Source organism: Bubalus kerabau, chromosome 3 (assembly GCF_029407905.1).
Source record: "Bubalus kerabau isolate K-KA32 ecotype Philippines breed swamp buffalo chromosome 3, PCC_UOA_SB_1v2, whole genome shotgun sequence".
Lineage (NCBI taxonomy): Eukaryota > Metazoa > Chordata > Mammalia > Artiodactyla > Bovidae > Bubalus > Bubalus kerabau.
The window spans coordinates 139,263,909-139,318,845 of NC_073626.1; the positions used below are offsets into that span (position 1 = coordinate 139,263,909).

Below are 54,937 nucleotides of genomic sequence, written 5' to 3' on the forward strand. Positions count from 1 at the left end.
CTTTTTCTTTCTAAAGTAAACTTCTGTTCACTTTTTAAGTTGTTACTCTGAACTGCAGGAAGTGCGTTCCTCGAAAGGAACATCTCTGAGCAAGGAGTAGCTTGCTAGTGATCTTCAGCATGCTATTTAATCTCTTTAAATAAAACGGGGATGATAATCAGTTCAGTTCAGTGGCTCAGTTGTGTCCGACTCTTTGCAACCCCATGAACCACAGCATGCCAGGGATGATAACTACAACAATAACATCTACCTTACAGGTGATTCTCTGAGAGAATCAGAGTTAAGGTCTCTAAAATATCCTGCACCATACTTAAAACACAGTAGCATAGTGAAAACACTCAGCAAATGGTAGTTACAGTCTTAAATGACAAACAAACTCATGCAATTATCAGCTTTTTTTCCCCTTATATGACTACTAGAGAGATCTACTGTGTCTTCCAAGGCTATTTAGCAGATCCTGGAGTTACAGCACAGTGAGTTTAATTCAAGAGAGAAACTCTGAATGCAGAGTACTCAACTCCACAAGGATTCCAAGTCATTAATCTAAGCAGTCTATCACAGTCAGCTTTATCACTACCTGCAAATGGCATGAAATACAACAAGTATATATAAACATATGAAACAACTTTAATTACAAAAATAAAGTTTATTTAAATTCTATATATACACATACACACACACAGAGTACCATATTTACTTATTACATACAAATTCTGCTTCTCAACTACAAAATTACATATACAGTGTAAATAGCGGTAAGAACTCTTAAAGTCCCCTGTACTTCTTTCATCCTAAGTCTCATTCTTGTTTTCCACCCACAAGTGGACTGGGACTGAAAATCCACATGGACATTTACTATCGCATTTGTTTCCTCCTAAAAAGAAACTCTAAAAAGCTATTATTAAACCAACAGTATGTCTAACAAATACTATTATCTTAGACCCAATAATATACAATATTTGAGATAAGTAAAAGGCTTTTAATCTGCTTCTACTTCATCAGTTCAGTTGCTCAGTCATGTCCAACTCTTTGCAACCCCATGAACTGCAGCACGCCAGGCCTCCCTGTCCATCACCAAGAGTCCATCATCCCAGAGTCCACCCAAACCCATGTCCATTGAGTCAGTGATGCCATCCAGCCAACTCATCCTCTGTCGTCCCCTTCTCCTCCTGCCCTCAATTTTTCCCAGCATCAGGGTCTTTTCATTAGCAATAGTTTATTTCATACATAAAACTCCCTAGTCTTCCTACATTCCTAGTGATCTTAAAATGGAAACCAGATTGTGTTACTGAATCTAGTTCTCTTTTTTTCTTTTGGCCAGAAAGCCAAACACTGAAAATGCCTTTTTAAAAAAAATTTGCATCACAATAGGTTGCTATGAATTAAGCCCAGCCTCCCAGGCCTGTCTTTATAGCTAAGATACATGCAGGTGAAAAATAAAAGATTAGCTCAATTACTTGTCTTCCCACCACATAACCATTTAAAACAATTTTCCAAGGAGCAAAGTGAATTACATAATTGTGCTGACACCAGAGTCCCAATTCGTCTTTCCTTTACTAAGCAACCTCCTTTTCTGTATCTCAAAGACTACGGGATAATAACAGGCACTAAGAAAATGGATGACTGACAACAATGATGTATGTAGAAATACATATGTAGCAAATATTTCTTTCAAATAAACATATGCTCAAGGTCTGTATTCAAAGAACTGTATTGAGAGGTAACATCTCTCTTACTACTGTATTCCAAACACAACTATTACAGTGCCTGGTATACAGCAGGTGATTAATATGTAGTATTACATACACAAATGAATAAATGGTGTGGAAAAAAAGTAGTGTACTAAACTCAATGCTGGTTCAATGGCTACTAATGTCCACTTCAGTTTGGGGGACAACTAACAAAAAACTGGTAAAGGAAAATGACAGAACAATATAAAATTCTTGTAGGAGTGATAATTTTGCAAATCTATCAAAAGATAATTATCACATATTAAAAATGAAACACAGATAATCGTGAGTTTATGTCCATCTTGGGGTTAATAAGCCCTGAGACAGAAAATACTGGTCCGTGCACAGCAGCTGCCCAAGCTCCTTCCCCAGCTGAGGGGCTTTATATAGAACAGTGAGTAAATAAAAGTTTCTGAGCCATTCCAGTATTCCCGCTGTTCTGATATATGAGAGACAAGTTGTAGGCAATATCTCTTCGTAAGTCTATCTGGTCAATTTCTATACCCTAGGGGGGAAAATACAAAAATGAGTATATTTCAAACTGACAACCAGGACAATTGTATGGCAAATATACAGCTTTTGTAAGTGTTCAAAAAACTATTAAAATTCATATTACTGAAAAAATTTATAAAACTAAGCATATATCTTGAATATACATTTTTATCAGGTAATGCTGACTTCAGTTAATTGTTATAGTAATTGTTTCATCAAATCTTTTTAAATGTCTAACCAATAAGTTAAAGAAAAAAAGTTGCATTCACAAGACATAGCAGAATAAACACCAGATGAACTAGGATTTAAGAGTAAAAAAAAATGAAACCATAGAAGAAAAAATACAGTTGAATAATAATATAACCTTGGTAGGAAAAGCCCTTTTAAGTATAATAAATACCAAAAGTAGGAACTAGAAAGACTGATATGACTTCATAAAAAATGTAAAACTTCTGCATGTAGAAAAAAAACCATAACACAAATGACCAGATGAGAAAAAAAATATCTGTACTATATAACAGAAAGATATATATAAAACATAGGTCTAGAAGGGCATACACCAAATTGATTATACTGACTACCTTATGGGTGTTATTACTTTTTTTTCCTACTTAAATAACCCAACCAATTACCTCAATGGAGTAGATTAGGTCTATATTCCTATTCTTCTCCCACAAAATTTTGGAGTCAACTAAGAACATCTGCATCAATGAAAAATGTTGCCCTATAAAGCTTAAGGAGCAATACATAAATTATTTATGAAGTTAAGAACACAAAAGTATATGTATTTCATCAGCAGAACTATAAGAGTAGGTATTCATTTGCCTAATGACTAAAGTTGAACAAGGGTAATAGAAAAGAGTTGTGAGGGAATGAGGGATTATGAGTGCAATTTTTAAAACTGAATAATCATAACATACTTTCCTTCAGAAATTAGGCTTTAAACACAGATTATCATAGTATTGGCAACACTTCACCCTATATTACATTAACTTAAACAAAACTATGTTTATACTGATCTTTAATCTCTAGAAAGAAGTATGTTAGCTACACTTTTGAACTTGAAAATGAATAATGGCTACAGAACTCAATACTCAGGGTTCCTGTGTACCAGCTCAACCTGTAAACCACTGGGGCTATCTTAGGATAACCAAAATGGTCATAACCACAAGTCATATGTGTCCACATGGTTGCTGATTAGGTCAGTAGGTGAGGATGTCGAACAATTACTTGTGCATTCAGTAAGGGGAGAATACATTTTAATATATAAGCTATGATTAATTTCACCTCAATACTGAGCTAACTGCAACTTATCGACAGATGAAGTGTCTCCTCAGTTTTTCAAAGTAAATCATACAGTACCTCTACCACAAGCGGAGGGAGCTCCAGGGCCTTCTGATAATAGTGGATTGCAAGATGTTGCAGCCCCAGTTGGTGAAGGGCACGGCCCAAGTTGTAGAATGTCTCCTGGCAAGGCCCACGTAAACTGAGGTATCGATTAAGAAAGGAAAAGCCCTACCAAAGAGAAAAGATAATAGTAATAATTCAATAGTTCAGTCATTCGACAAGCAAGTGCAGGGGCAGGAATACAATCTTCTATTTTTGGGTACGCTGTGCAGCATGTGGGATCTTAGTTCCCCAATCAGGGATTGAACCTGCATCCGCTACATTAGAAGTGTGGAGTCTTAACCAATGGACCACCAAGAAGTCCCCCCAATTTTTTTTTTAAAGACAGTCTCACCCTGAAAGAATATATGTCTGTGGTACAGTGTCATATCATAATATAGTTGAGATTTCTTCCAAAGGTGTAAAGGAGATATATTTTTTTAACTAAAGACAAAAAATTCACAGAAAACAAAGCCAAATGTTACAACTAGCTAGCAAAGACCCATAATCTAAAACAGAGAATATATATTTTTATGGTTTCAAGTGGGTTTTTGTGGCATTAGAGGCTAGTAAAATTTTAGGTTTGAGATACATGTCTAAAAGCTTGACCACAATATAAACTCCAAGCTCTTATGATGATAATTTAGAAAGTTGCATCCTCAGGAACAAACTCACTTGAGTATATCTGACCTTTCTGGTTAAATGGTACCTTTTATATACCTCTCAGAGCTTTAATAACTTCTTAATGTTAAAAAACTTGATTTTCTTTTTTCCCCTCTGAAAGCTTCTGACTCAATAGCTTTATGGAGAACCTGATTATTTCAGAGCATAGCTATAATGAAGCAGGCTCCCTGCGTGTCACAGCATCCAAAAAAGCAACTCGCTTCTTCACGTCTTCCTGTATTCACCTTCCTCTTCAATGTAACTTCAACTTCTACCATGCACAGAAAGCTAAAAACTGCAAGATGCAAGTAACTGATATAAGCAATTAAGCAAATATATTACCTGAGAATTAAATCAACAAATTTGTATGTATAAAAAATAAAATGCAATTATTTCCTGGGTGATCTGGTATGTAATAAATGGTCACAAATTTTTCTTCATAAATTAATAAATAATAAAAATTAAGGAATTTGTTAGAATTAATGCATTCTAGGAATAAAAAGCATGCTCAATAAACAAGTCATATTTTCTGCATGATAAATGAATCCATTTGAGTACATGAATATGACTTCTACTGAAAAACATGGCTCTCTGTTAAATAATAGCAGACAAGCTATTAATCTCAGAAGAATCAAATCTATGTGTTTAAAAATGAGAAATTCAAAGACAAATATCTGAGAAAGAACATTTACTTTCCTTCCCTAATTGCTTACAAAACAGGTATATACATGCATCAAACATAAAAACTGAAATAAAAGCAGAAGTTTTGAGGATACAGGAGTGAATGAGACAGACCAGATCTCTGATCTCTTGGAGTTTATATTTTCACTAGAGGAGACACGCTATGTTAAGAAGGTAAACAAGAAAACAAAAAGGCAATGCAAATTGCTTTATGAACTAAGACTTTAAAAGAGCAATTTGTGGTGATGACGTAAGGAAACAGTCACACAAGCACGTATCCATACATTATTGTATGTCTATATTATTTTTAAAAACTAATTTAAAAACTCTTTAGGACCTGGAAGGCTGGAAGCCTCTGAGGCTCCAGAATACAAGAAAGCCTGCACAGGATTCCCTAAGATTCTGCCTGACCCTTCTCTTCTGATCTGGCTGTGCATCCCTTCCACATGGCTGTGTAAGTCTTGGCCAGGAGTACTCCTATATGTTGATCCATGAGTGCTGAACACAGGAATGGATACTCCCAACAGGTGCACTAAGCAGATACTACTTTTGAAGCAGGGAAATAAAAGCATTAAGTATATTCATTTTTAAAGAACATAAAATCAAGTAATGAGGAATCCAAATGAATTACCTGCACAATAAGAGCATGTCTCTTTAATACATACTTCTGGGATGCCATGTGAATAAAGGTTAGGCCTATACAGAGGTTATAGAGAGGTTCCTGGGGATGGGTGCGAAAGGCCTGCACATACTGTCCTGAAAAATGAGCAGTGATGTTAGATGACAGGACAAAAACACAATTCCTTATTTCTTCAACACTTACTCAAATATAGTTTAAGGTAAACAAACATTACTATCACTTTAACAGATACAAAGGTTATATTCCAAAATATCAACCAGATGCATATTAATATAAATTTTAAAATATATAACATATAACAAAAAGAGAAGGATTTACCCATCAACGTATTTTGACCATGATGATTAAAACTGAATACAAAAGTAACTTTTTTAAAGGTACAGTTTGACATTTCCAAGTAGAGTAGTACTTCAAAAATAAACAACTGAATAACTGTGATCATATATCTATTTTACAATCTCAAATCTTTTAAAAAACTAATGGGGGAATGTGTCTGTTGGTGAATTCTTTCATAAAATTAACTGAGACCTGTCTTATAGATGCTAATGTGATAGATCATGGAGGTGAGAAAAATAGTTTTGTTTTTTAAGTTTATGGGTATTATTGTCTCAAACATAGCAACTGTTTTTCCTGAGAAGAGCTAAATTGTATCTAATAACAAGATAACAATTCAGGGTTTTATGAATTCCATATAGTCTATATAAAAAATTATCTCATGTCAAAAGTCTAACTGTATGAGAGAGGAATTTTAGCAAATTTTTCTTGTAAAGGAATGATCTATAATTTATCATATAGATAAGAAAACTTCTATTCCAGAAGAAACAGCACTGTAAAGTCTCCTTAGCAGCACAAATGGTAGACTGCCATTTGGACTTTCTATTTTAATCTCTTTTACATATAGTTTTCTTAATAGTAAACTAATAATTCCGAAAAAGTATACACAGTGAAGAAAAGCTTCAACATCTGATGTTCAAGATTACTGGCTGAACAACTATAAAAACAGCAACCATACACAAGAAACATTAAAGCATTAAACAGCCAAAATCACAGTATACACAGAAGTGAATCTGGCAATATATTTTATTGCCAGCAGCAGGAGATACATGCCTCATTTTAAGTTTAAACTTTTGGTTAAGTATTTTTCTACTTGCTTGCTCCTGGTTCCTTATTACAGAAATTTCCTATAAATGGTTAATGAATTTTCCCTCTGTTTAATTATTAATAAGAATTATAAAGACTTGTCTCACACTAGTCAGAATGGCCATCATCAAAAAGTCTACAAACAATAAATGCTGAAGATGCTGTGGAGAAAAGGGGAACTCCCCTTCACTGTTGGTAGGAATTAAATTTGTTCAGCCACTATGGAGAACAGTATGGAGGTTCCTTAAGAAAACTAAAAATAGAACTACCATGTGATTCAGCAATCCCACTCCTGGGCACATATCCAGAGAAAAACACAGTTTGAAAAGGTACATACACACTCACATAGCCAAGACATGGTAGCAACCTAAATGTCCACTGACAGATGAATGGATAAAAAGATCTGGTACATATATACAATGGAATATTACTCGCCATTAAAAAGAATGAAATAATGCCATTTGTCGCAACATGGGTGGACCTAGAGATTATCATACTAAGCTAAGTAAGTCAGACAAAGCCAAATACCATATGATATCACTTACATTCAGAATCTCAAAAAGGGATACAAATGACTGTATTTACAAAACAGAAACAGACTCACAGACTCTAAAAGCAAACATGAAGAGGGTGGGATGATTTGGGAGAATGGCATTGAAACATGTATAATATCATATATGAAACAATGCAGGTTCAATGCACAGTACTGGATGCTTGGAGCTGGTGCACTGGGACGACCCAGAGGGATGGTACGGGAAGGGAGGAGGGAGGAGGGTTCAGGATGCGGAACACGTGTATACCTGTGGTGGATTCATGTTGATATATGGCAAAACCAATACAATATTGTAAAGTTAAAAAATAAAATTAAATAAATTAAATAAAAATAAATAAATAAATAAAAGCAAACATGGTTACCAAGGCAGAAAGGCCGTGGTGGTGGGGATAAATCGTGAGTTTGGGATTGACATACACACTACTGCACTTGAAACAGATAACCAACAGGGACCTACTCTATAGCACAGGGAACTCTACTCAATATTCTATAATAACCTAAATGGGAAATGAATTTTAAAAAGAACAGATATATGTATATGTAAAAAAATAAATCAAGGCAAGAAAAAAAAGACATCTCCTAAAGGAATAAACTATCAAAGAATCTTGAGTCCCTTTTTATACTATAGCAAATTAAAATCATTTAGCAAAGCATCTATAACTAATGAAAATTATTTTGAGAACAAACAAGCCTAAGTCATGCTTTAAAGTCCTACTTCAAAGACCTACTTTAGCCTTTTGAAACCAAAGCATCACTAGAAAAATAAGTATTTATTATAATTACTGTGAATACTTAAAACCACTTACTATATGTACTAGACATTATTTTAAGTACTTTATATTAACTCATTTAATTTTCACAATAATCTACAAGGTTATCTCCATTTCAGAGATACAGAAACCAAAGCAGAGAGAGGGAGACAAAGTCATGTGCCAGGACACTCACCAAGTGCATGCTTAAAACTACCAGACACGAATGCATTGTGTCCATTTAAGACACACAGGGCATGATTATCTGGGTTTTTCAGCATTAAACGGAGACAAAAGCGATGATGTCGTACTTCTTGGGAATGCATGGTAACTTGATTGAAAATGTTCCAGAGCTGGGGTTTATTGACATTTTCCATTACCATTATTCTAAAATTGCAAAAAGAGAATGAGAGTAAAAAATAGTGTACAGGAAAAAAACTTCTTGATTTTTAAGACTGAAACCCTTCAGTGCTGTCCTATCAACACTGAAATTCACCACCCTCAATAAGGGGTATGTAGTGTTTCTCCATCTTATTTCTGCTTTTCAACAAACGTTTAAATCAAAAAGACAGAATCAAGAGGTTTAGGTTTTATCTCCTCTCCCAACCCATTCATAGCTGCAGTACAATGAACACAGAATAATAATGCATATCAGACACTGGACAACTCACTTAACTCTCACAATAACCTATGAGGTGGTAATATTATGATGCCTGTTTTACCATAAAAAAATGGGGAGACTGAGGCACAAAGGTTTAAGTAAATCTCTTATGGGAGTGTATGCTCTCTTATACTGCTTCCAAGAACCAATGAACCGAATTAATCTGTAAGCAAGAGTTACACAGCTTACTAAATCTTGAGCATGTAAAATTAAGTCAAAGTAAATATACATGCTCCATCAAAGAATCTAATTAAAATAAGTTATTGGAAAATCACCTGATATAGTTGTATGCCTTTCTGAAATTTTTGTCCAGAATTGCAGCAGACAGACCAAAGTATTCTAACTCTTTGCGTTTTGGCTTGTCTTCATAAAAAGAGCAGTATTCCAATGAAGAATCAACAAGTAACTCAGCCTCCTGGAACCGGGATAGGTCACATAAGGAGTATATGGCCTTCAAAAGGAGGTTCCACCAGTCATCTTTTGTCAAGACACTCGTGAGTACAGCAAATATTGCTAAAAATGAGACCAATGAAGATTAGTTAGGATACTACAGTTACAGAAGTAGCAGTATCACAAAGAAAATTAACATGATATAGTCTAAAGTGAAATTAAGTTGAATAACCAAGGCCCTAGTGGACTGAATTCTTGCCACCATCTTCTGACAATGATGAGAAGGAGGGACTGCTTCTTTTCACTCCCTCAACCTGACTCCCTCTGCTTTACCTAACAAACAATCTGCAGTCCCAAGTAATCCTCACTTCTGATTCATCCTCGGTAAAGTCCAGCTACATCATTTGTGTTTTTCAGTGCTAGCTTGGATATATGCACCTTCAGGGCAGAGCAAGGGTGCTTTCCATGACTGAGGTCAGATATGGGAATGTGCACATACAAGGCATTCAAATGTTTACTCAACAAAGGATTTCAAATTCATACTTAATCCTCTCTTCCTTATTTGTCTATAAAAAGCCTTCCTTTTACAGCCTATGAGAAATACTAAAAGCCATAAAATTTTTTTTACCACCTTCAATTCAATAATTCTCTGAGAATCTATCCTAAACAACTACTCAGAAATACGGATAAATCTATAGGCATAAAGATGATCACTATGGTATTACTTAGTTGGATGGCATCATTGATTCAATGGACAAGAGTTTGAGGAAACTCCATGAGACAGTGAATGACAGAGAGGCCTGACATGCTGCAGTCCATGGGGTCACAGAGTCAGACACGACCGAGTGACTAAACAACAATGGTATTACTTAGAAAAGAAAATTATCAAAAGAAACCATATAATAATTTTTAAAAAGGGAATGATTAAACAAATTATAAAACCACTATCCAATGGAATATGACACATTCCTTAAATATAACAGCTACAAAGAGATTAGAGCATGAGAAAATATTGAGTGAAAAATTAGTACAAAGATGTATGTGTGTGCTCCATCAGGCCTGATTCTTTTGCAAACCCCATGGACTGTAGCCCACCAGGCTCCTCTGTTCATGAAATTTTCCAGACAAGAATATTGGAATGTGTTGCCATTTCTTTCTCCAGGGGATCTTCCTGACCCAGGGATTGAACTCACATCTCCTGCATCTCCTGCACTGGCAGGTGGGTCCTTTACCACTGATCCACCTTGGAAGCCCCAGTACAAAGATACATGTAACATCAAGTGCCTGAGATAATCCTACCATGATGCACTGGTATAATGTGATCCTCATCATGATGAAACTATTAATAACAAAACAAAGACCTTATGAGCTTAAGAAAAACCAACAAAGACCCTGAAATGAGGAAACAGTGAAAGAGGAAACAGGCAGGATCAGATAGAGAAAAATATAACTTGAGGAAACACAGTCCAAAATGATGTGGGCAGACACTGGGTTAAGCCCAGAATCAATGAACTCAAGAGACAGCAGGGCTCTAAGGCTAGATTACGAGCATCTGAGCCCACATTCCTATCCTCTGACTCTCTTCCCCCACAACATCTTGCTTATGTCCTTATTGTGCTTAACAGAGATTCAGCACATCTGGATTGTAAAACTTTGTCCGTTGCACTCTGCCATATCGTAACAACAGTTTAATTAATATCTGTGGACATGATTAACAATGAAATAACTTTCTGCTAGACTTATAGCCTAGGTCTTTTCCAAAGTTCTCTTGAGTAATAATGTCACCCAACATCCTTGATCCTTTTCCAGCTAAAAATAGATGGTTTTAAAGTCGCATATTTGAGATCGGGCCAAAGCAACTTATTTGCAGAATTTCTATGACTGTTGCTACATTTGTCAAAAACGAATTTAAGAGAGACAAATTCATTTATCAAAGAAGAGCTTAACATATGCAGTCGAAGTAACCAGACAAATAAAGCAATCTGTATTATCAGCTAATTATCACAAAAGATTGTTTTAGTTTTTTCACAGGAGGATCTAAGTAGACACCTGCTTTTTAATTTTCTTACACTGAAGTATTTACATACAACCTTTCATTCTTTTTTGAAAACACCAAATGAGTTTATTTTTCCTAAGGGATCTAGACTAGAAAATATAATTTTCAATAAGAGTACTGTCACGTGCTACTTCATGAGTTTTTTTTTTCGAACTCAGCCAAGTTTTACACAATAAAGCAAATGAAAGTAATTACCTTTTGCATCACAATTTGCTGACTCTTGGTCATTGTTGTCTGATATTTTGTCTCTTGACACTTTAATAAGGTAGAGATGCCTCTCTCCAGATTTGGAACTGGATATCAAACAGACTTGGGCTCTATTCATTGCTACCTGAATTAAAGATAATTGAAATTTTTCAGTCATGTGAGTGTATGCTAAGTTGCTTCAGTTGTGTCCGACTCTTTGCGACCCAATGGACTGTGGCCCGCCAGGCTCCTCTGTCCATAGGGATTCGCCAGGCAAGAATACTGGAGTGGGTTGCCATGCCCTCTTCCAAGGGATCTTCAATCCAGGGATTGAACCCATGTCTCCTGTGGTTCCTGCACTGCAGGTGGGTTATCTACCGCTGAGCCACCAGGGAAGCATTTTTAGTCCATAATTTTTTAAAGAAAATCTATGGGAAACAAGTATCACAGATGTGTCTCAAAGCTTCTTTAGTAAGGGGAATAAAACACCAATTATCGTGTATATGAACACCTAAAAGAGAATGAATAGACTTATTTTTTCCTTACTAAAGGAGTCCAAGTCACACTACCCACCTTAGTAAGGAAAAAGAAAGCCATTCACATTATGTTTATCTCACACACACACAGTTAACTATCTCCCTGTAAAAAGCCAGACTCAGAAAGGATGTCATACCCAGAAAACATCTTTGCAAAGTAAACAATATTAGCACACAGTAGTGTCCACAGGGCCAATAATGGACACTACGATGGTTCTCACTTTTCTAAATATGTACTAGCAAAGATTTTATTTTATAATCTGTAGTCATTTATACTTTCATGTAGACTTTCAATTACATACCATTAATCTCTAGGTTGTCTGCCTTTTATCTGACTTTAACTTTAAAAAGTTTAAAAGGGAGTTACAAAATAGTTACGACCTATGTTTAAACCAAATTCTAAACATTTAAAAAGTCAACAAGGCTAATATAAAGACAGATTACTACCTACCTTTAAAAGCATGGCTAACATGGTAAGCAAGGTATCCACATAACCATACATTTTGCCTTGTGAAAATAATAGAGTAGAACGTTGAAGCAGTAACTTCAGTTCCTAAGGAAATAAGCATAGGATAGTGTGACAAGATTCCTTTGTTTCAAGTTGTTTTGCTTGCATAGAAAAGTTATGTCTTAGAAACTAAACCTTAAGAACATCTGCTTTGTGATCTCCCACAATAATTAAAACCCAACATTTTAAAAACTATAAATTACATTAATAATTACAATGTTAAGTTGTTGTAACTTAAGATTCAAAATCATTTTTCAAAAACACTGAATGTAATACACTAAAATTAAACTTGGATATAAGCTGGAGAAACATCCTTAAAGTCGCTAAAATGTAAGAAAATTCTAAAATATAGCCCACCAAGAAAAACTTCCACATTGCATGGCCTACCTGCTGCGCTGCGTTGGCATCTTGTGCTAATGTATCTGGATCATACATTGGTTCCAGGGCTTCCAGAGCTTTCTCGGGACGACCCAGCTGCTGCTGAAGGGTGGAAAGTGAAATTCTTGCATCCAAATGAAGAGGGGCCAGATCAACCACTTTGCTATAGCTTTCGGCAGCACGTTCCATGTAGCCTAAGGCCTTTAAGCATTCTAAAATGATGTTAAAATCAAGACTTGTAAGAGGGCCAAAATTATTTCTCCATTTAAAAGAAATGTTACACCAATATAAAAATTATAACAAGAAAGAGATTAATGCATATTTCTGTATTTTAAAACAACTATCCCTTCCACTCTCTATGCTATAAGTATGTGATCAGTATAAAAATACACAATTTGGTGTTCTGCTTTATTTACTTATATTAGGCTTTCAACATTTCCCCATGCCTTCACTGGCATTCTGACTGGTTAAAATATTCAATTACATTTATTATTTACTTAACCATCAGTTCAGTTCAGTCACTCAGTCATGTCCGACTCTTTGCAAACCCATGAATTGCAGCACGCCAGGCCTCCCTGTCCATCACCAACTCCTGGGGTTCACTCAAACTCACATCCATCGAGTTGGTGATGCCATCCAGCCATCTCATCCTCTGTCGTCCCCTTTTCCTCCTGCCCCCAATCCCTCCCAGCATCAGAGTCTTTTCCAATGAGTCAACTCTTCGCATGAGGTGGCCGAAGTACTGGAGTTTCAGCTTTAGCATCACTCCTTCCAAAGAACACCCAGGGCTGATCTCCTTTAGAATGGACTGGTTGGATCTCCTTGCAGTCCAAGGGACTCTTAAGAGTCTTCTCCAACACCACAGTTCAAAAGCATCAACTCTTCGGCGCTCAGCTTTCTTCACAGTCCAACTCTCACATCCATACATGACCACTGGAAAAACCATAGCCTTGACTAGACGGACCTTTGTTGGCAAAGTAATGTCTCTGCTTTTGAAAATGCTATCTAGGTTGGTCATAACTTTCCTTCCAAGGAGTAAGCGTCTTTTAATTTCATGACTGCCATCACCATCTGCAGTGATTTTGCAGTCCAAAAAAATAAAGTCTGACACTGTTTCCCCATCTATTTCCCATGAAGTGATGGGAACAGATGCCATGATCTTCGTTTTCTGAATGTTGAGCTTTAAGCCAACTTTTTCACTCTCCTCTTTCACTTTCATCAAGAGACTTTTTAGTTCCTCTTCACTTTCTGCCATAAGGGTGGTGTCATCTGCATATCTGAGGTTATTGGTATTTCTCCCGGCAATCTTGATTCCAGCTTGTGCTTCTTCCAGCCCAGCGTTTCTCATGATGTACTCTGCATAGAAGTTAAATAAGCAGGGTGACAATATACAGCCTTGACGTACTCCTTTTCCTATTTGGAACCAGTCTGTTGTTCCATGTCCAGTTCTAACTATTGCTTCCTGACCTGCATATAGGTTTCTCAGGAGGCCGGTCAGGTGGTCTGGTATTCCCATCTCTTTCAGAATTTTCCACAGTTTATACTTAACCATGCTGCTCAACATTTAGGTTATTCCTCAATTTTTACTCTAATAAATAACCCTACAGTAAACATCTTCATGTATATAAGTCAGAGTTCACAAACTGGGAAACCAATTTAACCCACAGATACGCTTTGTTGGCCACAGTACTGTTAAAAACAGTAAACTGTTTACATCTTTAAAAGTTAGGATTTTTTTAAGAAATCCAAGTTATTGCATTCTTTCGGAAAATCTGGGTTTGGCAACAGTTGAGTCCCTTCATTCCTACACGCTGCATCAGCCATGCCAAGAAGCAGAGGCACCCTTTAGATGGGGCTCTCCAGTTCCCAGCCTGCCCTGGGCCTCTCACTTACCTACTTCACTCACTTCTGTTACTTGTCAGGCTCCTGAGTTTTGTGATCTCCAATATAAAACACCTCTCCTCACCTCATTCAATTACTTCCTCAGAATAAGTCCTTAGAGGTGAAGTTATTGGGCCCTATTCTTCATACTTTATGCCAATCAATCATTAAGTCCTACAATTTGATGATCAGTTCCCAGTAAGCATTTCTTCTTCCTACCCAAACAGCCACAGCACTTACAAACACAGGCCCTTTCACCTCTTTCCTTCTCACTGCACTGATCGCCTAAGATGGTATTTGCGTCCTACTGTTTTCTCAAATCTCAAATTTCTCAAATATCTCCTCACCACTATCTTCAGGTTAAACTTTGGTAATGAAGGAAGACCACTAAATATGGGTGAATCACCATGATGGAATTTCTTATAATTTTTCACTTATCACTTTAAAAGATACTTCATTATTATGCTACAAGCATTAAATTCCTCTAATGATGTTTCTTCTCTACCGTTCCAAATTTCCTTATGATTTTCAGACAATACTGAGGTTTTACCTTCCACTCATCTAAAGCTACATATGTTCAACATAGAAAAAGCATTTATCAGTATCATGATTGTAATTAAAGAGGATTTAAAAACATCTACTGCTAATAACAAGAGCAGTTTCAAAACCACAGCCATACAGAAGGCAAAAAAATTTTAATTCCCTGTTTATGTCTTTTAAAATTAAAACCCCACAAATAATGTATCTTTTTATGTAAATTTATGTATGTAAACTTTTACATCTGTATTCCTTTTCAGTCATCCAAATAAAGTGTTATCTTAATCATTAAGTCTGCTATTTCATATCTGTGATATGGTCCACTGGAGAAGGGAATGGCAAACCACTTCAGTATTCTAGCCTTGAGAACCCCACGAACAGTATGAAAAGGCAAAAAGATAGGACACTGAAAGATGAACTCCCCGGGTCGGTAGATGGCCAATATGCTACTGGAGATCAGTGGAGAAATAACTCTAGAATGAATGAAGAGACGGAGCCAAAGCAAAAACAACACCCAGTTGTGGATGTGACTGGTGACGGAAGCAAGGTCCGATGCTGTAAAGAGCAATATTGCATAGGAACCTGGAATGTTAGGTCCATGAATCAAGGCAAATTGGAAGTGGTCAAACAGGAGATGCCAAGAGTGAACGTTGACATTTTAGGAATCGGCGAACTAAACTGGATTGGAATGGGTGAATTTAACTCAGATGACCATTATATCTATTACTGTGGGCAAGAATCTCTTAGAAGAAATGGAGTAACCAACACAGTCAACAAAAGAGTCTGAAATGCAGTACTTGGATGCAGTCTCAAAAATGACAGAATGATCTCTGTTCGTTTCCAAGGCAAACCATTCAATATCACGGTAATCCAAGTCTATGCCCCAACCAGTAATGCTGAAGAAGCTGAAGTTGAATGGTTCTATGAAGACCTACCAGACCTTCTAGAACTAACACCCAAAAAAGATATCCTTTTCATTATAGGGGACTGGAATGCAAAAGTAGGAAGTCAAGAAACACCTGGAATAACAGGCAAATTTGGCCTTGGAGTACAGAATGAAGCAGGGCAAAGGCTAATAGAGTTTTGCCAAGAGAATGCACTGGTCATAAAAAACACCCTCTTCCAAAAACGCAAGAGAAGACTCTACACATGGACATCACCAGATGGTTAACACTGAAATCAGACTGATTATATTCTTTGCAGCGAAAGATGGAAAAGCTCTATACAGACAGCAAAAACAAGACCGGGAGCTGACTGTGGCTCAGATCATGAACTCCTTATTGCCAAATTCTTAATTCAACTTCTTAAACTGAAGAAAGTAGGGAAAATGACTAGACCATTCAGGTATGACCTAAATCAAATCCTTTATGATTATACAGTGGAAGTGAGAAATAGATTTAAGGGACTAGATCTGATCTGATAGACAGAGTGCCTGAAGAACTATGGACGGAGGTTTGAGACACTGTACAGGAGACAGGGATCAAGACCATCCCCATGGAAAAGAAATGCAAAAAGGAAAAATGGCTGTCTGAGGAGGCCTTACAAAGGCTGTGAAAAGAAGAGAAGCAAAAAGCAAAGGAGAAAAGGAAAGATATACCCATTTGAATGCAGAGTTCCAACGAATAGCAAGGAGAGATAAGAAAGCCTTCCTCGGTGATCAGTGCAAAGAAATGGAGGGAAACAACAGAATGGGAAAGACTAGAGATCTCTTCCAGAAAATTAAGAGACACTAAGGGAACATTTCATGCAAAGATGTGCTCAAAAAAGGACAGTAATGGCATGGAACCAACAGAAGCAAAAGATATTAAGAAGAGGTGGCAAGAATACACAGAAGAACTATACAAAAAAGATCTTCACGACCCAGATAATCACGATGGTGTGATCACTCACCTAGAGCCAGACATCCTGGAATGTGAAGTCAAGTAGGCCTTAAGAAGCATCACTATGAGCAAAACTAGCAGAGGCGATGGAATTCCAGTTGAGCTATTTCAAATCCTAAAAGATGATGCTGTGAAAGTGTTACACTCAATACGCCAGCAAATTTGGAAACTCAGCAGTGGCCACAGGACTGAAAAAGGGCAGCTTTCATTCCAATCCCAAAGAAACGCAATGCCAAAGAATGCTCAAACTACCACACAATTGCACTCATCTCACATGCTAGTAAAGAAATGCTCACGATTCTCCAAGCCAGGCTTCAACAGTATGTGAACTGTGAACTTCCAGATGTTCAAGCTGATTTTAGAAAAGACAGAGGAACCAGAGATCAAATTGCCAACATCTGTTGGATCATAGAAAAAGCACGAGTTTCAGAAAAACATCTATTTCTGCTTTACTGACTATGCCGAAGCTTTTGACTGTGTGGATCACAACAAACTGTGGAAATTTTTTCAAGAGATGGGAATACCAGACCACCTGACCTGCCTCTTGAGAAACCTGTATGCAGGTCAGGAAGCGACAGTTATAATTGGACATAGAATAACAGACTGGTTCCAAACAGGAAAAGGAGTACATCAAGGCTGTATATTGTATAATAAGGCAGCTTATTTAACTTCTATGCAGAGTACATCATGAGAAACTCTGGACTCGAAGAAGCACAAGCTGGAATCAAGATTGCCAGGAGAAATATCAATAACCTCAGATATGCAGATGACACCACCCTTATGGCAGAAAATGAAGAAGAACTAAAAAGTCTCTTGATGAAAGTGAAAGAGGAGAGTGAAAAAGCTGGCTTAAAGCTCAACATTCAGAAAACTAAGATCATGGTATCCAGTCCCATCACTTCATGGCAAATAGATGGGGAAACAGTGGAAACAGCGGCTGACTTTTTTTTTTTTTTGGCTCCAAAATCACTGCAGATGGTGATTGTAGCCATGAAATTAAAAGATGCTTACTCCTTGGAAGGAAAGTTATGACCAACCTAGACAGCATATTAAAAAGCAGAAACATTACTTTGCCAACAAAGTTCGTCTAGTCAAGGCTTATGGTTTTCCCAGTAGTCACGTATGGATGTGAGAGTTGGACTATAAAGAAAGCTGAGTGCCAAAGAGTTGATGCTTTTGAAATATGGTGTTTGAGAAGACTCTTGAGAGTCCCTTGGACTGCAAGGAGATCCAACCAGTCCATCCTAAAGGAGATCAGTCCTGGCTGTTCACTGGAAGGGCTGATGTTGAAGCTGAAACTCCAATACTTCAGCCACCTGATGTGAAGAGCTGACTCATTTGAAAAGACCATGATGCTGGGGAAGATTGAGGACAGGAGGAGAAGGGGACGACAGAGGATGAGATGGTTGGATGGCATCAGCGACTCAATGGATGGGTGTGGGTAAACTCTGGGAGCTGGAGATGGACAAGGAGGCCTGGCATGCTGCAGTTCATGGGTTCGCAAAGAGTCGGACACAACTGAGCAACTGAATTGAACTTCTTGGAAGAAAAGTTATGACCAACCTAGACAGCATATTATAAACCAGAGACATTACTTTGCCAACAAAGATCCATGTAGTCAAGGCTTTGGTTTTTCCAGTAGTCACATATGGATGTGAGAGTTGGACTATAAAGAAAGCTGGTGCTGAGGAATTGATGCTTTTGAATTGTGGTGTTGAAGAAGACTCTTGTGTGTCCCTTGAACTGCAAAGAGATACAAACAGTCCATTCTAAAAGAAATTTGTCCTGAATATTCATTGGAAGGACTGATGTTCAAGCTGAAACTCCAATACTTGGGCCACCTGATGTGAAGAACTCACTCATTTGAAAAGACCCTGATGCTGAGAAACATTGAAGGCAGGGGGAGAAGGGGACAACGGAGGATGAGATGGTTAGGATGGCATCATTGACTCAATGGATATGAGTTTGAGTAAACCCTGGGAGTTGGTCATGGACTGGGAGGCCTGGAGTGCTACAGTCCATGGGGTCGCAAAGAGTCGGACATTACTGAGCAACTGAACTGATACTGATCTGTGATACATCTCAAGATATCATTCAATGTTCCTCTATTTATATAGAACTTTCTGCTACTATATAGTACTTCAAAATATTTTAAATATTAAAACTGGTCATTATACAATATTTGTAACAGAGACTATTCAAATTTTAAGGCATCTCTTATGTTGATTCAATAGGAAATCCTATTAGAATATTTTTGTTTTTCATACATTTCTGTAAGAGATTTAGTAGTTTTTCTCAAGCTGTTTTTCCCACTCTAAACAATTTATTTCAGATTACTCTGGATTTAGATGCAGCGAAATAAATTGACAGATAAAATCCAATCTTCATTGGATTTGCTCAAAAAACACTGAAAATATATTAACTTTTCCCTCAAAATAACATTAAATATAAATCCTTAAAAGCTCTTCAAAAATTAGATTACACTCTAAGTCTGACAATCTATTACTAAAAACCAGAGCCTAAGGTTAAAACAGGTAAAAGATAGGTATTTACAGTACATTTTAATAGGGACATGTTAGTCCTTTTATTTCACTCAGGTACCATTAAGTGAATCATTCCCCAATGCATTTGTGAGAGAAAATCAGTTAGTGGTGAATCAAGACAATTTAAAATACTGACTTTCAAAAAACTGCCCTGAAACCAGAAGTATTTTCACTAAGACATTAACATTTTATAATAACTATTACCATCTTGGGGAAGTAAGTTCTTGCCTGCTTATGTGATTAAAACTTTCCCTTCCTACAAAAAAGAATTACCTGCATGCCGAAGCCAAACCACTGCGAGGTTGTATCTTTCAGAGCAGACCAGTGCACTAAGGAGGGGAAGTGCAGAATTATATTCACCAACATCCAGGAAAGCTTCAGCAACATCAAGATAGAGGTCTCCCATGTCTTCAGGATTCTGTTCCACTAGTGTTGTCAACAGAGGCTAGACCCCAAAGTAACAGTCTGAAGTCAAGCATTCATTACAAATAAACACGTCTACTTGTATTTCTCTTTTTAACATATACACCAGTTATCTGAGGTGAATCTAAAAGGAGCAAGGCTTAATAAAAACAGCTTTACATGATTTCTTAAATCATTCCTGTGTCTCTATTATAAAGAATTCATACTGCCATCATTCACTCACTCAACACATTACTTCTGAAGATGTGTTATAAGGCAGGCATTGCAGGAGCTAAGACAACACTGATCTGCTGTGCTCTCCCTCAAGCAAGTCAAGCAAGCCCGTGTCACAGGGCCTCTGTGTTTGCTGTTTCCCCAGAAAGCCATTCCCTCCATTACCTGCTTGGCCTACTTTTTCACTTCCTTCATGTCATTACTCAAATGTTACTTTCAGGGGAGGCTTTTCTTCACCTATTTAATAAAAGTGCAACTCCTCCCACCCCCAATATTTCCTATTCTTCTCTGATTTTTCTCCAGAGCACTTATCACCAACTAGCATACTATATTTTATGTATTTATTATCTAATCCCATTAAGTCAAAAGATCCATGAGGACAGGGATTTGAGTATTTTATTCAACACTTTATCCTAAAGTAGATATCCAGTATTTTTTTATTTAATAAAATAGTCTGAAGTCAGCAAAAGAGAACAACTGTCAGAAACTGCCAACTGTCTAAAAGGCCCAATCTCACATTCTGTTATCTGGATTATTCTCAAGAAAAACAAATCATTATAAGCCCAGTTCCAAACACTCAGCTTTTAAAAGACATTCACACAAATATAATATGATGCTTACTGTGACTTCCTGGTTATTAAAAAATGTGAAATCTAGGGTCAACTTATAATTTCCTGTATCTAAAGAAAAACATTACAGATTTGATCTAAAGTATCTCAAGTGCAAGTCTTAATGCTACTTACATTAAGTGGTTCAAGAATGTTGAGATGTACAAGGCAGACCATCAGCTTCACTGTGATGTCTATTGGCACACCATCAGGTATAGCACAGATAACGTTGTCACCAGCTGTGCATTAGACAAACAAAAAGTTCCTAATAATCTTAGAAAGTGGAGCAAATGAAGCAAACTGTACCTTCTATGTAAGACCTCATTTACTTTACTCAAAGCAAATGATTCTACAGTCAGTTCTAAGTTTGGCAAACTCTGGTTCTAGGCTCTTAAATTTCCTTCGGTCTGTCTTTTGATTAGCAATTATCCTTCCTATTTTCCTAATACTTTATCCACTTACCAAAAATCTACATAAACTCCCACACCTTCTATCAAAACCACAAAAAACTAGAAAACAAAAGTGACAAATAAGGATATACAAACTTTCTCTTTTTCTTCTTGAATCCAAGAGCCTCTTTTTAGTCTTCACTACAAAAGAGACTGAGAAAGGGATGATCTAATATTGTGCCTAAGTTTAAAGCAGAATTTTAAGTGAATGCTTAAGTTTGAAACAGAATTTTTTCAATCTTTAATAAGTTTGAAATAAATTAGTAGAGAGCATTTTAAGCCCTTTTTAAAAAGTAAACTGCTTTAGTTTGAAAGGTTTCTGATAAGCTGCTCCATAATTCATTCTTTTTTCACGGAACACTATCAAGGCCCTGTGTCAATGACAAATGCCAAGTTCAAACAGATGTACTAAGGGGAAAAAAAAGGACTAAAACCAAGTTAAAAAAAAAAATTACCTGTGAGTGAATACTCACAAGAAAAAGATATGGAATCTCTGTTAGGAAAAAACGCTTCTTGGGAAAACTTGCTATGAAAACTCTACTAATTTCAAAATACCACGTTATGAACAAAAGGATTATGCACTTTCTCCTATGCAGAGGAAACTACAACCTTTATTCTCTTCCGAAGTGCCTTCTTCTGTAGTTCTTTTTTCCAGCACAATTCCAGAAAAATCTGTAATTACCTAAAGTATTGGGGGGGGAGGGCAGAGCAGGAAATAATACACAGGTATATATGAAAAACTTTTTCACAATGCAAAGATTTGTACAGTTAATTCAAATAATCCTTAAAAGATATAATGAACTATAAAAAGCAACAGTATGTCTCTTTAAGAAGCCAATGTGATACATTAACATTTTTATATCATATTAACTAATGCTTCACTAAAAATACATAATTTCTCTATAGCAAACCAATCTAATTTTCCCAAAAGATTAAGAAATGAATCATAACCATTAGTCTGCTGCTGAGTCCTGCTATGATGAAGTACAGGCATACCTAGCATCTGTGATAACAGCAACAGCTTTTATCATATGGTAACTACATTTTATATTTCATACAGGATTATTACAGAACTTAAGTGTGTCCATACAAACTTTAAATGAATAGTTTAAAATAAATAATATAACTTAAATGAGGAATTGTCAATTTGTAAGAATTTCTAAAACAAAAAAAAAGTGCATGTTCAAAACCTAACAGAGAAACACATAAATGTTCCTACCTCCAAAGCTCTGTCATATTGTTTATTAGAAATGTATAGTTCAGCTGCAATGTTAACATCTTCCATGGAGACTAGGCCCTGGTGTTTTGAGAGAGCTTCTTCAATTATGTTAATAGCTGAAGTAACATCATTGGCTTCATAGTAACTCCTAAAAGATTAATGGCAAAAATTGATCAGTGCTTATTAATTCAGATCATAAAACTCATTTTCCTACACAGGCCCTCTATTAACTATGAATCTCATTTTCTTAAAATTTGGGAGGAGAAAACTCTTCTTTAAAATCATAATCAGAGATGATCCAGAGAAAAATGTGTACTGTCAGTATAACCGTGTTGTAACATCAAGCAGCTCACTCTCCCAAAGCTACCTCATATCATTCTAGCTCACTCCCTTTGTAACTCAATGCCAGTAACTTTTCTACCTCAATGGGATCTACAAAACATTGATCCTACCACTTTTTACTGTGGCTGCACCATTCCTATCCTCACTTTTCTCCTTCTCTGTCATCCAATATTACAATTACTCCCTTGTGCATCTCAATTCTCCTGCACTTCTCTCCCTTTATCAAGGTCTTCTGATAAAACTCCAACTCTGATTAATCCAAATATGCCTTCCCCACCAGCTGCCCATGCTACTAAACTCTAAATTAATGACTAATGTTGGTAGCATGTGCCAACCTAAAGAAAAGTTTGCATCTTAAAAAGTCATTCTAGTACAGGCTCAAGATAAAATGACTGTAGATCTCAGAGCATAAATATTTCACTAGCACATTTGCAATAACTTAGCATTACTGTATACGTACATAATTTATGAAAACCTGGGAATCTAGTCATCCTTCAGAACATGTTCCATTTTTAAACTTCTGGGCACATGAAAGATAATCAAATATATAATACAATTTTTTCTAAACAATCACACAGTCGACTTGGAAATAAAGTACTGGGGGAAAAAAAAACCTCTGTATTTAAGCACAATATTAAAATAAAGGAAGCAAAACACTTTCCTGAACCTCAATAAAAAGTATCTTCACTTCCAATATATCTTTTGATTTCAAAAACAAGATGATTAATAAGAACATTTATGTATATTTCAACTTGAAACTTACTTTGCCATATCTCTAGTCAATTGCATAAATCGTTCTCCATCAGATGGAGACAAAAGGTTTAAAATACGCCTATAACCATCCATTGCCATTTTGTGATCTCCCATCTGTTCATAAAGGCTTGATCGCTCCCACAGGTAACGGACATTAGTAGGTTCATATTTAAGTGCTAAAAAGAAAATAAGGAATATAGATTAGAGATTTACTATAAAAGGGGGCTCATGGTAGGGTGTGACCCATCTTTTCAGAAAATCTATTAAACACTCTAAGCTAATTTGCCAATGGAACCAATTGGTTTATTCCAGACTAAATCTACCTTCACAGGAATGCCAGACTAGGCTTGACCAAATAGAAGCCTAAAATCTCCCTATTAACCTTCATTTGGTCACTGAAGTCTAATACTAACTCTCAAGAAACAGCTTGGAACCAACACCGATCTTGGCGGGAAAATGGTCTTGTCTTCAAAAAACAGTTTTACTGTATTAGCTCAAAATATAAACAAAGTTGCTGATAAATGTGAAAATATAGGGAGCCCAAATACTTACCTCTGGTATAACAGAATACAAGGAATAAATGTATTTCAATGAACAGCACCCCAGAATAGTAAGTACACTGATCATAAATCTATTATATAACATTTTATCAAACAAAGCAAGAAAAACATTTTTATTACCTTTTGTGTAGCAAAAAATAGCCTGCTTAATATTGTCTTGTTCCAGGGACATTTCTGCCAATCTAACCCATTCTTCAGTGTCACTGGGATTTAAATGTGCAGCAATCAATTCAAACTGCAATGATTTCTCCATGTCACCTTGGTCCTCATATATCATAGCAAGAGTGGAAAATGGCTCATAAGCTAAAGGAGCTATAATGAATAGAACAAAAAAACAAATTTCATTGGCTGAGGGAAGACACTTATGCTAATATCAATTTCATGTTTCAAACTATGGATCCTTTAATATTCATGCTTTTTGAAATAATTTGAACAGAATTATACATACAGTATATTTGCTTTAGTGTATTTTCATATACTCTTTAGGATTTAAAAACTATTATTCTCTCTAAGCAAAGTGTAATTTCATGAAAAACCCTACTCTCTACCACGTCCCCCTCATGAAAAGTCCCCTTTGATAAGGCTAAACATGGCTCATTAATCCAGCAAGTTCATCCCAATGAGCATCAGCCACATCAGTGGGGTTAAACCATCATGATCCAGCTTCCACACTGAGGTGTATGGGATTAATGGAGAGAAGATATCTAACTAGCACCTAAATCCAGATTATCAAAGTGAAAGGTTAATCCACATTTCTGAAATAATGTTTATGAATTAAGGTTCTAAGAACATGAGGGATTAAAATCAAAGGTAACTGTCAAAATAAACAATTATAAACTAATAAAGGAACAGATAATACTGAAAAGGACCCTAGACTAAATGAAAGGAAATGCCAAAATATGGAAAAGATAAATTGAAAGTTCACTGTAGTAGACTGCTCAAGCCACTACGCAGGGCATCACTTGGCAACACACCAGGAAAACAAAATAATAAATGCAAGTGATTAGTCAAAAAGTGACTTCTAAAGATATCTTTCAATATGCCTGAGCTTTGCAGTTTAATGGAAAGATGACAAGTATATATTGTCCTTTATCAAAACGTAGAAAATAATCTAACAGTGTCTGTTTGGAAAATGGTAGAAAAAGAATACTCCTCAGAGTGGCTTTAAAGTAATGTGTTTGCCATATTTTAAAAAGACATATTATAAACATATAAAACTCCTAAAATGAAATGCTAAAAAACACATTTTTTTAAAAGCCTGTTAAGAGTTCAATATATATTAATGATATTTCATTGAATCATACTCTGTGATTATCATTTTCTTGGCAATGATTCCTATTTAAATGGGTAGTTATATCACTGTTATTACAATCACCTCCAAGCTCCTGAATATATTTTCCAAATAGCAGAGTGAGGTACTCCTCCCTTTGTTTTAAAAGTCAGACTATTAACATGCTATTGTCAATAATCCCCACATTAAAACCTTGTCTTATGATTTCCATGCACATCAATATTGCCTCTTCACGTTCTCCTCGAGCAAAGCGAATGTTGGCTTCACCCATGAGACCTCTCAGAGCTCTGGGAAGTTTACTCCGAGGTCTTTTCTCCTACAAAACAAAAATGACATTTAGACTCAAACAGAAAACAAACCCAACCCAACAAAACTTTCCTACAGTAGCAAGTTCAAAGTACAATAAAGTATTTAACAAAGCAAAAATCAAACTGGTCAGGCATTACTAAATTACTAATTAGACCAAATGTAGAACTGGATGTTGCAAAATGAATTTATATGCCGGGAGATTTATGATGCAATCTACTGAAGATTCTCCTTTCAAATTTATCTACTCAGAATAAATTTGGTTAAAAAAAAATCAAGATACAATATAAACCTTTTAACAGCAAAATTATAGTAAATTTTGACATTTGTAATAATTAAGGTTTAACATTTAAAAATCTCTAAAAATGAAACATAAGAAATCAGTAACAGCAATCTCACAGTATTTTCTTTCTTACAGTTGAATTCTTTCAGTATAAATGTATAAAGACTTTTTTTTTTCCATTTCTATGTCACATTTTTACATTCTGTTTATAAATACCAAAATAAGAAACACTTTACTTTCATCATTTTCTTGGTTTCACGATTGAGAACCATCTCCAATACAAACACGTCGCCAGCAGTGGGTTGCTCAGGCGTTTCTTCCTCCTCCTCTTCCTCCTCTTCTTCCTCTTCCTCCTCCTCATCTTCATTCTCTCCAAGCATGGAAGCAAAGACCTTGTGAACTGACTTACTGACTCCATCTGATGTTTCACCTAAAGAAAAAGACATTGAGGTAGGAAACAAAAGCTTTAGCATACTCAGCACTTGAAAGAAAAACAAACAGTATTTTCTGGAATATAAATTTCTACCCCAGCATTACCAAACTTGAAAGTAAAAGACAAATGAACATTCCCAAAAACAATGCAAAGAAAGCTGTCACAAGGCCATGTATTTTACTCTGTAGAAACTGCTGACTCATCCTTTAGGCCTTATCCAGACATACAGGCAAAATTAAGTGGGAAATCAGAAACACACAGAGTAACAGTTAAAAGCAGAGAGGGAAAAAAAAATTAAGGAATTTCAGGACACAGACCTAAGAACTAACTAACCTAAGACCTAAGAACAAGTCTGGTGGTACATAACCAGGGCATATAGCACAGGGGTTTAAGGTGAGGCCTCTAGAGTCAAGCTGTCTGGTTTCAAACTTTACCACTATCTATTGCCAGCTGTTTTACCTTGGGCAAATAACCGAAGCTCTCTGTACCTCAGATTGCTCATTTGTAAAAGGGGTCAATGGCTGGATGGCATCACTGACTCGATGGACGTGAGTCTCAGTGAACTCCAGGAGTTGGTGATGGACAGGGAGGCCTGGCGTGCTGCAATTCATGGGGTCACAAAGAGTCGGACACGACTGAGTGACTGATCTGATCTGATCTGAACGTCTACAGGGTTACTCAGAGTCTTCAAATATATATACTGAGAAAAATGCCCAACATACAGTAAGAGCTTAAAAAACACTATTATTATTAAAACAGCATTATTATTTCAGGAACAAAATAACATATTTCCTCTGTATCTGAGGAGATCACTACAGTAAAATGATTTCTCTAAGTTTATAATGATTATCTTGAATAATAAAGAAAAGTTTAGAAGCCAATTTGTTGTTAAAGCAGAGATGTGGCATATTTTAGAAAATCTGCAACAAAACAGTTAAAATAAATGTACATAAATATATTTATTAAAAAATCCTAAAGCTTATTCACTTATGTAAAATAACCTCAAACCCCAAAGATGCTAGACAAATAAGACAGTCAGTATATTTAAGGAAGAAGAGAAAGAAAAAAAACCCACAAGTTTTGAGGAACAAATATTACAGTAATAATTACTATGACATCATAATGATCATCTTCAAGAATTCTAAACACCCAAAATAAAGTTGTAAAACAAATCAATAAAATTTATTACAGTAACACAAAAAAAGTGAAAAGTCATACAATCATCTTGATATAGAGAAGCTTTTCTGGCCATGCTGCATGGCTTACAGGATCTTAGTTCCCCAACCAGGGATGAAACTCAGGCCTTGGCAGTGAAAGCACTGAATTCTAACCACTTAACTGCCAGCGAACTCCCCCAGAGAAGCATTTGATAAAATCCAACACCTATTCCTAATAAAAATTTTTAGTCAACAGAAATGTAAGAGAATACCTTTAACTTGATTAAAAAATACCTACAAAAAAGGTTCCACAAACACAGTTAATGGCTAATTATCCAAAGATACTGGCAATGAGACAAGCATGCCTACTATCACCATTCCTTTCAAGATTTTACTGGAGTCAATGTAATAAGGGAAGAGAAATAAAGGCATAAAGATTAACAAAGAAATAAAATTGTCATTCACAGATTACATGATGATACATAGAATATCCTAAAGAATCTATGCACAAAACCTGTCGGAATTTATGAATTTAGCAAGGTTCCTGAACACAAAGTCAGTATACGAAATACATTCCTAGGAAACTGGGAGCTTAATATCTTAAAGTGACTGTATTATTTGAGCTGAGGCTAGTCTGCCTGACTACTCATGGTAAGCAGAAAGCACTGATTCAAGTAACCACCTTTTTCGGCCACGTCTTAGTATTCTGGCCTGGAGAATCCCATGGACAGAAGAGCCTGGTGGGCTACAGTCCCCAGGGTCACAAAGAGTCGTACATGTCTTAGTGACTGACTCTCACTTTCACTGGCGGAAAACTGGCAAGCACCCCATGGTGCCTGCTACTAACAGCTGCACCTCAAAGACAATGTTATGATGGAAGAGCAGCTCTTACTCTGAGCACGTAAGGAAGGACTCACAGATGTTAGAACAACTTCAGCCCGCTTTTTCACTCCACTTGCCTAGCAAAGAATCTATAATCCTAATTTTCTCTCCTCTTTGCCCTTTCTTCCCCACTTGGTCCAAGGAGGCAGACAAAACCTGTTCATTTTCTGTTTACCCGACTAGTGTTTTCTCTGTGTAAAGTCTTACTTGTTTGGAAGAAAAACAATCAGCCTCCATTTCTACCCCCTAGGGCCAGAAACTTTAGCTTAGGTCTCAATTAGACCTTATACGTGAAAATGATAGTTGCTCAGTCGTGTCCAACTCTTTGTGACTCCATGGACTGTGGCCCGCCAGGCTCCTCTGTCCATGGAATTCTCCAGGCAAGAATACAGGAGTGGGTAGCCATTCCCTTCTCCAGGGGATCTTCCCGACCCAGGGATAGAACCTAGGTCTCCTGCACAGCCTCCATTTCTACCCAGTAAGGCAAGAAAGTTTAATTTAGTTCTTAATTAGACCCTATGCCCAAAGTTAAATTCTAATTGATAGTTCCACATCCCAGATTACTTGATATGAATGACTGGATACCACAAACTATCATTAGTATTCTGATCAATCACCAGAAATTAGTAATTTGCCTACTAATTCATCACTTAGGCTCTCATAAGTTTAATTGGTCTGGGTGCAGTAACCAAATTTAGTATCTGGTCATGCGGAGTTGAGGACTGAATCCTGGAATGAGGTAACACACCAAGATATCTATGCTGTGTGTAAGGTCCCATGTGGACAGCCAACTGGCCTTCCTCTCTGACATTTCTATCTTACCTCTCATAATTAAAGAAGCGATTTGGAAGCCCTTTGTATAGAGTTATAATTCATTACAATTTGGGGGAGTATAGCCTGGAATAATTAGCAACCACATGAGAGGGTCAATTTAAAAAACCGTGACCCCAAAAGGCTCCCAAACACTGATGCAGATTTGAAACCCTTCTCCACAAACATAGCCCACTAAGCAGCACCATAATCAATAAGTCAACAAATACATATTGAGCACCTATTATATACCAAGTACTATGTTCCTAAAAAGCCAGGTATCAACAACAGAATACCACAGCAATTTAAAAAAAAATAATAACATTTTCACTAAATTAATAGATACCCTTAACATTTAATGCAGGCAGTGATCTTAACATACCTTCATTGGCATCTTTGCCCTGAGATTTGGTAGAGTTTATTCCTGATGATGATGGAACTTCAGAGTCATTTGGATTTTCTTCAGCTGATGACTTTCCTTTTTCCTGAAGACTCTGGGATTGAAAATTAATTAATGACTCCAAAAACAGATGCACGTTTAGCTCTTTCCAGCTGAGAATAGAACATCTGTCTCATTTTTTATTTCTATAAAACTTGAGCTCTGAACACATACATAGTATGTGAAATCTAAATTTGAATATTGTACTTGGGTCTCATTCTTCAGTCTGAATCAGTCATTTGTAAAAAATAATTTTAAAAACCTTGATAATTTCATTAATCTACACATTGCAGTCTTGCTATCTTTTTTCAGCCTTGCTTTTTAAATGAAAAGAGATGGGGCACTATTGGTTGCATGATTTAGGAAAGAATCCAACAGCTAACCTCAAAAGGTGCAATTACTTTTATTTTCCCTCCGACTTCAAGTGAAGAGACATGAAAAAGTCATGTATTTCCTCATTTACCAGAGAAGTTTTTGTTATCAGACAAAAAAAAATGATAATCCTTCTGTGGAGGGTTACATCACACCACTGGGAGACTCCTCAAAAATGGGAGCTGAAACCACTCCGTCCGGAAATGGACACTGAGGCCTCAAGAAGAGAGGTGAGTTGCGCATTCAAAGTCACAAAAATAACAGCGGCAAAGCTAGGACTTGAACTAGATACAAACTGACTCCAAACTCTACTGCCCACACCCCACCTCCATCTCCACCCCATTTAATCTACCAGCGTTAAGCTACTCTCAAGCAAAAAAAAAAAAGTACTATTCGACAACAGTAAAAAGAGAAAGAAGTGGTTCCCACCGAGACAAAAGCTTTCTGGTGAGTGAAATGTTCTAAAGAGGAGCTTAGCACAGGGATAATGTGAGAACCGGAGTTTCGGTTAAAAAAAGGGGGGGGGGGGGGGGGAGAAACTGCTAGAGGTACGCGGCCCGCCCCATAAGGGTGAATTTAGTGGGGTCCTTCACATCTCTTAAGTGTATTAAGGCGACAAGACAGTGAGAGCATCCAGGCCTATCATCTCCTCACTTTCTTCTCCCGGGTTTTTCTCTCCTCTCTTCTCCTTTCGAACTCCTCAAAGGAAATCTTCCCCTCCAGATAGTCGATGAGCTCCGGGCTGAACCCCGACATGCTTGCGGGGGTTCTGCTACGCAGTTTTAGGAACGAGGACAGATAAACGGAAGAGCAGAGACTCCCAGACGCTAACCCTGCGCCGAGCCGCTAAAAGCAAGGAACCGAAGTCCGTCTGGGAAACTGGCTCGGCCTGCGCCGCAGCCGCCGCGCTCAGGTTCCGCAGGAGCCTCTAATCCAGGCTTCTTCCGGGAGGCGTGGGTATGACCGCGGGAGTAGGCGGGACCTGATCTGGACCCTCCCAGCTTCCAGGACTCGAAGCTTGCAACTGGGCTCAAGCCTTTGGTTTAAGCTTGTTAAGGAGTTGGGCAATGTGCTTGAAGAAAATGTCCCTTCGTCTACAATATTTCCCTCAAAAATATTTGTTTTTTAATTTGATCTTTGGTTGTTCAGTGGTTCATTCGTGTCCAACTCTTTGTGACTCCATGGACTGCAGCACGCCAGAGTTCCCTGTCCTTCACTATCTCCTGAGTTTGCTCAAACTCATGTCCTTAGAGTCGCTGATACCATCCAGCCATCTCATCCTCTGTCGCCCCCTTTCCCTCCTCCCCTCAATCTTTCCCAGCATCAGGGTCTTTTTTAATGAGTCGGTTCTTCGCATCAGGTGGCCAAAGTATCAGCTTCAGCATCAGTCCTTCCAATGAATACTCAGGACTGATTTCCTTTTATGATTCACTGGTTTGATCTCCTCGCAGTCCAGGAGATTCTCATTGTCTCTCAAACACCACAGTTCAAAAGCATCAGTTCTTCAGTGCTCAGCTTTCTTTTTAGTCCAACTCTCACATCATACATGACTACTGGAAAAACCATAGCTTTGACTATATGGACCTTTGTCAGCAAAGTGATGTCTTTGCTTTTTAATACCCTGTCTAGATTTGTCATAGCTTTTCTACCAAGAAGCAAGCGTCTTTTAATTAGTAGCAGAGCCAGGATTTGAAGCCTGGTCTATCTGACTCCAAATCCCATACTTGGAATTAAGACACTGTCTCTCCCTGAGGCTTCCCTGGTGGCTCAGCGTAAAGAGTATGCCTGCCAATTTAAGCCCTGGGTCGGGAAGATCTGCTGGAGAAGGAAATGCCAGCCCACTCCAGTATTCTTGGCTGGGAAATCCCATGGACAGAGGATCCTGGTGCACTGCAATCCATGGGGTCACAAAGAGTCGGACACGACTTAGGGACTAAACAACTGCCTCTCCTCAGTGGAACTCTACGTCAACCTACACACTCCTGAGCTTTATATTTTACACTGAATTATAACTTTCTCTAGTGTCCTATTCTAGAGACACTTGCTGTCAACATCTTGAGAACAGCACTACCTGATACATCTTAATGAACTTTCCTCTCTAGGCTAGTAATCTGTGCTTAAATCACATTGAAGAACTCAACTGGATGGAACTGAAAGTGCCTTTGGAATGGGCAAGGGAATAGAAGTATGGAATGCAGCTCAATATGAAGCTGAGGGTAGGGACAAGTTACAGGGAGCCTAACACCTGACTTGGCCACTAGTGCCTCTTTATGACAATCCAGATGCAGAAAAGCCACAGTTTGATGGCAGAATGAGGACCAGGACCAGCAAGAGGGGAACTCCCAGATGAGAGAAAAATATCTCACAGCTAGAAGTCATTCCTTTCTCATGATAATGGATCCCCAGGGCCCTATCTGGGTATAAAATATGGGAAGCTAGCAAGGTAACTCACAGAAATTCCTAACAGGTAAATTCCCCCCTGAGTTTCTCCAGGCATCCAGGAAACTGCACTTGAGAGGAAGTCAAGAGTCTCTAGTCCTAAGTCTCCTAGGGGAAAAGAAGGAAATCAACGGGAGAAGAGCTGGTCATCTGGTAACGAGAATGTTCTCCTGAGACCCAAATGGCCTGTGTGCTCAGTCACTCAGTTGTGTCCAGCACTTTGTGACCCCATGGATTGTAGCCTGCCAGGCTCCTCTGTCCATGGAATTTTATTTTGTTATTGGATGCCTGGAATATAGGAGTAACAATTGTGAAGATATAGATTCACGTTGTGGAGAACTGGAGAGGGAGCAAGGGGGTGACAGTTTTTCTGCTATGGAACACCTTGATGACCCTTATTTTATAGGTCAGAATGTATTATAGCAACATGTCTTGAAATTGTAATCTTTCTGCTTTTCCTTTCTCTACTTCCTTGTAAGTAATGTGTCCACTGGTTTGTCAGAGGCATCCACTTCACCTTGAGATGAAGTGGAATTGTTACAGCAGTAATGAAAATAGCAAGAAGAAACTTTTCAGACTTTCCGACTCATTTCTGAGAATCAAAATGAAATGTCTGAGGAAAGGATAACACTGGATTTATACCATGACCAGAGCATGAAGAGTACACAGGGAGGTCGTGACTCCCCTTTCTCAAGTAGAGGAGTCAAGATGGGGTATAACGCTTTTAGGGAGGCAGTTTTTCCATGGTTGTCTTTTCTGCAAAAGCTTGTCCCTGCTTTCACTCTGGGCTATCTTTTCAAGGATGTCTGGAGAACAAATAGCCTTGAAAGACAGAAATACTGTCTCCCTCTGGGGCAGAGGACAGATTTGTTTCCTGACCAGTATAATAAAGATGTTTCCCTCTGGGACAAAGGTTGGGCATGTTTGGGCATGTAGCCCCCTTATAAGAGTGAGGATTTCCTAAGTTTGGGGTTCCTTGGCTGTGGTACAAATCAACTCATGCCCACTAAACACCTGGACCCACCCCGCCATGGCCTCCATGATACTTTAGGGACAAGGGGAACCAATGCGAATGTAAAACTCAAGCTGCCTCCTGAGCCATGAATAACAAAATCTGTTGCCTCAGATCCAGGGATCTCAGGGTCCACCAAGATTTGTGAAATTGTAGCAGCTACTGTGTAGCTTGCAAATTGGACAAAATCTTGCACCCTTAATAGTTCTTGACCACACTAGACCTGGAACAGGGGCCAACAGGCCATGTCCTGGGGACAGGGAATGGGATGCTCATCAAAAAGGAGCAGAGTCAGTGTTGAGAGGCTGTCAAGGACCTAAGAAAGAAGGACTACAGACCCCCTGGGAGCCTAGATCACCTGCAGAACACTTAGTATTTTCATTGCAGGAAACACTAGTCTTCTGCTGATGACAAAATCAGTGAACAAAATCACTTCCCCAGTGACCTTCTAGAAACACAACTAGGGAGGTTTTTGTTGTCAAAATAATGCGGGAGGGGAATCACTAATATGCCACTATGTATTGTCTGGGGACCAGGTGTGCTAAATGGTCACCATGAAGACTTGTCCTTCCCCAAATAACAATCCCATCACTGTTGAGAAACTCTAGTCTAGTGGAGTGTAGGCCTCCCATCGACAGCTACCTGCCAGTTGTGGGGAATTTTTCAGCAGAAGGATGCATGCTGCTTCTCTTAGACTTTGCAAGCTCACAGCTCAAAGTCGCCTGTGGATGCTCTTCCTTTTCAAAGACCTTGAAACTGATAAAGCATTCCTTTTTTGGAGGTCTTGACAACCAGAGAAGGAGTGGTGAAAGGAAAAGGGAAAGCCAGTCCCTTTGGTATTTGAGTGGAGCTAGACAGTGGTGAAGGATCCCCACCACTCTATCATTTATCTGAATAGGCTCTATTTTTATGAGGAATAATACCAATAATTATTTACATCCTTTAAATGGTTAAACAGAAAATCTTGGCATTAACTAGAAGCAGCTTCCATTACTGTGTGACTAATAGCAAAATATCACACATTTAGTTGAATTCAACAAGTTTGTTTTTTTTTTTTTGAATAAGCAACGTATATTTGTAAAAGACAGAGTCAGATGGTAATAAAATATAAATACAAAACAGTGAGTAAATGATTTAACAATATGAAAAAATCAACAAGTATTTTTTGAGTGCTTGCTACATGCAAGGCATTGTAGTAGGTGCTGGAGAAATAAAAAAAGGCTTAGATGTGATCTTGGCTCACAAATATCTCACAACTCTCCAGGGAAAACAGACACTTATATGACTACTTACATAGAACATACTGAACCAGATATATAACCTGTTCTTGCATATTTTATTATTCATATTCAATCATCCACCAAAAAAGCCACATAAAACTACTTTGGAATGTACAGACTAGTGTCATTAGGATTACAATGTTTGCTTCTGGCACGATGTATAGTTTTTGTTTTTGTTTTTTGTTTTTTTTTTTGCAGAAATCAGAAAAAATGATACAGCCCTTCATAAAGAAAAGTAGCTGTTACAAATAAGAATATGAGAATCAGACCAATTCAGCCTGAGTTGGGGAGGGCTGGTGGAGGAAGAGCACTGGTTATGAAAGAAGGGAAATCTGCCTGTATCTACCCTCCCTTCCTATGGTTGTAGGTTCCTAAGATATCTGCTGTGGGGTTTCCCTTGTAGCTCAGTTGGTAAAGAATCTACCTGCAATGCAGGATATCTGGGTTCGATTCCTGGGTTGGGAAGATCCCCTGGAGAAGGAAATGGCAACCGACTCCAGTACTCTTGCTTGGAGAATCGCATGGACAAAGAAGCCTGGCAGGCTACAGTCCATGGGGTTGCAGGTCAGACACGACTTAAGAGACTAAACCAAGATATCCGCTATAGCACAATGTACACCTCTGAACATCATGGCAGAGACCATCTCCCAGAGGCCTGAGCAACTCCTAAAATCCCATGTTTCTTTGTCTTCTATTTCAACTTAATTGTGGATATTCATTACTTACTCTCTCTTGATATGAAACTAAGACTGTGTGGTCTTTTAATAGAAATGTATATTCTTTGTAGGAAAAAGATACATTTTAAACCCAAATTCCTGTTACAGATAATTAACTAAAGTAAAAATGATCAATGTCCCTTTCAAATAAAAACACTGATGATAAAAAAGAAACATAGAACACAGCTGAAAGGAATTTCCTTTGACTTTATGGTGTTTTTGTAACCCTTGCAAATATATGCAGTGCTATATTGATATCTATGATTATTGAGTGGGAAAAAAACCATGCACATAAGTCACATATGTCCCAAAGCTCAAACTATTTACATGTAAATCTGGAAATACAGAATAAAATCATAACAGACTGATAAAAGTGGAGAGGGAAACACACACAAAAACTTAGCCATGATCAAGACTGAATTTTTCTAGTGAGAAGCTTCATCTGTAGTTTTAAAACCACCAGACTTCTGAAAGAAAAAGAAAACATTATAATGAAATAGAAATGAAGATTATACAATTAACCCAAAGACCCAAATATCAACATATTTTAGTGAAAACTCTTTTTGTCTTCATTTCTTAATCAGAGTTGTTAGGACCGGAAAGCTTGTAATTATGAAATAGTCTCCAAATCAGAAATTTTGCTTCTTTCACAAAGTTGAATAATTCTTATTATATTACAGTACCACTAACAGTGCTCTTTTTTTCCCCTGCCCTTAAACATTATCTCATTTTGTGCTTACATGAGAATATGTACTTGATGTTTTCTCTAAAACTTTCTTTGAGTTAGAGATCCATATATGCAATTTATAGATGAATAAACTAAGGCTTAAAAAATAGCTTATATGCAATACTGTCCCATACTGAAATAGATACTTGGTATTAATAATTATTCTCTTTTTAGTGTATGTTACTCTTGGGGCTGAGTGTGAAAAGTAGTCAAGGGAAGCCTTCATTAATATACTTGTTTTTCTTCTATCTTCTCATTGTAGGACAGTTTTCAAGTGCATATGCCACACAGTAAATTGCATCCTCTTGTTAGAATAACAAGCATTATTTTTCTAAAATCATTACATTTAAAGTAGCTAATCATCAAAATCCTTTCACAGTCATAATGAAGTGCAACAATGGTTTGCTTCCTCATAATTCCATCCATATGCCCATGAAAGAATGGGAGTAGATTTTAATTACAATTCAGTTCCCTTTACTATTCAGCAAAATAAAAAGTTAATAGACTAGAATCACAATGTATTTTCTTTGCACCATACCTGTTCCTTTTTAAATGGTAGGTATTTATTTGATAGGGATGCTAAAACAATATGAATAAAAATTAAATCTTAGACATAAATTTCTAAATTTTTTCCTATGATAAAGTGCCATCTTTACTAATATTTTACCTTTTTCTCCCTACTAGATGAGGAAGTTCAAGCTCAAATATATGCTTAATAATTTCTCCCCAAAGAAACCATTCTTTTAACTTTTTAATTTCCATTCTTTACATATGATTTTCCACATAATTTAGCTATATGACCTGGTCTGAAAAAAGATATAAGAATAGGTGGGTTTTCACTGTATTTCATAATTCTATTGAGTGATAATTCTACCATTTTAATATATCTCTTCTCCCAGAAAGCTATCCTTTGAAAATTACTGTCATTTCTTTTTAAAACCAGACTGTAAAATATATGAACCATCTGAGTATTAACAGTGACAAGTATGATCAGAACTGAGCACTTATTTATGTAAGGAAATAAAATCATTTATTCAAATAAATATTTTCAAACCTCTTTATGACTCAGTTATATGTTTAGAGAGATCTAGGGATAAAGGGATAAATTTTACCTGCACTCAGAGGAAACAGTCAGCCTTTGAGGTAATTGGAGAGGGAGTTTTTCTGTTGTTCATAATCTGCAAATGCAGAAGCAATAAGTTCTGACTGGAAAGAGAGAGGCCTGGGATTCTCGTTCATGGAGAAAGTATCTGAAAACCTCCCAAGGTCAAGACCTCTTCGTTTAAAATATGCCTGAAGAGTTCTAAAAAACTGAAGAGAGAAAGAAATGTTCAATGTCATTTATAACTTAAATACCCCAAGCACTCAAAGGTGAGTATTTTTTCCCTCATTTTTCCCCCTGAACCCCACAGTGCTCAGAGCTCAGATGCCTCCTCTCTGACTGATGGTGAAACAGAGCCAGTCGTTTTGAATGTGGGGTTTTCAGCTGTGTGTTCTGCAAATACACAGAAGCTATGCAAAGTGCTATTCGATTATTTTGATACTATATTGTTATATTTTACATAATTTTCCTTAGAAAATAGTATTTTGAAATCATAAACTCAGCATGTTTGCTATATTTGGCATATTTTTTAAATGAGAATTTTTATTGATATTTTGAATTCTACTTCCTAGATAACTTTATGCTGAAAATAACACCTAGCAAATTGACAAGAATACAGGTAAACTTTCAGATTTTGCAACTGGGCTTTGCAAATATTGGTTATATGACAATCTGTTTTGTTATCAGTTCAACCTAAGCTGTGCAAAATGCAATTCCCTGTTACACTCTTAATTTTGTATATTTATTAGAAATCAAGGCTATAAAGTCAATATGTATATAAGATCATTTACAAATGTAATGTGCCATGTGTCTATAAAATCATTTCTAAATATAAATTTGTTTCTCCATACAGAAACAAATGTAAATTGGCTAGAGAAACAATAGAGCACTGGCAACTAGGCTAGCAAAATTCACCTCTAGTCCTGCTGGGGAATCTTCTCAACCTTTGGCAGCCTCGTCTCCACTGTTCTCTAGCAGAGTGCGGTGTGCATAACTCCAGGGAGGTGCTGATTTCACCCCACAGCCCAGAATGTCCCAGTGGCTGTTCTTACCAGATCTCGGTTTCTAGGAATGTTGAGGGGCTTCCATTTTTCTTCATTTCTCAGCATGACTCCTTGCACAAGCCCAGGTAGCACCAGGGCACCAGCCAGCAGCAGGAATGCTTTGGGCATGGTGGAAGAGAGCTGAGTGAAAGGAAGGATCAAGGAAATGTCGATGACCGGAGAGGGAGTGACTGAAGAAAAGAAAAAGAGAAGGGAGGAGAAGGGAGGGCAGAAGTAGAAAAGAGAAAGAGGAAACATTTTTAAAGGGAAACAAGGAAGAAGTAGTAGTATATTGATTCACCTGAATTTTGCAGTCTTCTTTTTTTCCACATTCATTTGCTAATGAGGTCCCCCCAAGAACCAGCTGATTAGCTTAAAGGAGTCTATGAGAATGAGAATGTTATACAGTGACAAACAAAGCAATTATTAATACAACCTAGAAAGTGAGTATGCCTTTTCAACTGAAAAAAAAAGCACTTGTCCCAAATAAAGTGTAATTCTTAATAATAACAACAACAGAACCCAAACCAAACAACAACCAATCTTAATTTACTTTAAGTGGTAAGACAGTCTTGAAGAGAAGAAAAAAAAAATGTACACTTTCCACACAGATCTGAGACAGACACACCACACCAGTGTTAGTAGAGATTGTCTCCCACCCCAAGGTGTAAAATGGAAACGAAACTCAACAGAAAGAGCTAATAAAACTTACCAGGAGTTTGGTTTTGCCTGGCCCTGGTTGGCTACACTGCCTGCAATCTGCAAGGCAATTCATGGCTACTTATAACCAGCAGATCAGTTGCAGGTGGGAGTCACTGACGTGAGCAGGGAGAATTCAAAAATAATGATTCCATTTTATTCCACAGCACAAAGACCCTTGAAAATCACATCTTCAGGCTTCTTCGGGGCTAACAGAGAACCTGTTTGTCCTAAATACAGCAGATTCTCCTCCAACCACTGAACATTTGTATGTTATAAAATACACAAAGCACTTCCACACAGCAAAATGGCTTTCTCCTTTTTCAGTTCTAAGAGAAGGTATATACACAGCAGCTGGGAATATGATGATGACTGTCCCACCTAAGAGAATGCTCTTTTGAAGTTATTAGCCTTTCAAATAAAACAGAAAATTCTATTGCAAGAGATAAAATTGCTCTTTGTAACCCATAACTTGTATTTCTTCTGGGAATCTCAAGACACTTTACAAGTTTTAAATAGTATTTAAGATTTGAAGAACAATCCAGGAGAAGTTCTTTATTGAGAAGGTTAGTAATCTGTATCCCCTGGAGAAGGGAACGGCAACCCATGCCAGTATTCTTGCCTGGAGAATTCCATGGACAGAGGAGCCTGGAGGGCCAAGGGTTGCCCACTATAGGGTTGCAAAGAGTCAGACACGACTGAGCGACTAAACTTTCACTTTCACAGTAACTGTACTGGAATTTAGAGTACCTGGCTACAATCTTGGTCTTGCCATCCTGACCTTAGGAGGGTCATTATGACCTTCATTTAGTCATGCCTTTGTTCATTTATTCAACAAATTTTTATTGAATACATACTATGTGCCAGGGACTGCACAGGGTTTTTGAAGATAAAATGGTAAGAATTATGCTGCTGCTGCTAAGTCACTTCAGTCGTGTCCGACTCTGTGTGACCCCATAGACGTTAGCCCACCAGGCTCTCCTGCCCCTGGGATTCTCCAGGCAAGAACACTGGAGTGGGTTGCCATTTCCTTCTCCAATGCATGAAAGTGAAAAAGTGAAAGTGAAGTCACTCAGTCGTGTCCGACTCTTAGCGACCCCATGGACTGCAGCCTACCAGGCTCCTCCATCCATGGGATTTTCCAGGCAAGAGTACTGGAGTGGGGTGCTATTGCCTTCTCCGATAAGAATTATAAATCTATTTATTTAATCTGTTAATTCAACAAAGGCACTTGCCCTCAGTGAATTAACAGATTAGTGGGCAAGACAGACATTAATCAAAACTTTATACAACAAAATGTATAAATATCAAGGATGACAACTTCTACTGAGATTATGGCGCTATGAGTGTAGAACAGGTGGATTTGATGCAGTATGAGAGATCAGGTAAGGTTTCTGTGAAGAACTGACCTTATATCTGGTAGATGAGTGGGAGTTACATAGGCAACCTAGGGAGGACAGAGAGAAAAGAGTTGTTCAGAAGGTGAGCAACTCTGCTAGCCCTTGTGACCAGAAGAAACATGGCATTAAAGCAACTGAAATTGTTAATATCTGAGGAGTAGAGGGAGCAATGTGAGGAGCTGATGCAAGATGGGCCTGTAGAAGTGGTCAGATTATAATCTTTCTGCTGCAAGCAGTGCTAAGTGATAGAAAAGTTTTAAGTATCCAAGTGACTTGATTAGACTTGCAACTTAAAGAGGCTATTCTGGTTGCAGTGTGGAGGACAGATTGAGCTAGAAAAGAGAGAGACCAGTAAGCCAGGCAGGAGAAGATGTAAACTTGGATTAGGGTGGTAGCACAGATGCAGAATAATGGTGGATCTGACAGATGATTAGAAGGTACTGGTAATGTACTGGATACTATGGAAGCCAGTGCTAAGGGGAAAAGAGTTTCGAGACCAATCCCTAGGTTTCAGGATAATGCAGCTGAGAGAACCACAATGCCATTGGCTGACATTTCAAATACCAGAAAAAAGAGATGAGGATCATAAGTTCCAGGTGGGACATGTTGAGTTTAGAGAGCCTCAGAAATATCCAAGAGGGGATGGAGAGTATACAGTTGGATACACAAGTCTGAAGTTCAGAGGAGAGATCTAGGAAGGAGATGCAAATATGAGAGTTGTTGGTATATACAGGATGAGATTACCTCAGTGAAGATTATAAATGAGAAGAAAAGATGACCTACAACTTGAGCTTTGAGAAATTTTAACATGAACCAGCCTTATATTGGAATCTATACCAAGGAGTCTGGTGGATTGCAAAGAGTTGGACACGACTGAGTGACTAAGCACAAACACACATACAAACGAGGCCCTGGAGACTGGGGAAAAATCAGGAGAGGATGGGAGCAAGAGAAGAACATGTTACAAGAAGGGACAAATGGAGTAAAATGAGGACTGAACATGGAGCATTAGATATGTTTAGGTAGATGGAGATGAAAGTTAGATTAGAAGCAAGTGGATGGAGGGACTTCCCTGGCAGTCCATTGGTTAAGACTCTGAGCTTCCTCTGTAGGGGCCACAGGTTCAATCCCTGCTCAGGGAATTAAGATCCTACATCCTGCATGGTGCGGTCAAAAAAAAAAAAAAAAAGTGAGTGATGGATGGAAATGAAAGGAAAGATAAAATTAATATATCAAAGTCTTGAGAAGGTTACCCGTATGTGCTGTGGCAGTGGGGGTCGGGGTGAGGGGACAGAAGGGAAGAAAGAGTGGAAAGAGAGAGGCAGTAGCTACAAGAGGAAATAGAATCAGAGAAGGTGTTATTATCATTGACCTTATTGTAAGACTTTAGTCTGTTTAAATGTCAGTGGTCAAGTGAGTAAATGAACACCCTGGAATTTTATTACACTAACTCTCCTTAAAACTCTAGGACTTTAAAGGTAAAGCGCCTAATAAAATTGGAATATTAACAAGATTATTAATACTGCAAACTCCTTAAACAGTGCTCACCCTTACTTTCTCCCAGTACCAGCACTGAGCCCAATCCATAGACAATGAACTTTTTAAATGGAAAAGACTGAATAAATTAGTGTAGATTTGCAAATCCATTTATCTCTGAATAATTTCTAATTTTAGTTCCATTTATATAAAAACACAGCTCATTTGTTCTCCCTTTTAAGAGCTCTGCATTTAAGAAATATAGTTTCTCAAAAGAGCAGTGGACTAAAAATAACATATAAATATTATCATCTTGTTCACTAAGACTGGAGTTTTCCTGATTGTTAAAAGAAATTATGTATTTAAAAATATATATATTTTCTTAATTTCAAATCTCTGCCTTGAAAAGAAGAAGGTATTATTGATAAAGCTGATGATTTTTTTTCAGTGTATCAACACAGCACTACATAGATATTTTTCAATTATTCAGTTGAGAAATTCAATTAAAAGAGACAGAAAAGAAAAAACCCAAGATAGTTCAGGTTCTCAAACCATTAATTTCTCATCTAAATTGCCCCATTTGGCCTCTTCATTAAATACAGCATTTGTAAAAGTAGCGGTTGGGATATTCAGCCTTCCATAGCTAGATCCATCTAAATGAAGGTCTTTGCTGGCATTTCTCAACCAGAAATTAGGAGGAAAATAGAGTACTCAGCATAGGACTACTGCATAAAAGAAATCTAATAAATATATGTTGACTGAATCACAAACTTAATTAGATTAGAAATTCAAACATAATGGTAAAATGAAGTCTTGAGAGTCCCTTGGACAGCAAGGAGATCAAACCAGTTAATCCTAAAAGGAATCAACCCTGAATATTCATTGGAAGGACTGATGCTGAAGTTGAAGGTTCAATACTTTGGCCACCTGATACGAAGAGCCGACTCACTGGAAAAGACCCTGATGCTGGGAAAGACTGAAGGCAGAAGGAGAAGGGGGCAACAGAGGACCAGATGGTTGGATAGCATCACTGACTCAATGGACTGGAGTTTGAGCAAACTCTGGGAGTTGGTGATGGATAGGGAAGCCTGGCGTGCTGCAGTCCGTGGGGTCGCAAAGAGTCGGACACAATTTAGAAACTGAACAACAACAACAAAAATGAGGAGAGGAATAAAGAGGACATTGTGGGAGAAATGGAGAAATTTTAAAACTATTGGATTGCTGTTCTATATCACCTATTCAAACCCTTTCTGTCTTTATTAGGGGGGAAAAAAACAGAGGTAGTATAGTTATTCAGCTGTATCATGAACAGGACAAGCATTATATCTTTTCTTCCCCCTTGTCAAGTAAGGGAAAGGAAAAATAACTGTTTATAGACTGCTTCCTCAGTGATGATGAGAACTTCAGAGGTAATTGAAAGCTTGCTCACATGACTAAAAGAGTACACCAGGCAGCTTTCTGCTCATAGCAATCATAAATGCTTTTTGTGGTAGTGAGCAGATTTCAGTTTGAAAATAGACTAAAGGGAAGAGGGGAGAAGAGGCATAAGCCTCTTGTCAAGCACAGAACAGAAGAAAAAGAGAACCCACCATGACCTCAATGGATGGGAGAGGCTCACCCCTCATATCCTGGGGCTACATAAAGTTTCCAGATCCTGTGAGACCCTGGGGAAGGGAGGGAAGGTCCAGAAACCACTGAAATTGTATGTCTACTCCCCAGTTTCAGTCAGAAAGGGGCTTAGACTCAGAAAAGTTGGTTTTATAAAACCTGTGACATTCTTGAACACCTCCACAATATGGCTGATTGCTTTTTTTCTTTTTGGCAGTATCAGTACAGTGTAAGCATCTCTGAGTGTAGAGAGTTGATTCTCAGATTCTCCAGCCATTCACTATGGAAAAATCTCTTTTATTCTTTGTTATACTCTGTTTTGTTTAAAAAATGTGAAAGGAGTATTTTGAAGAGAAAAAGAGATCTTCCTCCAAAACCAGGTTACAGCTGTTTAGGGCCAGGGTGTGTGCCAATTCTAGAAGCCAAGGCCAAGTGAGGTGGCCATCCTTCCCTGAGATCATTTGCTTTCAAGCCCAGCTTGGTCTCATGGCCTCTGCTTTACTCAGATCTGTGTTATCATCTGCTGGGGCTTCAGCAGCAATCCCCTTCCCCCCAAGGTCCCTCCCCAGTCGGTCTTCCTCCCTGCCACCAGCCTTCCTGAAACAAATGCCAAATGCCACAGACTGGACAAAGATGGACAGCCAGCACATATCTTTTGATGCTGCCATAGATCAAGCTATTTCCCCTGCAGCTAAGATGAAGGAGTAGAGGCAACAAAAGGTAAAAATTATGACAATCATGCATGATCTTAAACCAGCCCAGAGACATGGAGCAATAAAATGGACATCTAGATTCACAAGGTGACTGGGATATACATCAAACTCTTTCAGCTGGGTTGGAGAAGCAGGTCTCTATACCTCTGCCACCTCAGGGCACATTGGTACCTCCAAAGCCATAACAAGTAAGTGAAGGATTTTTCCTAAAATATAAAAGTTAAATGTTTTCTTATGACTTTACAAAGAGCTTTCCAGAAGTCAATCTGCTTTTTCAGCAGAGAGCCCGAGGTAGCTGGTAACAAGCTTGGCTTTGCAACTGACCCCGAAGGAGACACAACAGAAAAACAAGGTCACATGGCCCAGAAAAAGTTTAGTAGCATCACATCCAGCCCTAGTGGCTTCAGGATGCCCATAAGATAAAGTCTAAGCTTTCAACCCTGATGTAAAGACCCTCAAAATGACCCTGTCCTACCAACCCAGCCATCTGACCTCTCTAATGAACAACACCCACACATACACCTCAGTGCCTTTGAACACACTGTTGCTTCTGCCTGGAATGCCTTCTCTAACTCTTGTGTGTTCTCAGAACTCCTCCCTGTCCTTCAAGGCTCACTTCAAATATCAAGTCTCCTGAGAAAAATGAACAACTTCATTACTTCAACAACTTTTACCTTGAATTTGGATAATGATATTTGCTTCCACATGTCTCATTGTTCCAAGGTGAGCTCCTTAAAGTCAGCATCATGTCTTTTTTATCATTGATTCTTCAGAGCTTACATTAATGCCTGGCATAGACTAGGCCAGCATATCACAAATGCTTATAGAATTAATCATTGTTTAGGTAATACTTGAGTTTAGATTCTTATAATTTTCTTTTGAAATTTGAGCCCTGTTACATGTCTATCTTGTTATGTTCATCTAAAGATTTACATGATGCCATATTTTAATAAGGAGGGGAGATATAACTGTAGGTAGGCCAAAAATATTTTTTTATTTGACTTGACTATTCAGGGGACTAGTAAAGTGTAAATTAACATTCGATCCAGTTGTTGCACTAGTCAGAGGACTAGTAAAGTGTAAATTAACATTCAGTCTAGTTATTGCACACAAACCAGTGGAAATTGGAGTGTGGCATTTTTGTGACCACATATACATTTCCATTTAAGTCGTTCTGGGGCTGAAGTCACAAGCAGATTCTTCCCTAGAGTCTTCAGAGGAAAAGTGGTCCTGACCACACCTTGATTTTGGCTTAGTGATACTGATTCTGGCCTCCAGAACTGTCAGAGGATAACTTTCTGTTGTTTTAAAACCACCCACCTTTTGTCAATTTGTTACAGTAGCCATAGGAAACTAGTACACAGCGTGTCAGGATGTCGCACCACTCACAAAGGAGAAAGGTCCATAACTCACAGCTGCTTTAGCCTCTACTGAATACAGTGCACCATGGAAAGCCCTAGAAACTGGATATAAATTCTTCATTCTCTTTTGAAAAACGAAGCTTCTACTGTTATCCAATTCACAATACAACATGGATTTGATTTGAGTTGAAATGTCTATTATGAACCGGAGGTTCTACATTAGTGAAACTATACTATAAAATGTCTTCTTATACAAAAGGAATGAGGAAAGTTTCCACCTTAGACTATTAAATAAGACCTCACCCTGAGTCATATAATTTGTAATGGACCTCATATTTTAACCCATTGGTAAAATTATTTAAACCCATGGAAAAAACACCATTCTTAAAATACTGCTAAATTTCCAGGAACATATTTTGTATGATAAAGGGAGTAGTTTCAGTTAAGGGGAAAATTTGTAGATAATTCAGATGGGTATTTTTTGAATATTCTTGCGCATAATGGGCAAATGATTCCCTCTCTTAGTGCTGTTCATCAAGTGTGAGCTCTGAAATAGAGTGAGTTTTTATTTTTAAAAAACCAACAACTCCTCTCCCTACAACTCTCCCCCAACACATTGATTGTTAGTTCTTAGTATTCTGGGAGCTCTTTAGTTCTTTAGGTGCATAAAGTATTATACAATTATTTTAAACAAAATAAAATAAATAACATACCTTTACTCTTCAAGAATACATTCTGTAGCCTAGCCCTGGGGAAGTTTCCAAGAAATCTCAGTAGTAGAGATGATGTCATCTTAATTCTCCAACAGTAATGTGCTTCCAAGTGGCAGTGAGTATGTTTTAGATTTCTGCTAAAAATACTAGCTCCTGACTTTTGTCTTTAAAACGTCCACTTCTAAAAATTGGGTTATTTGTACTGAGGTTTTATGAGTTGTGTAAGTATTTTATATATCTTGAAATAAAATCTTTTATCAGAAATATGTTTGTCTATCAGTGGTTTACCTGCATATTTTCATAATGATGACTTGATGAGCAGAAGTCTTTTTAATAATGATGAACTATAACAACAACTTTTAAATTGCCGTTGCTTTCTTTCTCTTAACTATGCATCTTTGCCTATCATCATATCTCAAAGCTTTCTCCTGTATTTTCTTCTAGAAGCTTTATCAGTTCAGCTCAGTTCAGTCACTCAGTCATGTCCGACTCTTTGCAACCCAATGAACCGCAGCATGCCAGGCCTCCCTATCCAACACCAGCTCCTGGAGTCCACCCACACCCATGTCTATTGTGTCAATGATGCCATCCAACCATCTAATCCTCTGTTGTCTCCTTCTCCTCCTGCCCTCAATCTTTCCCAGCATCAGGGTCTTTTAAAATGAGTCAGTTCTCCATGTCAGGTGGCCAAAGTACTGGAGTTTCAGCTTCACCATCAGTCTCACCAATGAACACCCAGGACTGATCTCCTTTAGGATGGACTGGTTGGATCTCCTTGCAGTCCAAGGGACTCTCAAGAGTCTTCTCCAACACTACAGTTCAAAAGCATCAATTCTTCTGCACTCAGCGTTCTTTATAGTCCAACTCTCACATCCATACATGACTACTGGAAAAACCATAGCTTTGACCAGACGGACCTTTGTTGGCAAACTAATGTCTCTGCTTTTTAATATGCTATCTAGGTTGGTCATAACTTTCCTTCCAAGGAGTAAGTGTCTTTTAATTTCATGGCTTCAATCACCATCTGCAGTGATTTTGGAGGCCCCCAAAATAAAGTCAGCCACTGTTTCCACTGTTTCCCCATCTATTTGCCATGAAGTGATGGGACCAGATGCCATGATCTTCGTTTTCTGAACGTTGAGCTTTAAGCCAACTTTTTCACTCTCCTCTTTCACTTTCATCAAGAGGCTCTTTTGTTCACTTTCTGCCATAAGGGTGGTGTCATCTGCATATCTGAGGTTATTGATATTTCTCCCAGCAGTCTTGATTCCAGCTTGTGCTTCCTCCAGCCCAGCGTTTCTCATAATGTACTCTGCATATAAGTTAAACAAGCAGGGTGACAATATACAGCCTTGACGTACTCCTTTTCCTATTTTGAACCAGTCTGTTGTTCTATGTCCAGTTCTAACTGTTGCTCCCTGACCTGTATACAGGTTTCCCAAGAGGCAGGTCAGGTGGTCTGGTATTCCCATCTCTTTCAGAATTTTCCACAGTTTCTTGTGATCCACACAGTCAAAGGCTTTGGCATAGTCAATAAAGCAGAAATAGATGATTTTCTGGAACTCTCTTGCTTTTTTGATGATCCAGTGGATGTTGGCAACTTGATCTCTGGTTCCTCTGCCTTTTCTAAAACCAGCTTGAACATCTGGAAGTTCACGGTTCACGTATTGCTGAAGCCTGGCTTGGAGAATTTTGAGCATTACTTTACTAGCGTGTGAGATGAGTGCAATTGTGCGGTAGTTTGAGCATTCTTTGGCATTGCCTTTCTTTGGGATTGGAATGAAAACTGACCTTTTCCAGTCCTGTGGCCACTGCTGAGTTTTCCAAATGTGCTGGCATATTGAGTGCAGCACTTTCACAGCCTCATCTTTCAGGATTTGAAATAGCTCCACTGGAAGCTTTATAGTTGAGCTTTTACATTTAGATTTATGAGTCGCCTCAAGTTAGTTTTGTATATAATCTGAGGAAGGGTTCCAAGCTTGTTTTTTTTCCAGTATGAGTATCCAGATATCCCAAAACTAAACGTTGAGATTTTCCTTCTCCATTGGGATGCTTTGGAACCTCTGTCAATAATCAATTGACCATAAACATGTGGCTCTATTTTTGGAACTTTTTGTTCTCTTCTGTGGATGGACTTATCTATCCTTTTGCCAGTATCATACCACCTTGATTACTGTAGCTTTATAGTAAATCTTGAAATCATGTGTTGCTGTGATTCTTTTCCAAAATTATTGTGACTATTTGAAATTTTTTGCTTTTCTATAATTTTAGAATCAGCTTGTAGAATTAAAATAGACTGCTGGAATTTTCACTGAGATTGCATTTAATATACATATTGTTTTGGAGAGAAATGACATTCTAAAAACAGTGAAACTTGCAGTCAATGAATATTTTGTCTCTCTTTATCTTAGAGCTTATTGTTTTTTAATTTAATTTTGTATTCTTATTCTTTTTTTCCCCTTTCTTCCCCATCCTTTTTCTTTTTTCCTTTATACTGTCCTAATACGGTTCTTTATTACTCCTTTAACTTTTATTTTTTATAGCATACTATTAAGAATGGGAAAGACTAGAGATCTCTTCAAGAAAATTAGAGATACCAAGGGAACATTTCATGCAAAGATGAGCTCGATAAAGGACAGAAATGGTATGGACCTAACAGAAGCAGAAGATATTAAGAAGAGGTGGCAAGAACACAGAAGAACTGTACAAAAAAGATCTTCACGACCAAGATAATCATGATAGTGTGATCACTCACCTAGAGCCAGACATCCTGGAATGTGAAGTCAAGTGGGCCATAGGAAGCATCACTATGAGCAAAGCTACTGGACGTGATGGAATTCCAGCTGAGCTATTTCAAATCCTGAAAGATGAGGCTGTGAAAGTGCTGCACTCAATATGCCAGCACATTTGGAAAACTCAGCAGTGGCCACAGGACTGGAAAAGGTCAGTTTTCATTCCAATCCCAAAGAAAGGCAATGCCAAAGAATGCTCAAACTACCGCACAATTGCACTCATCTCACACGCTAGTAAAGTAATGCTCAAAATTCTCCAAGCCAGGCTTCAGCAATACGTGAACCGTGAACTTCCAGATGTTCAAGCTGGTTTTAGAAAAGGCAGAGGAACCAGAGATCAAGTTGCCAACATCCACTGGATCATCAAAAAAGCAAGAGAGTTCCAGAAAATCATCTATTTCTGCTTTATTGACTATGCCAAAGCCTTTGACTGTGTGGATCACAAGAAACTGTGGAAAATTCTGAAAGAGATGGGAATACCAGACCACCTGACCTGCCTCTTGGGAAACCTGTATACAGGTCAGGGAGCAACAGTTAGAACTGGACATAGAACAACAGACTGGTTCAAAATAGGAAAAGGAGTACGTCAAGGCTGTATATTGTCACCCTGCTTGTTTAACTTATATGCAGAGTACATTATGAGAAACGCTGGGCTGGAGGAAGCACAAGCTGGAATCAAGACTGCTGGGAGAAATATCAATAACCTCAGATATGCAGATGACACCACCCTTATGGCAGAAAGTGAACAAAAGAGCCTCTTGATGAAAGTGAAAGAGGAGAGTGAAAAAGTTGGCTTAAAGCTCAACGTTCAGAAAACGAAGATCATGGCATCTGGTCCCATCACTTCATGGCAAATAGATGGGGAAACAGTGGAAACAGTGGCTGACTTTATTTTGGGGGCTCCAAAATCACTGCACATGGTGATTGCAACCATTAAGTTAAAAGACGTTTACTCCTTGGAAGGAAAGTTATGACCAACCTAGGTAGCATATTAAAAAGCAGACATTAGTTTGCCAACAAAGGTCCATCTAGTCAAGGCTATGGTTTTTCTAGTAGTCATATATGGATGTGAGAGTTGGACTATAAAGAACGCTGAGTGCAGAAGAATTGATGCTTTTGAACTGTAGTGTTGGAGAAGACTCTTGAGAGTCCCTTGGACTGCAAGGAGATCCAACCAGTCCATCCTAAAGGAGATCAGTCCTGGGTGTTAATGGAGAGACTGATGTTGAAGCTGAAACTCCAATACTTTGGCCGCCTCATGTGAAGAGTTGACTCATTTTAAAAGACCCTGATGCTGGGAGGGATTGGGGGCGGGAGGAGAAGGGGACGACAGAGGATGAGATGGCTGGATGGCATCACCAACTTGATGGACATGAGTTTGAGTGAATTCCGGCAGTCGGTGATGGGCAAGGAGGCCTGGGATGCTGTGATTCATGGGGTCGCAAAGAGTCAGACACAACTGAGCGACTGAACTGAACTGAACTGATTACCTCTCTAAAAAGAAAACTTCATTTTTAAAATAAATTCCCCGTTAAAAAAATTTTTTGTGTGTTTGATGTTTTTTTTTTATATTGTACTTTTAAGAGTCTAATCTCTAAGCTAGGTTTTTAATTTTTGCTTTTTGATATTTGTAATCAATTTTATACCATTAAGTGTCTAATTTTTAGTATCCATTTTCTCTTAAGGATTTGATAAATGGCTTGATTGCTGTTTTCTCTTTTGACTCGCCCTTTTCTCCTCCTTATCACTTCTCCCTCCCTCCTCTCTCTTCTCTTCTCTTTGTAAAACTGTGAATCTCTTTGGGTGTTCCTGGCTGTAGAGAGTTGTTTTACCATTAACCTAGGGCTTTTGTCTTCTGTGCTGTGTGGACAGAGAAGTCTTGAAGCTACTGTAAAAGGGGGACCAAAACCCAGAGGCAGGAGGCTCAACTCCAGAACTTTGGACCATCACAGAACTCCTGACCCCAGGGAATATTAATAGATGAGAGCCCACCCAAAAGTCTCCATACCTACCCGGAGACCAAGCTCCATCCAAGAGCGAACAAGCTCCAGTGCAAGTCACCCCATGCTAATCCTCCAGCAAAACATGAACACAAGAACATTAACAGACAGGCTTCCCAAAGTCATGCCAAACCACTAGACACCCCCAAACTCACTACTGGACACTGCACTGCACTCCAGAGAGAAGAGATCCAGCTCCATCCACCAGGACACAGACACAAGTTCCCAGCACCAGGAAACTTTCACAAACCACTGGTCCAACCCCACCCACAGGAGCAGACTCCACAATTAAGAGGGACTATGGCCCTCCAGTCCATTCTGAAGGAGATCAGCCCTGGGATTTCCTTAGAAGGAATGATGCTAAAGCTGAAACTCCAGTACTTTAGCCACCTCATGTGAAGAATTGACTCATTGGAAAAGACTCTGATGCTGGGAGGGATTGGGGGCAGGAGGAGAAGGGGACGACAGAGGATGAGATGGCTGGATGGCATCACGGACTCGATGGATGTGAGTCTGGGTGAACTCCGGGAGTTGGTGATGGACAGGGAGGCCTGGCGTGCTGCGATTCATGGGGTCGCAAAGAGTCGGACACAATTGAGCAACTGAACTGAACTGATGACCCTCCAGCCTGCAGAAAGGAGACCCCAAACACTGCAAACTAAACAAAAGGCAGAGAAATATCCAGCAGGTGAAGGAACATGATAAAAACCCTCCAAACCAAACAAGAGAAGGACATAGGGAGTGTACCTGAAAAAGAATTCAGAGTGATAGTTAAAGATGATTCAAAATCTTGAAAACAAATTTCCACTGTGTAAAATATGCATTGCTAAGTGTGGGACTACAAAGAGGTATATGGAGAGGGACAGGAACAGACACTATTTGGAGAAACAGCATGGTGTGGTAAAGTTTCAGAACTAAATTTAACTATGTTCAACATTGGACTCTGCCATTTCCCTGGGAAAATATTATTTAATCTCTCTGCACCTCAATTTCCTTATCTGTGAAGTAATCCTACTTTTCAGTGTTGTGAGATTTAGAAATGATGCATATAAAGGGTTCCAAATATGTAGATGCTAAATAAACGTTATTAAGAACTGCACATAATGTAACCTAACATGATGGCTCCCATAGGGTATGAAACTATGACAGTTTCATAGTTTCACAGTTTCATAGTTTTAGTTCAAGAGCTAGAATTAGGGATAAGAAGATCAGTCCTGACTGGCCATTGGTAGATTTTTATGGAGAAAATTTTGATAGCCAAGATGTGGGAGAAAGAAGTTTTTGAGCAATGGCAGAGAAGTAGCAAAAGGGAGAACACAAGTCAAAGGGGATGCAGGCTTGCTTCTATGGAAGACTTGGCTCTCTGCTTCCTTATATCCTTTTGTTATGGGCTGATAGTGTTCCCCTTCTCCCCACATTTCGTAGGTTGAAGTCCTAACTCCCAATCAGGCACATTGATCTTGGACTTCCCAGCCTCCAGAACTGTTGTTTAAGCCATGAAGTCTGTGGAATTCTATCATGGCAGCCCAAGAAATACACCGTTCTTCTTAGACGCTGTTTGGGATTGCACATAAAGTGAAAGTGTTAGTCATTCAGTTGTGACCGACTCTTTGCGACCCTACGGACTGTAGCCTGCCAGGAATTCCCCCGTACAGGGAATTCTCCATGAAAGAATACTGGAGTGGGTTGCCTTTCCCTTCTCCAAGGGGTCTTCCCAACTCAGGAATTGAACCCAGGTCTCTGGCATTGCAGGAAGATTCTTTGCCATCTGAGCCACCAGGGAAGCCCACATACCCAGCTTAAAATCTTGCTCTGCCATCTTCCTTGCAGATGTGATATTATTCTGGCCTGTGTACTGTAAATGGAAGTCTCTGAGTGGGAAAGGGAGAGGAAAGAGGGCATCTTTCCAAATAAAAGGTAGAATTCCTTTTGCTCCTTTCCCCTCCTTCTTCCTGGAATGGAAGTATCATGTAGCCATGGTCTTGTTATGAAAGCCACACATGAAGGACGGACAACAAATGAGATAGAGGGAACTCTGGTTCTTGATGACTTAACGGAGTCTTATCCTGGACTTTCTAACCTGAAAATTTGATTGTTTAAGCAACTATTTCTCAGGCTTTCTGTTTCTTGCAAACAAATCCTAAATGAAACAGCCTGTGTGGGGAGATGGGTGTCTTTGATAAATACCAGGAAAGAAGACTGGCAATGGATCAAACTGTCAAGGAGCTTGGACTGTTTCCTATAGAACATGTACTAAGTCACTCAGTTGTGTCTGACTCTTTGCGACGCAATGGACTGCAGCCCACCAGGCTCCTCTGTCCATGAGGAGTCTCCAGGCAACCATACTGGAGTGGGTTGCCATGCCCTCCTCCAAGGGATCTTCAGTCCAGGGATCAAACCCATGTCTCCTGTGGATCTTCCCAACCCAGGGATCAAATCCAGGTCTCCCACACTGCAGGCAGATTCTTTACCATCTGAGCCACCAAAGGAACCCAAGAATACGGGAGTGGGTAGCCTATCCCTTCTCCAGGGAATCTTCCTGACCCAAAAATTGAACCGGGGTCTCCTGAATTGCAGGTGGATTCTTTACCAGCTGAGCTACCAGGGAAGCCCATAAAACATGAGGGAAGATTAAAAGGTTTTGAAAAAGAGAATAATAATGCTAAATTGCTGTTTTAAAAAGGATAATGGGAATATGCAAGATAAATGGGAAGTGGGTGAGACAGGGAGGGAGATCATTTGTGCAACTGCTGCAAAATGAGGAATACTAGTAATGATGGACTGAACCAGGGTCGGAGGCAGAAAGAATGAACCAATGTAAGGGTGGCCCTAAAATACTGGACTCTTTAGGACTCACGGTATGCAAAAGAGGATCTGGGTGGTAGGCAAAGGAGACATGATCAAAATGAATGGAGGTTCAACTTATAGTTGGAGGATTTCATAGAAATTTGAAACTAAAGAGAGCTGCTAATTAGGGAGGGAAATAAACTGTAAATTTCAACAGTGAGTTGCAACTGAATTTGCTTAATCTGGAGAAAACTAGAGATTGGAGAACTAGGAAGAAAGCAGCTATCATTTCTTGAACATAAAGGTGTCAGCTGCATTTGGTCCATTATCTCACTTAATAGTAATATTTAAGATAATATTATTGCCATAATTTATGGATGAGGATACAGTCTCAGGGAGGCTAAATATATTGCCACTGATTCAGAGACACTTAGATATGGAACTGTGGGAGAAAGACTGTCAGACTTGATGAATCATCCATCAAGAATATAACATTGAAGTCATAGATGAAGTCTCTAAGGGAAGTATAGAAAGTAATAAGGAAGGCTGTGGGTGTATCATTGGAAACATTTTCTCCAAAGCAAAAAGAATAGCTAGTATGGTCAGAAAGGATTTTCAGAGAGTAGGAAGAGAATCAGTATTGATTGTTATACATTGAAGGTTTTCTGTGGAAGAACTCTATTAGACAGTTTGGTTTGAATTCATTATGGGAAAATAGAATATTGATAGAATTAATATTGCTTAATTTCTCTGAGACTCTTTCCTGTAATGTGGGGATAATAAACTTCCCTCTAAAGGTTTTTATGGAGAATGAAATGAGAAGTGAACATTAATGTGTCTGGCATGGACTCTGGTACAAGAGGTGAATGTCTGCTAGAAGAAATTATAGATGACAAGGCAGTCTGTACAAACCCTATAATATGGTCTGGAATGTTTTTA

The 54,937-nt window shown here is 38.2% G+C and overlaps 2 protein-coding genes and 1 long non-coding RNA gene across 6 annotated transcripts; 1 reads left to right on the top strand and 2 right to left on the bottom strand.

Moving 5' to 3' along the window:
• Nucleotides 1–626: 626 nt before the first annotated feature.
• On the bottom strand, nt 627–31,360 carry GTF3C3 (general transcription factor IIIC subunit 3). 3 transcript variants are annotated; one of them, XM_055572988.1, is made up of 18 exons: nt 30,785–31,244; nt 29,702–29,813; nt 26,274–26,467; nt 25,641–25,764; nt 24,278–24,469; nt 23,608–23,773; nt 22,503–22,650; nt 21,893–21,965; nt 20,970–21,073; nt 19,864–20,035; nt 12,759–12,961; nt 12,311–12,416; nt 11,337–11,468; nt 8,971–9,208; nt 8,231–8,421; nt 5,584–5,708; nt 3,585–3,737; nt 627–2,235 (listed from the first exon to the last, which is right to left on the bottom strand). In XM_055572988.1, the coding sequence occupies exons 1-18, from the start codon at nt 30,884–30,886 to the stop codon at nt 2,113–2,115; spliced, it is 2,658 nt and encodes an 885-aa protein (XP_055428963.1). In that variant the 5' UTR covers nt 30,887–31,244; the 3' UTR covers nt 627–2,112. The 3 variants fall into 3 exon arrangements, 1 of the variants encoding a protein (XP_055428963.1); XR_008712051.1 differs by lacking the exon at nt 627–2,235 and adding an exon at nt 4,329–4,566 and having other exon boundaries at nt 3,605–3,737; nt 30,785–31,360; XR_008712052.1 differs by lacking the exon at nt 627–2,235 and adding an exon at nt 4,421–4,566 and having other exon boundaries at nt 3,606–3,737; nt 30,785–31,360.
• Nucleotides 31,361–34,900: 3,540 nt separating this feature from the next.
• Nucleotides 34,901–39,299, bottom strand: C3H2orf66 (chromosome 3 C2orf66 homolog). 2 transcript variants are annotated; one of them, XM_055574769.1, is made up of 5 exons: nt 39,162–39,234; nt 38,751–38,832; nt 38,459–38,590; nt 37,417–37,615; nt 34,901–36,044 (listed from the first exon to the last, which is right to left on the bottom strand). In XM_055574769.1, the coding sequence occupies exons 3-4, from the start codon at nt 38,576–38,578 to the stop codon at nt 37,436–37,438; spliced, it is 300 nt and encodes a 99-aa protein (XP_055430744.1). In that variant the 5' UTR covers nt 38,579–38,590; nt 38,751–38,832; nt 39,162–39,234; the 3' UTR covers nt 34,901–36,044; nt 37,417–37,435. The 2 variants fall into 2 exon arrangements, with proteins under 2 accessions (XP_055430744.1, XP_055430745.1); XM_055574770.1 differs by lacking the exon at nt 38,751–38,832 and having other exon boundaries at nt 38,459–38,640; nt 39,162–39,299.
• Nucleotides 37,539–39,609, top strand: LOC129647796 (uncharacterized). Its single transcript, XR_008712512.1, has 3 exons — nt 37,539–37,675; nt 37,979–38,025; nt 39,316–39,609. It is a non-coding gene; the product is annotated as an uncharacterized LOC129647796 (long non-coding RNA).
• The last annotated feature ends 15,328 nt before the right edge of the window (nt 39,610–54,937 follow it).

What these genes read in the sequence shown, in the direction of transcription:
- GTF3C3 (XM_055572988.1), bottom strand. Translation starts at nt 30,886, where the DNA reads ATGTCGGGGTTCAGCCCGGAGCTCATCGACTATCTGGAGGGGAAGATT. An exon ending in GGGCAAAGATGCCAATGAAG is followed by an intron (nt 26,468 to 29,701) that starts GTATGTTAAGAT and finishes CTTTTTCTTTAG; the next exon opens with GTGAAACATCAGATGGAGTC. An exon ending in GGTTTGGCTTCGGCATGCAG is followed by an intron (nt 12,962 to 19,863) that starts GTAATTCTTTTT and finishes ACATCATTTTAG; the next exon opens with AATGCTTAAAGGCCTTAGGC.
- C3H2orf66 (XM_055574770.1), bottom strand. Translation starts at nt 38,578, where the DNA reads ATGCCCAAAGCATTCCTGCTGCTGGCTGGTGCCCTGGTGCTACCTGGG. An exon ending in TTCCTAGAAACCGAGATCTG is followed by an intron (nt 37,616 to 38,458) that starts GTAAGAACAGCC and finishes TTCTCTCTTCAG; the next exon opens with TTTTTTAGAACTCTTCAGGC.